This window comes from Suillus bovinus, assembly GCF_016758785.1.
Source record: "Suillus bovinus strain UH-Sbo-P2 chromosome Unknown EDB93scaffold_28, whole genome shotgun sequence".
In the NCBI taxonomy this organism is placed as follows: Eukaryota; Fungi; Basidiomycota; class Agaricomycetes; order Boletales; family Suillaceae; genus Suillus; species Suillus bovinus.
In genome coordinates, this window is record NW_024542084.1 from 290,326 (window position 1) to 357,748 (window position 67,423).

General features: G+C 45.5%; 17 protein-coding genes across 17 annotated transcripts; 6 read left to right on the top strand and 11 right to left on the bottom strand.

Annotated features, from left to right (window-relative positions):
- Positions 1-3,984: 3,984 nt before the first annotated feature.
- On the top strand, positions 3,985-4,457 carry EDB93DRAFT_1146663 (uncharacterized protein). The gene has a single exon (XM_041449505.1). The coding sequence runs from the start codon at positions 4,161-4,163 to the stop codon at positions 4,380-4,382; it is 222 nt and encodes a 73-aa protein (XP_041307677.1). The 5' UTR covers positions 3,985-4,160; the 3' UTR covers positions 4,383-4,457.
- A 13,553-nt stretch (positions 4,458-18,010) lies between these two features.
- EDB93DRAFT_1250505 (uncharacterized protein) lies at positions 18,011-18,893 on the bottom strand (the record flags this gene model as incomplete). The annotated part of the gene is made up of 2 exons (XM_041453023.1): positions 18,011-18,084; positions 18,140-18,893. 2 exons carry the CDS (start codon positions 18,891-18,893, stop codon positions 18,011-18,013), a joined length of 828 nt encoding a protein of 275 aa, XP_041307678.1.
- Positions 18,894-19,759: 866 nt separating this feature from the next.
- On the bottom strand, positions 19,760-20,947 carry EDB93DRAFT_1104052 (uncharacterized protein; the record flags this gene model as incomplete). The annotated part of the gene is made up of 7 exons (XM_041447381.1): positions 19,760-19,885; positions 19,970-20,060; positions 20,099-20,139; positions 20,193-20,237; positions 20,425-20,715; positions 20,769-20,815; positions 20,869-20,947. 7 exons carry the CDS (start codon positions 20,945-20,947, stop codon positions 19,760-19,762), a joined length of 720 nt encoding a protein of 239 aa, XP_041307679.1.
- A 3,839-nt stretch (positions 20,948-24,786) lies between these two features.
- Positions 24,787-25,017, bottom strand: EDB93DRAFT_1085396 (uncharacterized protein; the record flags this gene model as incomplete). Its single annotated transcript, XM_041445908.1, has 1 exon — positions 24,787-25,017. A coding segment is annotated over one exon (231 nt), but the record flags the coding sequence as incomplete, so codon positions are not given.
- Positions 25,018-26,192: 1,175 nt separating this feature from the next.
- EDB93DRAFT_404795 (uncharacterized protein) lies at positions 26,193-27,020 on the bottom strand. The gene is made up of 3 exons (XM_041456282.1): positions 26,817-27,020; positions 26,429-26,744; positions 26,193-26,372 (listed from the first exon to the last, which is right to left on the bottom strand). The coding sequence occupies exons 1-2, from the start codon at positions 26,894-26,896 to the stop codon at positions 26,462-26,464; spliced, it is 363 nt and encodes a 120-aa protein (XP_041307681.1). The 5' UTR covers positions 26,897-27,020; the 3' UTR covers positions 26,193-26,372; positions 26,429-26,461.
- A 708-nt stretch (positions 27,021-27,728) lies between these two features.
- EDB93DRAFT_1250508 (uncharacterized protein) lies at positions 27,729-30,074 on the top strand (the record flags this gene model as incomplete). Its single annotated transcript, XM_041453024.1, has 6 exons — positions 27,729-27,842; positions 27,910-28,438; positions 28,488-29,218; positions 29,273-29,428; positions 29,482-29,574; positions 29,631-30,074. The coding sequence occupies 6 exons, from the start codon at positions 27,729-27,731 to the stop codon at positions 30,072-30,074; spliced, it is 2,067 nt and encodes a 688-aa protein (XP_041307682.1).
- Positions 30,075-30,176: 102 nt separating this feature from the next.
- Positions 30,177-33,016, bottom strand: EDB93DRAFT_404817 (Acetamidase Formamidase). The gene is made up of 25 exons (XM_041456283.1): positions 32,999-33,016; positions 32,707-32,936; positions 32,635-32,648; positions 32,558-32,576; positions 32,487-32,506; positions 32,394-32,433; positions 32,279-32,333; positions 32,109-32,219; positions 32,024-32,058; positions 31,940-31,976; positions 31,838-31,885; positions 31,509-31,789; positions 31,433-31,449; positions 31,301-31,379; positions 31,248-31,253; positions 31,171-31,197; positions 31,045-31,122; positions 30,965-30,997; positions 30,885-30,915; positions 30,797-30,827; positions 30,681-30,742; positions 30,614-30,628; positions 30,515-30,564; positions 30,408-30,461; positions 30,177-30,356 (listed from the first exon to the last, which is right to left on the bottom strand). Exons 2-25 carry the CDS (start codon positions 32,749-32,751, stop codon positions 30,279-30,281), a joined length of 1,266 nt encoding a protein of 421 aa, XP_041307683.1. The 5' UTR covers positions 32,752-32,936; positions 32,999-33,016; the 3' UTR covers positions 30,177-30,278.
- A 197-nt stretch (positions 33,017-33,213) lies between these two features.
- On the top strand, positions 33,214-34,263 carry EDB93DRAFT_1337334 (uncharacterized protein; the record flags this gene model as incomplete). Its single annotated transcript, XM_041455359.1, has 6 exons — positions 33,214-33,570; positions 33,623-33,685; positions 33,761-33,806; positions 33,849-34,025; positions 34,083-34,158; positions 34,230-34,263. The coding sequence occupies exons 1-6, from the start codon at positions 33,220-33,222 to the stop codon at positions 34,261-34,263; spliced, it is 747 nt and encodes a 248-aa protein (XP_041307684.1). The 5' UTR covers positions 33,214-33,219.
- Positions 34,264-35,054: 791 nt separating this feature from the next.
- On the top strand, positions 35,055-37,678 carry EDB93DRAFT_1146685 (uncharacterized protein). Its single transcript, XM_041449506.1, has 15 exons — positions 35,055-35,576; positions 35,623-35,820; positions 35,875-35,917; positions 35,966-35,990; positions 36,041-36,080; positions 36,130-36,342; positions 36,387-36,483; positions 36,534-36,582; positions 36,628-36,686; positions 36,737-36,857; positions 36,911-37,017; positions 37,065-37,203; positions 37,252-37,397; positions 37,448-37,492; positions 37,545-37,678. The coding sequence occupies exons 1-15, from the start codon at positions 35,094-35,096 to the stop codon at positions 37,595-37,597; spliced, it is 1,818 nt and encodes a 605-aa protein (XP_041307685.1). The 5' UTR covers positions 35,055-35,093; the 3' UTR covers positions 37,598-37,678.
- Positions 37,679-38,846: 1,168 nt separating this feature from the next.
- On the bottom strand, positions 38,847-39,926 carry EDB93DRAFT_1085354 (casein kinase II, regulatory subunit; the record flags this gene model as incomplete). Its single annotated transcript, XM_041445904.1, has 5 exons — positions 38,847-38,886; positions 38,936-39,402; positions 39,450-39,559; positions 39,614-39,761; positions 39,867-39,926. The coding sequence occupies 5 exons, from the start codon at positions 39,924-39,926 to the stop codon at positions 38,847-38,849; spliced, it is 825 nt and encodes a 274-aa protein (XP_041307686.1).
- Positions 39,927-40,108: 182 nt separating this feature from the next.
- EDB93DRAFT_1146708 (MBOAT, membrane-bound O-acyltransferase family-domain-containing protein) lies at positions 40,109-42,840 on the top strand. The gene is made up of 11 exons (XM_041449507.1): positions 40,109-40,451; positions 40,507-40,574; positions 40,684-41,058; positions 41,108-41,221; positions 41,269-41,418; positions 41,473-41,670; positions 41,720-41,868; positions 41,918-42,092; positions 42,157-42,304; positions 42,364-42,430; positions 42,485-42,840. The coding sequence occupies exons 1-11, from the start codon at positions 40,193-40,195 to the stop codon at positions 42,522-42,524; spliced, it is 1,743 nt and encodes a 580-aa protein (XP_041307687.1). The 5' UTR covers positions 40,109-40,192; the 3' UTR covers positions 42,525-42,840.
- A 163-nt stretch (positions 42,841-43,003) lies between these two features.
- On the bottom strand, positions 43,004-45,456 carry EDB93DRAFT_1146710 (uncharacterized protein). Its single transcript, XM_041449508.1, has 10 exons — positions 45,116-45,456; positions 44,934-45,062; positions 44,763-44,880; positions 44,628-44,710; positions 44,334-44,569; positions 44,215-44,281; positions 44,112-44,165; positions 43,930-44,060; positions 43,749-43,878; positions 43,004-43,695 (listed from the first exon to the last, which is right to left on the bottom strand). Exons 1-10 carry the CDS (start codon positions 45,125-45,127, stop codon positions 43,255-43,257), a joined length of 1,401 nt encoding a protein of 466 aa, XP_041307688.1. The 5' UTR covers positions 45,128-45,456; the 3' UTR covers positions 43,004-43,254.
- A 2,946-nt stretch (positions 45,457-48,402) lies between these two features.
- On the top strand, positions 48,403-49,865 carry EDB93DRAFT_1240617 (PLP-dependent transferase; the record flags this gene model as incomplete). Its single annotated transcript, XM_041451783.1, has 3 exons — positions 48,403-49,165; positions 49,218-49,360; positions 49,404-49,865. 3 exons carry the CDS (start codon positions 48,403-48,405, stop codon positions 49,863-49,865), a joined length of 1,368 nt encoding a protein of 455 aa, XP_041307689.1.
- Positions 49,866-52,473: 2,608 nt separating this feature from the next.
- EDB93DRAFT_1146747 (uncharacterized protein) lies at positions 52,474-53,087 on the bottom strand (the record flags this gene model as incomplete). Its single annotated transcript, XM_041449509.1, has 1 exon — positions 52,474-53,087. A coding segment is annotated over exon 1 (220 nt), but the record flags the coding sequence as incomplete, so codon positions are not given.
- Positions 53,088-53,383: 296 nt separating this feature from the next.
- On the bottom strand, positions 53,384-53,767 carry EDB93DRAFT_1085318 (uncharacterized protein; the record flags this gene model as incomplete). The annotated part of the gene is made up of 1 exon (XM_041445902.1): positions 53,384-53,767. One exon carries the CDS (start codon positions 53,765-53,767, stop codon positions 53,384-53,386), a length of 384 nt encoding a protein of 127 aa, XP_041307691.1.
- A 477-nt stretch (positions 53,768-54,244) lies between these two features.
- Positions 54,245-55,033, bottom strand: EDB93DRAFT_1085422 (uncharacterized protein; the record flags this gene model as incomplete). Its single annotated transcript, XM_041445909.1, has 1 exon — positions 54,245-55,033. A coding segment is annotated over one exon (789 nt), but the record flags the coding sequence as incomplete, so codon positions are not given.
- A 1,335-nt stretch (positions 55,034-56,368) lies between these two features.
- On the bottom strand, positions 56,369-56,737 carry EDB93DRAFT_1281810 (uncharacterized protein; the record flags this gene model as incomplete). Its single annotated transcript, XM_041454455.1, has 1 exon — positions 56,369-56,737. A coding segment is annotated over one exon (369 nt), but the record flags the coding sequence as incomplete, so codon positions are not given.
- Between the last annotated feature and the right edge of the window lie 10,686 nt (positions 56,738-67,423).

The window sequence follows — 67,423 nt, forward strand, 5'->3', positions numbered from 1 at the left end:
TCCGTCACTCACCCAGATCAGTTCAATCTATGACCATTCTTAGCGAGTTGGGTGATCCAGTGAGAACATTGACCTACCTCATGGCCAAGTGTCAATACTGGAGATATCATAAGAATGTCAGCAGGTTCTGAGTCCAAGTACTGTCCTGCTCACCCCAATCGTATACCACCACGACGGCAGCAGCAACTGCAAAAATGCAAGTCAAATATTAGATCGAGACATCCCCAAACTGCTGACAATGAAACCGACAAATAGCTAACCACAACAGACCAAGTGAACAGCGGCCACTGACTGGGATCATTTGAGACTTGGATCATATTCGAGGGGTAGCTGAGAGTGAGTAGGGGATATCAGGAATGTATAACGATGGCATTCGGATGGATATACCACCGTTCAACGTTCAGCACTTGTATCGCAGTGATATGAAGTTGAAGCCAAAAGTGGAAACCCTCGACTTAACTTTGGGGCGTGGCTGAGCGCATGGTACTACATGTGTGACATGTTTTGCTATGATTTCCATCATATTCTGATCATATGTCCTGTAGGACGGCTTATCAATGCCGGATCCTCATGCCACAGATTCAGTTAGTCGCACAACAGTTTCATTAATATTCGCCCTCCAGATCTAGAGCTCCAACCCCCATATCTCACCTCACTCACCTTCTCCTTCCACTTGCACGACATCCATTGAATACACGGTACCATTGCCTAAGCCTTCCCATCAAGAGCATTCGTACTCCAGTTCTGCGAGGTCGAGAATTGCATGATCGGTCGTGCTGAACGTTAATCTCGACTCTCGGGCCCCGTGGTCAGACCAATCAAATGAAGACAGCCGTTCTGGATTTTTCTGTGTTACTAGGGGAAGTTGCAGAAATCATCCATGTTCATCATGATTATATGTGCGTTGAGTTTGGCAGTTATGTCAAATTTGCAAGGTAGCACTAAGCAGCTTAAGTAAGTGAGAAATGAAAATAATGGATAGTCTATTAGGTGCTGTTTGGACAGCGAACCCTGGTTCGAAAATCACGGTTGAAAACAACACGTGATGATGGCACGTGATATATTTTATCGATAAGAGATTATCGATAGCATGTAGTATAGTGTATATAACATGTAAATCTTATAATGATAATCACAATTGCTGCACCCACATGGACCTCAAAGCGCAAACAGCAAACAATTTATATCGACGACGTCAAATTGCGATGGTCATCATCACCATTGCAGTTGCTCAGATTTTGTGCCTATATAATCTCTTATTCTTATCGCACACAGAAAAGACCCCATATCATACATCAATTCTCACAGGAAAAGCCTGGATGTACAAACTCATTGGTGGTCACCCGGAGAGAATCAAACACAATCTCGGCATCGACGTTCAAACTTTTGAGGAGCTCTTACAAGTTCTGCGGCAACACGGATTTGTTCAGTCCCACAATGGCGTCACTGTCGAAGAGCAATTGGGTATCTTTTTATATATGTGTGTTACAGGATTGTCATCTCGCCATGTTGGTGAGCGATTTCAGCGGTCTCCAGACACGATTACCAGGTAAGTATGTCAATAATTCAAGCTGAACAGTAGGCTGATGATTTTCACAGATATTTCAAGCGCATCCTCATTTTTTTTTCATCCTCTCCCTTCTACACTACAAATGTCTGGCTCCCAAACGAAAACACTCCCATTTCTGTGGCAATCTGCGATGACCCGCGCTTCAGATTCTTCAATCAATGCATTGGTGCCATTGACGGCACTCACATTTGGGTCTTTGCGCCACTCGAACATCATACCGTCCTGTGCAACCGAAAGGGATTTTTATCCCAAAACTGTCTATTCATATGCGACTTCGACTTCTATTTTACCTATTCACTCACAGGCTGGGATGGCTCAGCTGCTGATGCTAGTCTATGGAATGACACATGGTCTCATGATTTGCGCATACCTGCGCACAAATATCTTCTCACTGATGCAGGCTTTGGTACATGCGATGCGCTTCTTGTACCTTATCGAGGTGTACGCTATCATTTGAAGGAATGGCGCCAAGCAAACCTTATGTGAGTTCATTTGTTTAGATTCATTTTTCTACTAAATTATTTTGTACTAGGCCACGAGATCCCAAAGAATTGTTCAATCTTCAACATGCAGCACTTCGCAATATCATCGAACAGATCTTCGGCGTGTTGAAGCGGCAGTGGTGCATTTTGATGATCCCGCTGGAATATAGCATGCACATTCAGGCCCGAATCCCAGCAGCGCTATGCGCTATTCACAACTTTGTGCACAGGCACAACCCTGACCTGTTTGACCTCACCCTAGACCACGAGTATGATCTTGCGGAGGATGATGCAGTGGGACATGGTGCACTTTCTGAAGGACCAGCAGATACTGCTGAGAGAAGACGAGCAGATGCTCGTCGTGAGTCAATTGCAGCAGCAATGTGGGCTGACTATCTTGAGGAACGTGAGCGGAGGGGACTCCCATTGCCTTTGTAGTATTAGTAGGGATCACGCAAATTATGTACAACAATATATGCATTTGTCACACTCACAATGAAACGAGTGCAAGACAACAACAACACTTCATATTTGAGACAAAATGAGATACCAACATAGTACACTATCAGACTGAACATATGGTCCTGTGAGTCAGTTGATGCCTGGCGCGGTGTGCCACCACAAAGTATTCGCTTCTCCTCCAACCACTCAACCCTTGTCGCCTCATCCAACAAGTAGAAAATGATCGCTTGGTTTTCGTGTTCAGCTAGGAAGTTGGCAATGGACAGGTGCTCTTTGCTGGTGAGTTCTGTGCACTTATTGAGCAGGGAGATGGCGTGCCCAACATGCATGGAAGGCTGCACTGGCTGTGGCACTGGGAGCACCGGAGGAACAAGTGTGAAATTCTTCTGCATCTCGCGCACTACATCAACAAGATTCTTCATCGTCTCAGTACCCTCCTGTTGTGCCAATAATGTGGCAGACGGTGGCCGATGTCGCTTCTGGGAGCTTGCAGTTGAGCCAGCAGCAAGTCCACTGTACTTACATTTGCTACAGCTGATGCTCGTCCATGCCTGAGTCTGTGGTGGAGCCATTGGTAGAAGGTGCAAGATAGGTAGATGGAGCGGGTGGCTCAAGGAGATCTGGGTCAATCGATGATGGTGGCCCTGGTGGTGGAGGTGCTGCACTCAATGCTGCACTCTCTGTTGGTGGGGAAATGGATGATGAGACAGCTGTTGTGGTGGGCTGGAAAACATGTGCACCCTTCGACTGATTTGGCATTAACTGCTCCATGATCTCAAAGTGGTCAAAGCCCCTTGTCATAAAGGGCTTTGCATGAGGATGTGACTAAATATAATGTTATTAGATAGCATGAGATATATTGCAGTACTTACCTTGGTAAACCGTGCCCAGACATCATCCTTTCGATCGGCAATACCTGCTCCATGCTCATCACTCCATGTGAAACCCGAAGTGCACTTTATCTCAATGACACTGTGATATGCTTTCTTTAACTATAAAAATATATAATGACATTGGCAGTGGCAGAAAGGCTCACTAGACGCACCGTTGTCCATTTATTCTTACAAACTAGACCAGTCTTCTCTGCGCCCCTGTGCTGTGTAAATGTTTCCTTAAGGTGGGTAGCTGCCTGATTAAAAGTGGGCATCTTGAAGCCCCCATCACCTGAGGAAGGAAGGGCCTTCAAGAGGAACTCAAGAAAGGCAGTTTCCTCTGCCTTTGACCACACTGCAGGGGCCTTATGGGATGTTCCGGATGCTGCTGCTGCTTCAAGAGTACCTTGGGAGCACAGGGAGTGAGTAGACCCATTGCTGGATCTATCAGACATTTCGACGGTGATAAAATGATCAAAGGTATGTGTATATGACAAAGATTAGTCAGTTGTTGACAGGCACCTGGCAACACGTGCCATCATCACGTGTTGTTTTCAACCGCGATTTTCGAACCAGGGTTCGCTGTCCAAACAGCACCTTATGTAACGAGGAACGAGTGTAGGAATAGAATTAAGTCTTTGCGCAAGCGTCGGAAGCAGTATGAACCTTCTGACTTTGTACTGTGACGTTGTGCCATATGGTCTCAGTCGTCCTCAATGACAATGTTCTTCCTCCTTTTCTTTTCCCCACCCACCACTCCCTTTTCAACACGCGATGGTTCGTGTCAACACTCAAGCATTGCTCATTGCTCTCCCTCTTCGGTGGTCCGGACTGCGCCTGATCCCTGTCATGAGTAGCTCGCGATGGTTTTCTTTTCCCTCTCACCCTTGCAGCTCACCTTTTATCTGGCAGGACATGCAACTCGGGACCGGGAGGCGCTGCGCGCCTTCGCCCAAATCGCTCAGAATAGGATATATCGAGGATCATGGACATTGAATGTTCATAGCACGGTAGTAGAGGCAATATTAATTGGATTCTCCAAGCAGAACTGCTCCAAGTGACTTGCAAAGACTCTGTTACAGCTGATTCCGAAACTAGGCATCGGTGTGGCTGATTTTAACCTTGCTTGTCTGTCCAGATATTGTTATTGCAAATTTGCACCAGTTTAGGTTGAGTTTGGAATGTAATATCAATTTGTTTACATCATGTGACCAAGGTTGTATACCAGCCTAGCTATCTTATGTGCGATACAAATACAAGTCCATTTCAACGCAATACGTACACTGCTTTTTTAGATGAAAGTTCTTCATTTCTCTTTCATGTCTGTGCTTTGTTCTGTATGGATCTTTTTGGTGGGAGGAGCTTCTTCTGGTGGAGGAGTATGGTGAGTTGTTTTTTTTTTTAAAAAAAAAAAATCCAATTATTGTCCTATGGAGAGTGAGACTCTATGGAGGACAAAACTATCTAGCCTATAGGACACCTGTGTCCCTAAGCACATCTCTGGGTGCATGAATGCCCTGGTGTAGGGCGTACCCCCACCAGTCTGCCGTTCCCACTGGCCGTTTTAGACGTGCCACCCATCGAGAGTGAGATGGCTGTGTTGTGTGTGTGGTAGTTGTAAACTAACTAAAGAAAAACTGAATGAGTACTCGGCCGCTTGTACGGTCTAGTACAGGAATCTGGTTGGGGGCAGTAGGATAGTATGTATATGAGAAGGCCAGAGGGGTTGACGTTGGACTTCTCCCATCTGGCTGACTGAAGCCAAGGGTGAACGTGGGCGATTCCGTGTAGACGAGTGTGTAATTTTGTATGCGGGAATAATATATGCATGTGCATGTCAATGCGGTGCTTGTGGTGCTAAAAACGGGGCAAAAGTCATCATTCAGTCGGTTTGTGAGGGAGGGGGACATCACCAAAGGTCGCTCTAAGTCTCCCTGTAGCGTTGATGAACTGAACTAAATAAGGTATAGCAAGAGGGTCGGACACGAGGTAAGGGATGGAGGAGGCCTTGGGGCTGAGTGTGCAGGTGAGAGCATGATGTTCTCTTCAGTAATAGGGACAGGCAATGAGAAGATGGTGCACTGTCTCCTCAATCTGTGGACAATGGGCACAAAACAAGCTAGCGACTTTTCCTATGCGATTCAAGTGCTTGTTGAGAGGAATGTGACCGGTGCGGAGGGACATGTATAGGCCAGTGAGTCGTTTGGGGAATGCTATGGACAACTTGAGGAATGATCTTTGGAGCAGTTTTGGGTCTAACAGGTGCATGCATGCAAAGCGTGGAGACTTGCGCCATAGGCACTCCCAGTGGGCATGCGTGTTTTTACAATGGACTTCCTTGAGTGCCGAAATACTTAGAGGCAGAGCACCACAACATAGGAAGTTGGGCAGCCAGGGACGTGAGCTATTGTTCCTGGCACTCTCTGCTGTGAGCTTGGCGTGTTTATCCGCCCTCTCATTTCCATGGACATTCGAGTGCCCAGGCACCCAACGTACTGAGACTGCAAAGTTGTTGTGGTCCTTTGCAATTTGTTGCATCATCCTGCGAAAGCGGTCTGCCAGATATGATCCCGGTCGTGAACAGAAGCTCTCACCGGTCTGAATGGAAGCTTGGTTGTCCACTGATATTGACAGAGGGAAGGCTAGGTCACGTTCTGTAGCAATGAGTCTCACGGCTAGTGTCAGTCCCACCTCTTCAGCTTCGAAAACTGTATGTTCTTCTTCGGTACCCAGGTGAAATCTCAGTGTTCTGGGACTCTTCCCAGCGTGAAATAGTACTGCTGCGGTGCCAATCTTACCCTTATATCCTGATCCATCACAGTAAACCTGATTAACATCCATTAGTTGCTCATGTTCAGCGATAGCTGCCTCTTTGCTGTCAGCAATGTGCGTAGTCCATGGGTTCTTGGTGCTTGGAGAGTGTCGAGCTGGGATCAATGTTTCCACCTCATCTGGGTCAATGGCATAGTGATGGGTGAGTCTGTGGAGGGAGGAGCGATGTGAGCCAACATAATGTTGTGTAGCCCTCCTGAGTGGGAGATAGAGGGGGTGCATGCTAGGGTGGGTGGTGAGTCGGATGATGGCGCGATGGCAGGTATTCTGTAGGAGTAGCGTGGTGGGGAGGAGGTTAGCGTGTGCTTCGAGGACGTCAGTTGCCGTTGTCTTCATAGCTCCAGTGATGGCTATCGCTGCAAGTCGTTGAACCGAGGAAAGTTGTCTTGCAACACTAATGGAACCTCTCTGCAGGTTGTCCGATCCAGTCCGGAACACTGGAGAGAACCAAAGGTCAGCGGCGTAGAGCATTTTAGGTACTGCGACAGCTTGGTATAGCTGTCGCATTAAACACATTGGCAGTCCCTTAGCAGCAGAGGAGAGACGACACAGCTGGAGTACATATGCCGTCCCTCGCGCAACCGCATTATCTACCTGAGCCTTCCAATGAAGCTCCTGGTCGAGAATAACACCAAGGAAGCAGTGAGTTGGAGTCGGCTGGATAGTAGCGCCTTGGATAAACATATTAGGATGGTCTTTGTGCCTGTTCATAGAGAAATCCACTAATGCAAACTTGTTAGTCTCAAAATGGGAGTTGTGCACTCTTGACCATTCATATCCCCCTCCTGGACGCTCTAACACGTCTGCCAGCATCCCATGTGCTGTTGCGAAGTCCTTGGCAATGGCGATAAAGGCAGTGTTGTCGACAAATGCCAAAGTCAGCTCTTTGATGGTTTTGCGTCCCCAGCGGGGTCTCACGACATCGACCAAGTCCGAGCTGTAGATGATATAAAGTATCATAGATAGTGGTCTCCCTGTCCGATACCATTGGTGACAGGGAACCATTCAGACGTGTATCCATCAAAGTGAAGCTGAGTCTGTCGGCCAGTCAGTACCTGCTCAGTGAGGTGAACAATATCGCTTGGTATACGACACATCCACATGTTGTGGATCAGGCATTTGGTGACTGCATTAGGAAATGCGCCCTCTATATCAAGGAACAATACCGATGCCACTCGGTGAGATCTCCATGCGTCCTTGATGGTTGCCTCTAGGAGATGAAGTGAGTCAGTAGTGGACCTTCCGGGGCGTCCCATGAAGTGAGTATTGGGTAGCAGCTGATGGTGTTCCAGAAGGAGCATTAGTTGTTCTGCAATAATTGCTGTCAGCAGCTTGCTGGTGGTATTAAGCAGCGCGATGGGACGATACACTTTAGGGATAGAGTAATTAGGCTTGCCCGGCTTACGTAGAACAACTGTGGTGAAGGACCTCCACAGCTGATAGTATGAGCGATGGGAGATAACAGCATTAAAGAGGTGTAGCAGGTAGGGCAGCAGCACGCCAGCGCATTCTTTGAAGACTATGTTGCAGATTCCATCCGGACCCGGGGCCTTGTAGCCATTAAGGTTGGCAATGGCCTGCGTGATCTGGGTGGAGGTGATGGGTGGCTGCTGCTCTACTGGAACAGGGTATATTACATCTGTTGGAACAGAATCAACTACGGGGGGAGGAGGAAAGAATGACTCAGCTATAATGCGGCTCTTCTCATGGTTAGTGGTGGCCTCTATCAGTGTTCCGCCCGGTCCACGTGAAGTGAGGGTGGGTATGCGTGTTTTGCCTCCATCGCGAGGCTCCGAAGAGATCTATCAATTAGCTGTCCATAAGTCATTACCTTCAATGTCTTCGAGCCACTCCACCCAGTGTTGCTTCTTCGTTGATGTGATCTCAGCCGCATATTGGTTCCAGGCATCCGTAAGTTCCTTGTGGCATGTGTGAAGAGGTAACCCCTGCATTTGATAGGCCAGCTTGCTAAGGCTTTTCACCCGGTCCCTCATGTTAGTTAAATGGTGTGTCCACCACCTCTTGGAGTGTGGACATGGCTTCGAGTAGGGGACACAAGCTTCAATGGTGTCTGTTATTGCTAGAGTGAGGTGGTGGGCAGCTGCTTGGAATTCAGTGTCAGATGCCAATGGCAGGTTGGGGCGAGAGGAGATGCGGGCAGAGAGGTGCTTGTTGAAGGCTTCCCAATCTACTTCCCACCAATTCTTCTGTGGTTCCTGGTCAACACGTGGGGCCTCTAAAGCAAGGGTCAGTAGAACAGGAACATGGTCGGTCTTGGGACCGCATAGGTCTGGGGCAGTCTCACAGGAGACAATCACATCTAAGAGTTGTTCAGTGCCGAAGACATTATCAGGGCGAGTCCAGTTGCCAGTGCTAGTGGATTAGAGGGTCGGGGTTCCGCATGGGAGGAGCTGTAGCATACTGTAGTCAGCAATAAGATCAATTAGTGGTTGAGCAGCGGCATAGTTGAATAGATGTTGGTTCTGACTGTCCTCCCAGGCGGGGTGATGTCTGTTGAAGTCACCCATCCAGATCATGTGGTCGATGTTGGATGTCTTGATAAAGTCTATGTTGCATTCTAGAAAAGAGTCAATAGCAGTTAGTGTGTCCTGGGAGTTGCCGTCGTTATAAATATTGAAGATGGTACAATGCCCATAGGGGCCAGAGAGTTGGAGGATGATTACGTCTGAGGAAGGAAAGGATACTTGTTTCCACGTGTTAGTATCTAACAAGGCGCTGACTAGAACGATCGCTCTAGTTCGCTGTTGAGGGTGAGTATAATGCTGGGTCAGGTACAAGACATGCCAGTGATGGTTAGCACTGGTGTTACAAAGGAAGTTAATGTGGGGCTCCTGGATTACCATGAGGTCCCAGTCTGCGGCATTAGGGGAGTTGAGGAGTGAGGCTTGTGCGGTCGGTGAGGTGTTCAGGTTCTGTTGCCAGATGCATAGGCTAATGGTGTTATTACAAGCATGTTCAGACATTGGCATGGGTGATGGAGGGGTCAGCAATTTGGTTGGGGGATACAGGAGGAGCAGGAGGGTTGGAGGTGGTGACAGAGTTCGGGGGTGAAGATACATTGTGACTCATGGTGGGCGGGTGAGGAGAGTGAGGAGATTGAGGGTGTTGGTACGGACTGGGACTGGGGCTGGGTCTAGGTGGAGAGCAGGTCCGGGGAGGGAATAGTATAGTTGATTGCCGAAGTGTGGGGTTTCTCGTCATCTGGGTGGGTGCTGGGGTAGGGGAGGCAGAGGGAGACTGGGATGTCCTGGTTGGTCTAGATGGTTTAATGGTGTGAGTCCATGCAGTTTCCATAGGGAAATACGGCATTTGGTTCTCTGGGTAACGTTCATCGAGCATTTCACATCTGCGAATGAATTCTGGGCATCTTCTGCTCCAGCTAGTGTGAGTGAGACTGTGACAGTTGACACAACGAGTGGTATGGTATGCAGAGCATTGGGTAGTACGGTGTTGTTCTCCACAGGTTCCGCATGTATCCATCGTGGCGGAACATCCGCGTGCGATGTGGCCATAGCCTTGACACTTTGCACACCGGATGGGTTCCTTTTTATCCTTGTGCACCAAAATGTGCTCATTATCAATACAGAGACCGTCTCTTAAGATGTCGTTCACAATGGGTGCTTCCGCGATTTGGAGAAGCGTGAATGCTTTGCATTGGCCTGGGGTCCGACAGGTAGTGGGCTTGATCCATCTAATGACGACTAGGGAGTCAGTGGGGATGCTGTTCTCCCTTTTGACCCGACGAAGGAATTCCTCGCTCTCTATCTGTGTCTGAATGGGTAAGTACTCAAGTACCAATGTGTATGAGCGGCTGCAGAAGGATATCGCGGAGTCAAATTGACCCTCTAATAGGGTTCTTCCTACCGGCCCCTGGAGCCATGTAGCCAGAGACTCATTCTCTAGCTCCACAATGATTCCACCATTATGAAGAGCCGTGATGGCCCTGACTCCTCCGGAAGGAGTAGAGTCAGTGCGGATGTTGGTTATCACCTCCTTCAATCTCTTTGCTATGTCGGCATTGGGGGTATTAGGTGGGAAGAGGTTGTTACCTGGCCTTGGGTCTAAGAGAATCTGACATGCACGTATCGCCACACGTCCTACTGCTTGGTCTACTTTGGGAGGGATGTGGGAGGCTACAACCGAGCTGTAGGAGGGTTGGAATGGAATCTGTGTGGGGAGTGTGGTGGTGATCGTCATCTGAGTTGAAAGATGGTTGATGCAGTCCTGAGTGGCATCTAGGGATGGTGTTAATACTTTCAGAGCATTCTGGCAGTCCTCCACCGAGGAGAACAAGGCATCAGCCGCTTCTTCAATATGCTCTGCCACTATTTGCACGCTTTCCTCTTTTTCCTCTTGTTCCGATTTCAGGGAATGGTGTAGCTCCTTCGCCTGCATGACAGTCAAGGATAGGGTCTCAGAGGCAGCATGGACAGTCGCGACTTGGGGAGCGATGGCAGCAATGACATGATCGACAATTCATGGAGTTAACGTGTTGGAGAGGTGTTTGGCGGCAGCTTCCGCGATCTCATATGCCACGTGTCGTTTCAATAGGAATGCCACTGCATGGATGGCTGTGTTGACCGGAAGTGGGGTTGCTGATGACATCTGGGTGATATGAAATAGGATGGTGGAGAGATGGGCCGCTGAGTATGGCTGCCCTTCTTGGCACAGAAGCTTGGTTGATAAAATTTTCTCTGCACTCTCGGTGTCTATGATGCAGCTCTGTAACACTTCTATTTCTTCCACTGTGGTGGGGTTCCTGGTGGTTCTACGAGTATTGGGGCCATTGGGTGGGGTTGGGGAGTGGGCTTTAGGTTGACTTGCTCCAGCACAGGTACTGAATCTTCTGGGGGGCATGTTAGTACTAAAATCTAGGAGGTATGTATCTAGAGAATGAAAGTTGATGAGTCTGAGGGACTTCTGGTTGGCCTTGAGGTCGGCAACAATGCCATTGGGCAGTGTTAGCACCATTGGGTGTGTTGATCTTGAGGGGTGCTTGGGGTCCTTTTTCGGGGTGCCACTTAGTACATGACTAAGAAGCGATGGTGAGTTGTTAACTTTACAGGTCCTGCCTGTGGATCTGAAGAGTAGATGTTTGTTGTGGATTTTCCTCCTTGCAGTATCAAGATTTGTTCAATATTGGCAGGGAAGGAGTCTTGTGGTGGAGCGTTTTTTAGCAGGTATGTGTGATGCAGCATAAATTGTACTTTGGCGACGGCATTGCACAGCGCTTTGTTGACATCTGCAGGTTCCACAAATTTATTGTTTTCATCATAAACGTGGAGCGGAACAGCTTTGTAAAATGCTTTGATATTGGCTATATCATCGCTGATTTTTTCATCCATGGGCCAGTTAGCAGTTTCTTCATACATTTTGAGCACTTCTCCTGTGCTGGTAGACATCTCATCAGGGTCTTCCAGGTCTTCAAGGCACACTGGCGTGGACTAGCTGTCGGCGAGTTGGGCACAGCTTGTTCCTTATCCGGACAAGGTCATTTCAGTTTCTATTTTTTTAATCTAAGTGGCTCACTCTCTTTTCAAATATGTTTCTTGCAAAATGAATACTCTGAACATCCAATAACATGTCTTTTTTGTTGTGAGACAGCTATCGCATTCTGGATGTTATTGAAGAGAGCATGGGTTCGTGTGAAGTCCTCGTCAAATCCATCTTTGTTATGTGTTCGTCCTCCTATAAACTGATACTTGGCTTTCTCCATAGTGCCGTATTTAGAGTCTAGAAAAGACCCTGAGGACTGCATTGCAATCGATAATCAATTATATGCACAACTACTATTCCTATGAAGGGTTCGTTGCTAGCCTTGTCGGTGAAGATATGTCCTGTTCCACCTGGCCGCCACTCAGCGCTCTGAAGGATTTGGGAGTAAACCGCATAATTTGGGTTTTGTTTTAAAGCTTTATGGTGCGCAGCAAAATCAAAGACTTTCATGGTTAATGATGAGAAGCGAAACATAGGAGAATTTGTCTCTGATTATATTTGTTGATGTACGGCGTCTTTATTCGGAATCATTTTTTTTGGTCGTGAGTGCACTTTCAATTTTCATTCTACTTTGTATATTTTGATACACTATGAGTTGTCTATCAACTTGCGAGCGCTTGCCAGGCACTTTCTTAATAGGTAAGTGTGTGCAATGAATTTTTTTGTATAGCGATATTGTTATTTTACAGCTACAATTCAAGGACGGGGATCACTCCATATCCACACCTTTCACAATTGTACTTGTATCAGTTCGGAAATGGTTAATGTTGTCGATATATCTTCTGTTGTTGAGCATTTTTGAGGACATATTGATCTTTGAGGTACGTACAATTTTTTTTAAGCTAAAAGTTTTTATTAATGAATAGTGATAGTTCTTGTAGGATTTTTAGTCGAGACATATGGATTTTCATTCATGTTTATTTGTGGCAATTTTGTTGTATGTGATGCTTTAGGTGTTGATTAAATTTTGATACGTACTTCATCAATAACATATCTTTTTTCTTTTCTTTGAATCTTGCTACTGCAGTATTTTGATACAAGTTTTTTTACACATCTCGTCAAGGTATTGAATCTGTGTGGTATTTCAATTTGGTTGTTGAATATTGCATGATTTAGGAAACTTACAAAGATCGGTACACCTGTATTTTCCTTGGAAGTATTGCTCTTCAGTCAATTTAGCTAATATCTCGAGTCTTTCATCTTCTACTCTTAAATCTTGCGATGGATGGCGAGTGAAAAGATGGTTTTCGAAGTCACGTAGTAAGTGAATGGTATCTTTTCCCCTGCTTCAAGATAGCGCAACATATGCATTAGTTGGATTTAAGCCAAAAGATGTGGTTTTGCCTATCTCCACGATAACGTAGTCGATGGTTTGTCCTTGTGATTTAATGTCTGTGAATGCATATCCTGGAGTCAAAGGCAATTGTCGTCATGTCACTGTATATCACGGTTTAGAATTGATTGAGAAATGGTGTACACAGGGTTCGAGGGGAATTTTGTATTCCTGAAGACCAGGAAGTTGTCGGATTTGAGCGAAAGTGAGACAAATGATTACAATGGAGGGTGGGTACTGTAAGTAAATTTTTCCGTCCGTAACGACATGATTACTTGGTTGTTCTTGAGGGTCCAATAAGATGTTGACTATCGTTCCGCGCGTGCCATTGGCAATGTTTGCTTGCGGAGCTACATTTTCGGTTATCATCACCTTCATTCCTATGCAGAGTTGAACTTCTGCTGGCAGGTGTTGAGTTTGATCAAGTGACAATTTAGTGGTTGCAAGTCGCTGTTTCATAGAAAGAGGCATGTTTTTTGTTGAATCTTCTGCGGGTGCAATATATAGTAGATGACTGCTGTATTTGCAATGCTTGTTGATAGAGAGCATATTCCATCGTGTTCGTATACTGTTTCGAGGTGTGATGAGTACTGCGTTATTCCATGGTGGTAAGTTAAAGTCTGGAACTTTGCATGTATCATCCGTGATGACGAGACTACGTATGTCTCATAGATCTTGTGCAGTGCATTCTCTGTCACGAGCACGAAGCAGAATATTGTTCCATTCGTGATCTGTAACACGAAGTTGTTGCTGAAGTTTGATAACAGTTTGAAACTGTTCAAATAGATGGTGTCCTATTTCACATTTTTGATTGGGAGGTTGACTTGCAAATAGCGCCTTCTTACTGTTGCCGATGGGTGCAAATTGATGGAAGTCTGCAACAATTATTATATTCATCGCTCCGAAAGGCATTGTGGGGTCTATTTCTTCTTTAGATCTAACAATGCTGAGAACCTATGATAGTGTATAACTTTTCTATGTATAATAGACTATTATTTAAAGATATAACTTACCTGCAATAATAATGTCAGTTGTTTGGTAGTCAACATGCTTCCTTCATCGACTGTGAGTAGAAATGTATCGTCCATATTTTGATGCCGTCTTAATGCCATGTCAGGTCGAGGATAAGTAGCCCATTTGTCAGAACGAGGCATTTGTCGTGGGGGAAGACCAGCCCAGGAATGCAAAGTTGAACCTTTTATAATGCATGCAGCAACACCGGACATTGCAGTAAGTGCCAGTTTCGATTCATAACTGTGAGCAGCGAATAACCGCATGATGGTGTCCAATAGCATGGTTTTTCCAGTACCTCCTTCTCCAATGATTAACATAAGCAATTGCTTGTGTTGTTGTCCAGCGAGATATGCATGTAATGCATTGCGAACAATAGTATAAGTGATGAGCTGTTCATGGTTAAGATTCAAACTGTTGTGCTGTATAGTTGCCACGGCATTTGAAGGATTGGCATCAGTCTGGAGCTCCACAGATGTGAAAATATTGTTTGAAGATTGACGTTGTAGATTTGTTGTAACCGTGCCGATGTTGCGAATACCTTTCTCGTTTCAAATCAGCATTGAATTATCTCTGTTGCCATGCTTTATTATCTCTCGCCACTGTATACACCTTTCCATGTCTTCGTCTGTAGCTTTGCTCCTTGGTGCGCAATGAATGGTTTGGACTACATTGTCTCCAAATATTGCAAAGTCTTCTGCAATATTGATTGCTACATCAGCGTATAGCATTTCTCGAGTAGAATGACAATCTTCCAGAGCATTTTTGATATCAGATTCAGCGATGACTTCACCTGAATTTTTGTCATCTATGTATTCTTCTTGCAACTCAATTGTCATTTCTTCAGTGTTGTCTTCTTCATTCTGGGTAGTCTCCACATTAGCTATTCTCCATGCAGAATCAAACACTTGGTTAACTTGTCTTTCTCATGCTTGGTCTGAACATTCGTAAAAGTACTGAATATTTTCAATTATATTCAGTACTTGCGTAGACACTGCACCCGCAAAGTTATTGAAAGCCTGCTCAAATGTAAGATGGCTTGGTTTGAGGTCTGCTAATGATCTCCATGGATACAGCAATGCTAGCATGGCAGCGCAATATAAGGGATAGCTTTGTTTATCGTTTCTGCGAGGAAGCCAAGGACCAGGAAAGTATGGCATTGTCTCATGTTTTTTGTTGTGCAACACATGGCAGTACCGGCTTTGTGTCAATGAAGCTCTGTATGGAATTCAAATGTGAGTCTTCCAGTGTAGAGAACTATTTTGGTTGTTCTTGATAAACGATGCTTCATAAGTATTGAGGAAGAAATCGAGGTAACTGAAATGTTCAAGGGTGTCTCCTTGATCGATATATTCTCGAATTTGATCGTGCAGTTGTAATGATTGTGTTTCTTCCTCAAAATGTAATACAGCATATTCCGTCTAGGAATATTAGTCAGATAATATTTGATTACACTGCAGAAATCTACGTGCATCAAAAGCTTCTGTCAAGTCAAGCCAATGATGTAGTTCTCCTGTACTTGAAAATTCCGCTACGTGACTGTATGCGATTCATTATCATAATTGATTGAAAGAAATGTCAACGCCATACCTTTCGGAGCTTAATTGTGGCCATGCTTTTTTCAGAAGATTAATCACAGAAGAAAAATAAATGGTTTCGAAGTGATGTGATATATAGTGATCTTCCCATTTCATCAAATAGCTGACGACTTCTGGCGCGCTAAATTCCTGTTCTCGACTGAGTGAATTAGTGCAGCGCTGGATCAAATGTTTGTTAAGCTCTCGAATATCTGAATGGCATTGATCTCGAGTTTGTTGGAAAGCAAATGATTTTGCAAGTAATGCACATGTGTTAGATGAATGTTGTTGGTTCTTTGTGGTGTACATTGAGATGTAGAAACCGATATCTTTCGTTTCCTCTCCATTTGTAATGAGCTTGATATTGTGATTTGCTCGAGTTGCGAGTAGAATTGTGGGGTTCCAGTTATTCATCATCACAAATGTTCTTTTTGGTCCCCATCTACCTTCAGAGTCAATCCAGGCTGTATCTGCTGTTGGGAAAGGAGCATGTCACTTGCATATTATGCGGCCCTGCACAACTTTGAGATAGCCAACAGAACAGGTGTGAATTTGAACAGCACAAACTAAACTTCGAATGCATTGTTGTTTATTCACTACAAAATTTGGTGATCTTGGATCTGGGGGACGGGAATAGGATACAGCTGTTTCATGTGGAAAGTTTTTCATTCTGTCCGCTGTGACATCTGGATGATATCCGCAAAAATTATGGGCAATAAAAGAAGCGATTTTAGAATGAAATGCTTCTGTTTTGAGTAGGTTCTTCATCTCAGTTGCAGTTGGTGTGTTTGCTATCTAGAGTAGAATGTGTAAGTGCAGAGTACCGTGTCCTTGAGCTTCGACAGTTCCTATGTAGGTGTCACAACCCAAATAACGAATTAACGCTTGGGCAGAGACTAGGACTTGACTAAGGTTATCAGACAATAGAGAGAGGAGCAAGTACGTCTTGGATTGCTACAATGTAGATACAAGAGGTTTGAACTAAAGAACTATCGACCAAGACATGCTACCTATATACAACTATTGAGACGGAGATTGAAACTGAGTTGTAACTACTAGCCAATCATAAAATAGGAAAGGGAATTGTACCATAGAACATCGTAGAATATTAAAGAAGTATCACGTGACCATATCTTATCTTATCATATCTAATCTAATCTATTCACAATCAAAGAACTCGTCTTCTTCATCTGTCACATCAAAGACACGTGTCGTGGGCGCTAAAGGTATTTCAGGAATGATAGACGCTTTCAGGGTAGGGTTAGGGTTTGACTTAGGCGCTGTGTATTGGCGCTTAGGAAGATTTAGGAAAGAATAATGATTTGTTAAAGGTACTCGTGACAGTAGGCTTCAACTGTTCCAAAAATGCCAGGTTGTCGAATAATTCCAGTTTTGGCATGATTTGCTCGTATACCAAATAGTTCTTCTAAGATCGCAGTTATAATGAAGTGGAAAAATTTCACTGCTGCATATGGATCATCTGCGATTCTAATGGATCGTGTATATGAGTCAGGACCTGCTAGATGCTGGAAACAGTCAAGATCAATGTCTGCACCGGTAAAAAGTTGAGCTATTGGGTCATGCATATCCGTTGGATTGATAGTTATCCATAATGAAGGCGGATTCTTCATCACAGACATTCCCCAAATCAACGAACAAATTTTGGTTTGTGACTCATCCGTACCCATCACTTTAGATCGCACAGCAGTTAAATGCTTCTTGAGAGTTCATATGGTAGTGTTGGAACATAGTTGACGTTGTTGTTGTTCTTGACTAATTTTTTGTAGATCCTGAGCTGTAAGGGAATGAAAGAGATGTTTGTTTTTCTGAAAATCTTCTTTCTTAACCTTATGCCGGTATGTTTCAGTTCAGATTAAGATCAGCAACTGTAAAGATAATAGTATTTACCTGTAATACGGCATGTCTACACACTTGGCATTTCTGTATGACACCAAATACTTGAAACATAAAGTGTAAATCCTTGCGGTAGCGACGATCTGCGTAGTGCATTGCCCACTGAGCGTGAGTTTCATATGACAGTGGATGTGGTCTTTGTACTTCGAAGCCTCCAGCAGCGTAAGGAAATAAGCATGGAAAGGATCCAAGTAAATGATTTGGATTGTTAGAATCTCCAATACTGAGTGTTTGATCAGTATTTCATCGAGGATATTCATTAACAAAGGAGGTTCCGTGTTGTATACGATATTGCTCAGAAATATTAGACAGCGCATGTGCCAGTAACTGCTCATCATCAACGTCAAATACACTGCTGTCGAGTACACCGTGAGATTGAACAGGAAAAATGTTAGACAGCACTGTATTGATTAGTATTTAATAGTTTTTATCTTAATAAATTAGAGCTGACCTGTATCACTAACAATATTGTCTTCTACAGCATGTTGGCCCATTGGAAAAGCTTTGTTCTGTTCTGATAATAGTTGTTATTTAAATGAACATATAATTTTTATGAGGGAAAGACATACCACAAAATATGTCTTCAGAATCATCTTCAGGTACATAGTCTTCTCGCTCACTATCAGCTGCTCTGACATCATTGAGATGACGAACTGATGCAGTAATGACATCTGGAATGCCATGTTCTGGAAACAATGCGATGTTATCTTCAGATATTGCGATGTTGTTATACAATGGATTTTCTCGTTTAAGGAAGAGCAGTGCATTCCGTAGATGACGGCAGCTCACAGTAAGAAAAGCAGGTAAGCAATGTTCAGGGAAATTGTTAGGTCCTACAATGGAAACACCGATTATGGCTTCTAGTATGGCGGGTTTGGGAGGAAGTAATTTTCCTTCCACCATAGCTGAAATAGCAGATATATTGAGTTGATATGTCGATACATTCCCATGTAAACCACTGTTCAAACCAGCTGTATCCCAGTGAACAGCACCGCGTTTCTTTGGGAAAAGTTTGATGATATATGCAGCAAGATATGATAATGCAATCAAAATGCGTTCAGGAAGAGTGAGCATCGCAAGTTCATCTGGAATTTCGCCGACCCAGAGATTATTGGCAAGAGATAGAGCGGGAGTTTTATTTGATTTGATGTCGTCAAAGCACTTGTTGCAAAAGAAGCCGTATTGATCATCGTTTTTAGTGGTGATAGCAGGATTATACAGCAACATTCCATATATGAGACATTGACTGTGGTGATGCAGGTACAGCTTCAGCACATTTTTGTACTGAATGGAAAGTAAAGAAAGTTCTTTTGTCTCACACATTAAGAATTCCCCTGCGCAAGCGACACATATAGTCGATCGACAAGCATCATGTCCTGTACGATCAATGAAACTTGTTAAGCATTTATTTCGCACTGAGTCTTCCACCTCCTCCAGGAATGATGATTCAACAGATATGTCTCGGCTTTGCTGCAAACATACTTTTTTCAGTTGATTTTCTTCATGAGCCTCTAGTCGCACGGCTTTAGCATCTACTGCTGACAGCACTGCGCATTGCAGAACTGCTGAATGTCGAATACATGCTAATAAACTGTTTCAATTTCGTTTATCAGCTCTTGTAAGTTTGAATTCACGGAGAGTCAATGATATTTCCTTGACAGTGAGCTGGTTCAGTGCAGTTTCGAGTGTCGTAGAAGATGGAAGAGAGCAATCTTCAATAAGCTCTGTTTTAGCTTGTCCCACAGAGATGATGCTAGAATGCGTATCCACAGAGTTTTGCACATAAGCTTCCAAGTCACTTCATTTTCACTTTTCAACTCAATTTAGATTTTGAGCACCTATTGCAGTTATTATCTCTTTTTTTGTCAATGTTTTGAGCGAGGAATTAAGTTGCTGAGACATGTTCGTTAATAGAGTTAAGTTAAGCAAAGCGATATGTACGAGCATACGACATCAGCAACAGTGACATTTTTGATAAAGGGCTCCAATGATGTCAATCCACATGATTTACACAGTGCACGTCATTTACATAATTGTAGCGCCGCTCACGTGCCAGTTCCCAACTCCGCTGGCTCAATCCCTTTCCTATTTCATTCTTCCCACACATCGCTACCCTCCTTGCCTTTAAATTTTGAATGGCCAATGTCATCCTGTTCTTCATTCAGGTCGTGCACCACATCGCAAAGTACTCATTCTGGCCCTTTTGGGGTGTGCTGTTCCCACACGGCATGCCAAATGGCCTGTTCCTGGCCGGTGTGTTCTGCAATGAAGAAACACGCATGTGGTTGTACATTTGAATTGTGAACATTGTTTGACTTTACAGACCACAAGTATAGAGGTCAGTGTTGAATTATGATACTATGATTCAAACCCGTCATGGACGGAGATTTCCCACGCACGATTTGGTAGAGAACGGCATGTTTGTTGCAGACAAAACCCTCCTCCACTACCATGGGAGTCGGGAATTGCAGCAGTGGAGTGCACTCAGAACTTTTTTGTCAATACAAAGCACTACTGATTCGACTTACTCGCTCTGCCAGTCATCTTTTTTCCGTGCAATGATACAGCCCTACACCGAACAACTGTTATGCAGATTCTTCCATTGTACGTCTACTGTTTTACCTGCAAACTCTGCTGATATTTTAAAGATTGCCAAAGTGCAATGCGCTGTTTAATGATTTAGTGCTTTTAATTTTGGTATGGAGTTAGTAGTATTTGCTCACCTACTGATGATCATATTAGCAATTAACATATCATCTTTGTTCATATCCACAATGGGTGTATCTGGAAGTAAATTCTGTTTCACCACTAATAAACTTCCTTTCACTGTTGTTGATGTTCCTGTCATACACACCATATGTTCCAATAGATGATTGGTTGTAAAGTGATTTACTGGATTGTCAAAAAATACAGTATACAGCGCATGAATCACCATTTTGCAGTTTGGTATACTGTCAAAAGTATGGCACATATGTTGTCGGGTACAAGTCAGGGCATTTGTATCTCGTTGTTTGACCCAGTAATTGACATATAAGTCATTAAGAGTCGGTTTGGTTTTTACTCCATCAATGACAGGAACAGGTACGAGGAAAGGCCTATAGCATGCGACACCGTAAAAAGCTGCCTTGTAAATGAATCTGAATTTCTATGTTATATAGTATTAAATTGATAATACATAGTCATCAATGCCATGCTTACTGGCTTGCGACAGCGAATTCCTTTGGGTATATACTTCATGTTGGAGCCTATATATGCACATGTTTCAGTGTTTGATACTCTAAATAGTTACAATACATACAATTAACAGATCCTTCAACATTTAAATTACTTTTCATTGTATGGATGTTGAAACGACATGCATTGTTGGTACAATACATGTTTAAACACCATTCAATATCGACGTTGTGGAAAGTACACGTCACTGAGTCTGTGATATCCCAATCAACAGACTCTCGGAGACGTTTGTTGTCTAAGTGATGCCACAAAGTGGGACAGCGATTTCCACAGCTGCTGCAAATAAAATCTGTATCTTTTTCCACCCTCAACTGATCATGAAACTCGCCTGCACAACCCAATTTATGGTACCATGACACTAAGTCACTGGTATGACTATGTATCGAGATGTTTTGTCGCATCCATTGCGGGTAAAAGCATGTAATGCCTCCAGTCGTCATGTATACCATATCCGTGGTCAAAGGTGTGTTGAGAATAACATGTAGAATGTGTGTGTCTTTTTTAGGACAAGCAAGGGTAATGAAACGACAATGGTGTTTGTATTTGCCAAAATGGTCGATGACATGAACCATTGCTGGGTGGCAAGACTCAGAGATGCAAGTATAATCCAGGATCTTCATCAAAAAATCATGCAAGACATTGAAGTATAAATGCAGTACAACAATGTTAAAGTCTCGCATCTCTTGATGTATATCTCCAGAAATCATCGCACGTGCTGCTGAACCAGTGACTATGCTTGCAGATTGACGAAGAGTTTGGACGAAAGAGTCAAATGCTCCATTAGTGAAGGGCACTACTATGCATCTGAAACGTCTATATATCACGTGTTGACCAATTCCACGCATAGCACGGCAGGTACATGTCATTGCAATGACATCTGCTATTGGCAACATCGCTAGGATCATAGTAGCAATGTCTTCTTTTTGAGTTATTACTAATTATACATTAAATGTGTAATAACAAATTGATATGTATAGCACTCACATATCATTTTGTCTTGTATTCTGAATCGAAGAACACGTCTGTCTGAGTAATGTTTATCTGCACCTCGCAATATGCATCTCTCAGCCACTCTAATAATTTATTGATATTTATCATTGTTTATTATTGGCACATACCCCATCATATTTCGTCGCATACCATATGACCTTGCAAGCAAGGTGACTATGCGGAATCGCAAAATCAATACTTGAGTATCAGAAACGGCCAAACAAGGACCCCGTAAGCACATGACCGCGAGAGTTGTAGTAGCGCTAGTGTAGTATATGCAATTCACTGAAAGATGATGTCATCACCATCAGATTCCTCCCCAGAGACACCTGGATTCACGGCAACATTCATTATTTACCTTGATACATACACCAAGACTACTACTGAAAATAATGGCAAAGCAAAAACCAAGGAAGTGAAATCTACGAAAGTCAAGGAACTGGTCTTTCAAGTCTCTGAGTCCAACTACATCAAATTTCTGACAACAATTCTCATGAAGCACGACAAATCACACTTAGTGTTGTGCAAGGCCTGGCTCAGCCCAAAAGCTGGGGCTTGGGCTCGGCTTACCAGGGCTCAGGCCTACTCAGATTGCAGGCCGGGCCCTCCTTGATGGCTCAGGCTAGGCTCAGGCCAGGGCTTTGTATTCATTTGCACTAGAGTATGTCTAACATTTGTACAAAAATCTCATCGTCATCTCCAGAATCCCTGCACTCATCTTCAGCATCCAAGTCCTCAACTAATGTATCCCAGGGTTCACCTGATTTGCCATCAGCTTTCTGAGGGCTGTTAAGTTCATCCTCCAACTCGGTCATGATTGAAGGGTCTTTGCGAAATAGCAGACCTTGTTTGAACATACATTTGAGACATTGAAGGGCTTCAACGATGTCAGCCTCCAGACGGTTCCTCTGCTTACTGATTGTGATACCTGCTGATGAAAAAGCCCTCTCACTCAATACAGATGTTGCCATGATCGAGAGGAAGTCTCGTGTGAGCGAGGCCCAAACTGGGTAGCATGGAGCATTGATACCCCACCACTGGGTAACCGTCAAGTCTCCGAGATGATCCTTGGAGTTTAGGTAGGCATGAAAATCATTCTGCCAGGGTTTTGATGGGTCCGCAGGGTCCAAAAGAGAGACTGAAGGTGTCCATGAGACTGCCGAGGGAACAGGCCAAAAAGATTCTTCAGATCCCTCATCCTCGCCATCGGAAAGCTCGCCCAATAAGGCATCTAGTTTGCGGTTGCCAGTGGTGGTGCGAAGCTCGGCAGATGTTGGTAACTGCTCAGCACCAGTTTCCGTACATCTGCGTGTAGCGCTCTTCATACTAATGCATCATGTCAGCAAATGGCACAGTTGGTAGGCAGTGAGAAGAGACATACCATCTGTTCAGCATTCTCAAGAGCTCCGCAAAGCAGTTCTTCACCCCAGTAGCGTCAAATGTGGGCTGCTTTTTGAGTAGGGTCAAGTACTATGTTTCATCCAATGTTTAGTATACATACAACTAAAACGAGAGCACATAAACATGGCCATGATATGAGCATCTGAGTGGGCAGCCTTTGTGTAGTATTCCGAAATTTTCTCAAGGCCAGCATCCAAACCTTTGTGAAAATCAATGTATTTGACCCATCCAGAACATAGGACCAAGCAGCGTGTAGTCCTTCGAGTGTGGGGAGTGCAAGGTGTAGTGTGGGTCCCTGATCTGTTGAAAACGAGTGCTGTGCCAATTCCTCAAACTAATCCACAAGAGTATGAGTACTGAACGAGTTCTAGTAATATAAAATCAAACTTACACTGAGGATTGACAACAGCTTCTGCACACAAGACCATTCATCATCTGAGAGTTCCAGCTCAGCAAGTTTTCTTCATCAAGTAAGGTCTCGTTCTTGTAAAGATATCCGACCGACAAAATAATTCACATCCTAAAAAGAATAGTGAGTGACAAAAAACAAAGAGCTCACTATGAACAAACATACCTCTCGAAGCTCATAAGCTCGACAAAGCATTACAAAGGTGGATGACCACCAAACTTTCATATCGAGGAGGAGTTGTCAAGCATTGGAGACAGGGACATGTCCATTCTCAGCATTATGAGTTTTGCTGATACAATAATCAATTCACATTCTGTGAGAGTGAGAGGGAGATTTACTTACGTGCACATGTTACAATCACGCACTTTCTTGCCATCCTTGGCATAAGGGGTCAAGAAGAGAGCATCGATGTCTCAACTCCGCTGCTCGCGATGTGGTTTTGATGGTTCGTCGATGTCAAGAACTTGGACATCTTCGAGAAATCCATCTGCATCGACAGCATCTGCAGGTGGATCATCAACATGCTCATGGACATGTTTTTTTGCTGGTCTAGCAGGGACGGAACACTCCTCTTGTGGAATGGGAGCTGGAGCTTTGCGTTTGGTAGGTTTTGTGGCAGGCGCAGTGGGAAGTGATGCTTTAGCAGCCTCGTGAGCCCTTCAATGTGACGATAACTCTAAATCAGCCGTGTTATCAGCACTGACGACCTTAGCAGTCGGTGTACCTGCTCATTTAGGACGTGTGGGAGGTGCCTGTTCACTTTCAGAGTCGCTGATGGGAGAGTCAACACATGGAATCATCGTGCAGTGTTTGGGTGAAAATATTCCCCGGTCCTGCTGGCATATTCAATCTAAGCTTAGAGTTTGAAAGGTGCAATTAATACTGTACAGAAGTGCGCGGAATTCCGTGACAGTTGTGTTGATTGACAGGTCTGCAAGCCGCAGCTCAAGGGCCAGGCCCAGGCCTGTGCAGACAATGAGCCAGGCCTGAAGTAGGGATTAGCATGGGTATACCCCGAGGTATATGCATTGACACCCGCACCCACACCCACCAATATACCCACACCCATACCAGGGGTGTGGGTTTTCATGTGGGTACCGAAGATAGACACCCATACCCATACCCATGGAGGGTATACCCGGGGGTGTCATTGAATTAGTACTACAAAAACAGCAATTGTAGCTACCCTAACTGTATTTGGTACCATCCTTCCTCAAGTTCTAGCTCCTCGTCACCTACAACATCCGCGAGGTTGCTAACAGCTAAAATGTCTTCATTCTTCACCAGACCCAGCCAGCTCCAGTAACTCAAGCACAAGAGGGCGCGAGTGGACTGCACATTTAAGCGAGAACGGACATGTGACAGGACAAGGCGGCCACGGCTGAAGAGCCGTTCAACATCCACTGAAGTAGCTGTGATCAATGTTAGAAATCATTTGAAATGAGTAGGTTGCTTTTACCTTCTTTGGCCGTGTGCTGTCCACACTGGCACTGTCATCATTCTTTCTCTTTTTTGATTTGGCCTCGAGCTTCTCGTCAAGTGCAGCCTTGGCTTTCCCAGTTAGTTTGGTAATCCGTTTAGTGGAAGAATGGAAGGGGTTTCGCTGCATGACAGTAGGATGTGTTCGTGATTTAGAGTTTAGAGTTAGAGTTTGCAATACTATTTGTATGTCTTTGGAGCTTTGGAGTTGGTAAAATATATATCTGCTTACTAAACCCACACCCACAACATACCCACACCCACAACCCATGTGGGTTTCATATACCCATGCTAATCCCTAGCCTGAAGCCCTCATAGGCCCTACTCCAAAGCCCAGCTCGGCCAGGCCCAACAAGGCTCAGCTCAGCTCGGCCTAGGGCTTCAGGCCGGGCTTTGCACAACACTAATCACACTATAGGATCACTGAGAAGAAGAAATACACTTTCAAGTACCCCCTTGGCAATTCTCGTGGGTGAGTGATCATTTCATAAAAATAGTACGTTTTTCTTCGTTCCATTCGAGAGCATAAGCAGAAATGTGTTTGCGCTTGAAATGTAACTGCGAAAATGTGTGAAGAAATGTTTGCAGAGACACAAGCACACCACGGCGAGAGTGCAATTCATGCTGTAGCTCATCGAGATAAATAGTAGGGTGGTGACGAAGAATGGCAGTGATGAAGGCAATGTCATCAATGGTGAGAGTGCGACGCCAGCCTGCATGCTTGCTGTGGATACCAGAGTGCTGTAAACTCCAAGTCAAGGGACAGAGCTGTAAAACCTTGTACACAAGAGTCTTTTTTACTCCAAGGAGATGGCATATATGTTTAATGGAGTGCCCACGTCGATGGAGAACAGGGATTCGAGCCTTTAGATCGTTCGAAACAGTGCGTGGCGGCATTGAATGACACAGACACTGCGCAGCGCAAATCTCGCAGTCATATGCTTCCTTGTTCGGCCGTTTCCGACGATCAAGTTTTGATTTTGCGATTCCGCATAGTTTCGGAATCAGCTGTAAACATATCGTTCATTCCCCAGTGCTACAGATAAATGTGCGTTCACCAGAATATCCAATAATTTCAAATGTATCTCTTGTACCTGTATCTCAGATACCAAAACAATTCCGAAGAACCCAGCGAATAATAGGATAAAAATAATGAACAAAATGTCGAAACATGCTAAACGAAGTGTTTGTAATAAGTAAACTGAAGAGTGTCGCCCAATAAACTCTGCTGTAGTTTAAACACTACAGAGTCTGGCACTGTCCTAGTTATCAAGGGGCAGTGTCTGGAGCTGCAAACAACGACGGTGAGCCAACGTTCTACAAATTAATACACGTCTTCACTTACGTTTGTATTTGAATGAGACGGTATGCATCACGTTCATGCGATGACACAGTAACAACCGCCAGAGCTTGATTGAGACTCCTCCTCTACTGGTGTCGACGATGCAGAACTGCTCTTATCGTCATCGGTCTTTGAAGCGGACAACATAGCGAGGATGTCTGAAAATGAGTCCATTGCACTTTTGGGATGTAAAAAGGACGAGGGTGTGACTTTTACGAGTAGAAGGTAAAGAGAGCAGTTGGATGAACTGCTGATGGACGAGAGGCAAAAGTTGGTTGAGCTGTTAGAAGTCGTAATTTCGGGAGACTTATATACATTTCTACCATGACTCGGCGGGCGAGAATGTTTCTACCCAATTGTCATCAAAATTGACTTTCAGACTGAGACTTACCGGCCACAGGAACCAAGTCCGCTGTCCCAGAGACTGCATTGACACGTAAACAATAAGCAAGCTAGCAATAGCGGATACATGTGGGACTACATCAGGTGAGCCGCGACCGTTCCGATGGGTAGGACAACTCCTGGTGGGGCTTGACAATAAAGTCATCCCGATTAGGCAGCCATAGTATTCGTTGAAAAGGTTCAACAATGAACTCAATTGGCTCCAGACTTGGGGTGATGACGAATATTTTTCCGAGGTACATTTTATTGGCTCGCGATATTGGCCTGGATCAGCTGCCGAGGACAAGTCGAGCGGAGAAAGGATCTGGAAGGCAAAAATGCCAATATGCTGCACAATAGATGGCTCAGCCGTCTATCTGCTTGATGGGGTATCCGACAGCCTGAACGGTGCATCGTATATCCATTCGAACAACTGCGTAATATCATTAGCAAGCAATTCGGGGAACTGACGAGAAGAGCACTTACACTTGGACTCTGGAGTGTGATACGTAGCCTCGTTCATTACAATTTGTCGAGTTCCTGGCAGAAAAAGATGGGCTTGATGGGAAAGTTAGCGTGTAATGTCATAGTGGGTAAGGTGTGGGTATGGGACCTGGGTGAGAATTGAGGGTGAGGATTCAGGGGAGCTGAAATACCCGAAGACGTTGAGAAGATAAATTCAAAATCTTAATGAAGGTGCTAGGTACTGCCGGCAATTGCCATCGGCAGAATGGCCCGACTGAGTCGTGTTCTCCGGTTACCTGATATATTACCCATGGGTCTCGACCTGCACAGCAACTGCCCATCGACGGTTCCGCCATGTTTGAAAGGCACAGTGTAGTCACGACCTGTCACCTGACTTGCAGCTTGCTCAAGACTTGCACATGTACTGCACCTTTCCTGCTCTGCGCTTTTACTCAGGATGAATGTGATCAAGCTCTCTGCAACTGACTTTCCCGTCAAGTCCGTGAAGATATTCAGCTCCGACGTAGCTGAAGTCACTCGCATTCTCCCCCTCAACTTTAACCAGCCTCTAGTACGTGCATAGTGATCGACTTTAGCGGCTTATAAGACTCAGTCACTTACTACTAAATCATAATTAGAATGAATCGCTAGCCATCGAGATTTCAAACCTTCCCCTCCTCTATTGGCAGAGTGGAATTCGGGCATCTGTGACCATTGGTTCAGATGATTTTCTAGTCATGGATTACTACCACAGCCCGTCAGAATATAAACCCAACCTGTTTGGCTATCGGCCTGAGACTACTAGTGATGTCCTTCGAGATCTGCGGGCCGAGTTGACGCGCTTAGAGGACGAGCGTCAACTACGGCAACAAAGCTTTGTCTTCCTGTCGACGTACATGAACTCCGTTGCCAAAGGAGATGCTTTGGCAGGTGTAGCAGAACCTGCACAACTCGTCGCATTCTTTGATGAGTTCATAGACATTGGCAAGAGTCGATCTGAAGTCATCGCGGTACTTGACCAGCAGATCAAGGACGTTAAGAAGGAGATAGACGAAGGAATCCAGCGACTTCATCTCGAATCCTGGTACTTGTCGACTAAAGCCACTGTTGTTCTTGCACCAGTTTCTGGCCGCACCGCCACGGTCGCTGAGCTGGAACTGAAGTACAGTGAGTTCTCTTACCATTAAGCCGTCATCTATCACTGAGTCTTCACCAGGGGTCAGCGCTACCTGGAAGCCTGTATACGAACTGCATGTTACGACCATTGACGGTGTCCCTTCTTCATCAGTCGTTCTGACTTATCGATGTCAAATTTCTCAGTGTACCGGGGAGAATTGGGACAATGTGGAGCTTGCGGTGACAACAGAAAAGCCCTTTGTTCCTTTAGTAGGAGTCCCTGAACTCAAGAAGACGGAGTTAAAACAACAAGGGTCCTTTTTGCAGCCTGACCAACCGGCAGGCAGGCCCCGAATTTTACCATTATGGAATACCACAGAATATGCTTCACCTTTTGCAGATATTTTGTCCTCAACACAGAAAGACAGGCAATCCATATTTGGAAGCATTCAGAGTGCCTCTCACCAAGCTGGGGCTGCACAGGGACCTACAGCAGACAACGTGTTCAAAGTTTCACAGGGACAACCTACTGCCACAACCCAAAGTCTCTTTGCATTTACTCCAGCGCAATCAAGTGCACTGGCAGGTCAACCTTTCGGATTTCCTCCACCACAATCACAGGCATATTCCTCAACGATTATTCCACCATCAGAATCCACTACGCGGAACCCGAGTGTGTCGGGTTATGGCGGGAGTAATGCCACAGAGGACACCATTGCCTTCAACCAATCAAGACCAAACTTGCAGCAGTCTCAGTCATTGACTTCTTTGTCCGCTTCCGCGCAGCCATCATCGTCACAGCACCAAAGAGACAGCGCAGTGTTAGCAGAGGTACGTCATGATCGTTTCCTATTACTAGCAAATGCGACAATGATCTTTTCGTAGCTTGACAAAGCCGTGACCCATACAACGACCACAAATGTATTCATTCCAAGCCGTGTAGAGGGGGGCACCCATCACATTCTTATAGCAACCATCCCACTAGAAGCATTATTTACTAGAGTTGCAGTACCGAGCGTGAACTCTCGCGTCTTTTGGACTGTGGGTGGCGTCTCGTTTATGTCATCATATTTGCCTCATATCTATCATTCTAGGCCGAGATTTCGAACACAAGCAACTATATACTGACTCCGGGCACTATTCACACTTACTTGGATGGAAGTCACGTTTCTGACAGTGACATTACGGTACGTTGTTTCTTATGTTCAGTTTTCGGAACCCGTTACCTTGCACATCGAAGCAGAGTATCAACCAGCCACAAACCATCCAATGCTCTCTTGGTATTGACCCCGCGATAACTGCGCAGTATAACCGCACTGTCCACTCAATACCTGAGTTCGCCGTGCATAACGACAGGGCGATTACAACGCATACTGTCACAACCACCCTCAAAAACACGCACCACGACCCCATCAGCAACGTTATCGTTCGCGCATCTCTGCCGATTTCTGCAGACCCTCGTGTTAAAGTCAGATTGCAAGAACCCGAAGGCCTTGCTGACATCTACTCAGGAATGGTACGAGCAGGAGATGGGTGTTATGCGAGGTGGTCGACCACTGGTGACCGCGCAGGAAAGGATGAAGGACTGTTCGAGTGGGTGTGCTTTAGCGTGAAACCTGGTTCACAGGTGTTGAAAGCAGTGTGGCGCGTGACCGCCCCTCAGGGTCTTAGTCTCACAGAACCATAGTTCGGCCTATCTACGGCGACTTGCTATCTGAGTCTAAGAAGAGTGGGAAAGGTATACGATACGTTTATTAGATTGTCGTTCTTTCGGGGCGAGGGTAAGAATTCCTCTGTACAGTACTGTACAAAATGCTTGCGTATGCACAACATCAATTATAATACATCGTTGTTGACTGGTTTATGCAGACGTCGTAGTCTTGGCCATCTTTTACAGTACACCATCACTGCGCACAGCACATTGCCCAAATTCCAGTTTCTTCAAACCTTCATCCTTGGGTAAGATGTCCTGTTACACATCATGTAGTCAAATCCGCTAGATGTATCACAACGAACTCACATGTTCGAAGATTCCCAAGGGCAGAGCGAGAGTCACACAAGCATTTGGAGAGTCCTAAGATAAAAGTGAATAAAATTGTCGGGAAACTCAAATTGGATTTGACTTACCACAATTGCACCGATATGGCTTTCTACCGGCGCAGCAGACATCAGAAGGTCTGAATGACATTGAGCATTTTTCTCCCCCTCACGGTACACATGACTTACATGCTTGCTCACGGGCTACGGCCATTCGTTGATCAGTATATGGCTCATGTTGCGACAGGGGACTTACTGTAACCAATCTTCATAAGATAAGCGATGGCGTTCAAAGCGGCCTGTTTATAGGCCACCGTGCTAAGTAGAGTGTTAATGAACTACGCATCGTGTATCAAGGGAAAGCACACTGACGCATCCATGTTGTACTGGGTACCATCGCCATCTGTTAATTATTATCGTCAATAATGAATGATGTGACATTCAATGTGCTCATGCATACGGTAGTCTACGCTGATCCCCTGGAAGATCAACTAGAAAATTACATTAGCAACTAAACAGACGATGTGCCTATGTACGTACCTTTGCAGAGTATAGCGGATCGACGGGAGAGGGCTGTGACGGTCAGCACCAGCGAGTGGCCACCTGAGACAAGCACATACCAGGAAGATGGGTTGTTTCATAGCAAACTTCTCAACGCCGCCCTTGATGATGCTAGTGCTGAAGGTGACTATTCCAGCCTGGAAGCCACATTAGTGAGAGTAGACCAAATTGCAGAAAATCCACACCATCTCTATGGCGCCACAGAAGGACAGCTAAGTAGTGCTTGTTCAGATCACCTACGCACTGATAGATTCTAGCCTACCTCGCCCTGTTTGAATGTTAGCATGAGCGGAACTGCATGATTGAGACACTTACGTCTCCTTGAGAGAAATGGAGATCGCCAACGGACAAATTTGCGCCCTTCACGAATACAGGGAAATAGCAGCGCGAGCCCCTTGATCCAAAATATGTCAGGAACAACGGAAGCCTGTAGCCAGCTTTCTTTACCTTGACAAGTTTTTAATCTATGAAGCAGACAGTTACTACAATTGAGATAATAAATGCTGATTTGAAGGTAGCTTACATCGCAATTACCACCATGCTCTCTTCCAGGAATCGTCCGCGCGCCTTCGCGATAAATTTTCGCACGTAGATCATCAGGGAGGTCTTGGCCGACATAGGCACCTGGTACCAATGGGCCATAGGCGACGGGAGGAACTGAATTGGCGTGAGCTTCAATAAGGGCACCTTCACGCTTGTTCCAAGTTGCCAATAGCTCAGCGGACGGTGCTGTACCGATCAAACCAGGATGTGACACGCCAGCGAAGCGTACGCCAGGAATGTGCCTTGAAGTGGCATAGACACCTGGAGACATGTCATCAGGTTGAGCACGTATCGTAGAAAGATGCAAACCTTTGAAGTCCCAAATAGCTTTTGCAGCTCTGCTCTGAAATTCGCGAGCTACGTAGAATATTGATTAAAAAGATGCAAAATATGGCAGTTCTGTTCGCTCACCAAACAATCCGCCACCATTTTCGAGTTCGAAAATACCCTGCTGCACTTTAGGCACTGGATTACCAAAATTGTGAGAGCCCTTACGGTGTAACCCCAGGGCATTTTGTCAAACGGTCTGACTATGAACAAATTAAAAAAGAGACACAGGCAACAACTAGGTACGACATACCATCAAGGATATCAACTACAAGGCAGTCTCCGGGCTCGGCGCCCTCCACAGCGATTGGACCGGACAAATTATGAACGCTGGTCAGGTCCACATCTCTGATATCATCGCTCGCTGACGAAAACAGTCGTATCCAAGCAGATCCCTATGATGGCAAAAACCCGTATACGTACTGTCATTGTTGCCGATTTGTGCTCCTGTCCAGTCAACACATTCGACGTTGAACACCTGTGCAGATAATCGAACGTCAGACAAGTGTATATATGACATCCAAGCATCGTAACACACCTGTCCGGGCTTCACTGTGGCAACGGCAGGAATATCGGGACTGCGAAACAGGGTCATGGGATCGATTGCGGAACGAACAACGTACTAACTCACTGCCAGCGGTTGTGCAGGTTCTAAAACAAATGTTAACGAATGCTACAACTAAGGTGAATCACGGAGCAAACCTTCTGCTCTCTTGCGGGACTTGCAGCCAACCGACATCATGAGTTAAAGATGAGAACATATCAACCTAAAAACCTACACAAAAGGATCAGCCTATGGGTGCAGTGCTCAATTGTCAATTTTCGTATGTGAACAGGATGCAGTTACGTACCGAAATCAAGGTTGGGTGAGCTACGGAGTTCGTGACGGTTGCCATCAGTTAATCGCTTTCGCTTGGTGATGATACTTGGGGACGAAAAGGCTGAGTCGAAAGGAAAGAAATATCATGATGACTGGAGCCAATAGCTTATATTAGCTCCTGATAAGACTGGCGGTCCGCACTATACCGCAATGGGAACTATATGGGTGGCATCAATCTTGACTGCATCTGGAGTCTCAAGGCTTAATTTTGAACCAGTCACTTAATAACGTCAGAACGGAGCAGCGTAAACCGATATTCTCACATGCTATCATGCATTCGCTCTCAGATAGTGGCGAGCAACTTTCAAGTTGAGTCCGAAACGTGCTTGGCAAACTGTAGCAGGGCATGTAATAGACACCGCACGGCTTTTTTGACAGATATGTTCTCAAGGTTTTGACCATCGTGCGAACCTCAAAGATCAGGCGACTGGCAGATGAAACATGAAAGACGTGAGTATGGTGCACCGACAGTGAAAAATCGGTCATGGGTTTAACTTTAACCTGCCGTACTCGCAAAGTTCACTATCTAGTGACACGTGACACAACACGTGCGGCACGAACTAGCAGTACCTGTGAACGTTTCAGACTTCCTGGAAACCATGAGTATGGCAACTTAATGGCGGCGTGGTGGTTATGTGATATTCGATGGCAGCGGTTCGATATCAAAATATTTCTTCGTTCACTCCAAATTATCACGCGGATGGATATCAGTGATCCACCACTGCGGCGATCTACCCAAAAGATTCGTCAAGTAATCCACCTCGCGATCATCATATCATCGCACGCAGATGATACAAGCACCTCTATCGGCATCAAGAAACTGAGGAGGCGTGCCGTTCGTCTTTGGCTGAAAACAGTGTTCAACAATCGACTTTCGAGGCTGACAGTCTCACAGATGTACCTCTCATCCAGAAATCTTCATCGTAGAGGTCGAAACGATGCTCAGGAAGGTGAGTGTGTTTGCCAAGTTCGATGAGCCATTTGTCGCTAAGCTAGAAGCCAAAATTGTGTTTGTAATGTTGTAGGGCTGGGTAGAAAAGTTTGAACGGGCGGTAGAGTCGACCTTTTTCAGTAAGCGTTAATATTCGTGATATGATACTACATCTGCTCAAGTCCTTGGTGTGGCACAGCTACTGCCTGAAGATGCCCAACTTATTCCGAATCGCCTACAGACCCATAAAACAATGGTCCTCTATTCTCCTTCTCGTGTGCGTAGATCTGTGGAACAGTTTGATCCTTTGGCCCGACTCTCTCTCTCTCTCTGGCGTGGCCGCAGTGGGGGTAGCAAGAGTGAGTCAGTGTCCCCTTTCTTCTCGGAACTAAAGTCTCCTTCCAGATGTACTCAAGCCACAGTGCGCCATGCACGTGTTGTCACTGACTTTGCTCAGATCCTTCACCGTATCAAGTTTCTATGCCAGTTATCGTATGTGAAAAGAATATCTGAATGGGCAAAAAAGCCAACACACAGTATTTGACACATCGTTCCTTTTGTAGGGAGATTGAGTTCAACTCAATCGAGCTAGAATGACTTCTATGTATCAATCCCCGACACCACTTCGGTGGAGATAGCTCTGTAAAGATAATCACCATGCAATCAATAAAATTCTCTCTTGCCTTTCGCAGACAATACCATGATAACAGTTTGCACTTGGATTATACTTGCTTTGTCACGGGGCCACTGTCTTCGCATATGATAGTCCATCTGCTTCTCAGATGGCACAACGACGGTACAGACCCCTGGGTGATGCGGCCAGTCGAGCGAGGAGAAGAGAAGACAGTGGGAGCTAAGACTCAGCAGTACATACTATGATACCGCTGAGCTTTGGAGACTTCAAGTTGACTGTTGAAACAAATGAAGACTTGGTTAGGTTACGACGTTTTGTTTGACTTTGTTTGACTTTGTTTTACCTATCCCGTCCAGCATCCATTCTTACCTTGACACACATCTACATCTCGCCTGGCGCGATGGTTTGTACTGTCGCCTTCGCGTCTATCTTGTATACACCTCTGTCAGAGACAAATGAGGCTCCATGCCAGCTGGCCCCATTTTGTCACCAAGTCTAGAAAACTTACTTCAAATTCTGAATTTTGAGTGGCGCCACGGGTATCTGCTAGTTCAAGTGACGCGAATGGTGAATTGTTCAGTCCTCGAAATCCTAACAGGGGTCTTCGGAGGTCGACAACCTTATTAGGAAGGTTCGGAGAAGGTCTAATATGCTGGCACCAAGTTGCTTCGGATGTGCTCCATCGGCGATTGATTGATCTATGAGCGGGTTATAGGTGGAAAACTGTCAAAGTTAAAAATCAGGATGGTTTGAACAATCTATCACTCTCAATCCCCATATCTCAGTTTTCAGTATGGCGACTGATCCCTTTCCTCAACGCTTACCCACCCTCGATCGCCTGGGGGTCGCCGATCCTTCCAATGTCTCCTCATCTGAAGTAGCCACCGAGTGGCTCAGCTCTTTCTCAACTGCAATAACTCAAAGTGATACCGCAGCTGTTGTCGACCTCTTTCTTGAGGATGGTTTCTGGAAGGACGTAATCGCACTCACTTGGGATTTCAGGACATTCGAAGGAAGGAAAGACATCAAGAAACTCTTGGATGCTCGTCTCGCTGCTACCGGTCTTAACGATCTATGTCTCTTACAGAAACCTTTGACTGAACCTGTGCTGCAAAAAGTTTTTAATGATCTTGTTTGGTTGCGGTTTTGCTTTAGTTTTACCACCAAGCATGGCAAGGGTACTGCGGTCGTTTATCTCGTTCCCCTTCCAGATTCAAAGTGGAAGGCTTACACTTTGTTGACCTCTCTTGAGTCATTGACCGATTTCCCTCAAAAGGTGTGTATTCACATTCTTTCATGAGCACTTGCTCACTCTGATGAAGATCGGTCCCCTCAGAAACAAAGAGGCCGATCATGGCACTTGGGAAGAGAAGCGGCGCCAAGAGACCGACTTCTCAAGCAATGACCCAACGGTGATCGTCATCGGTGCAGGGCACAGTGGCCTTGAGACCGCTGCACGATTAAAGTACATTGGTGTACCCACGCTTGTCATCGATAAGAAGCCCCGGGTCGGGGATAGCGTTCGTCCCCTTACAACTTTGGTATCCAACTATAACTAAAGGGCAGTCTCATAGTGGAGAGACCGTTACAAGAATCTTTGTCTGCATGGCGCGATTTGTTCGTGGTTTTTCTTCTACAGAAAGGGATTGACTAACAACCTTGCAGGGTCTAACCAAACGCCTTACCTGAAGTGGGTGGCTTGTCAGAACTCTTTTGATTCTTTCGTGATGCCTTTTACAGCTTTCCATCAACATGGCCGGTCTACATCCCAGCTAGAAAAGTACAATGTTACCCACATAATGAACGCTCGCTGATTTTAGTGATTGCAGCTAGCGGACTGGTTGGAAGGATATGCAAGTTTCCTTGAGCTTGATGTTTGGACGGCCTCAACGATCACCAAGACATCCTGGAACGATATCACAAAAACCTGGTCTGTCGAGGTCAACCGGGGTGGTAAAGGTACTAAGGTTCTAACCGTTAAGCACCTCGTTTTTGCCACTGGATCTGGCGGTCACCCCAAAGTTCCCGACATCCCTGGAAAGGTATGAAACGTTCTAACTGATCGAAACGTAACTCATGAACCCAGGCAAGCTTCAAAGGGTCTACCGTGCATTCGTCAGAGTTCACATCTGCAGCTAATCATATCGGTAAAAAAGCACTCGTAGTCGGTTGTTGCAATTCTGGTCGGTTCGTCATATCTTTTGTATCGAACGAGGTTTAAATATTTTATCAGCGCACGACATTGCTCAAGATTTCTTCAGTCACGGCGTAGACATCACAATGTTTGTCCTTTGGCGGTGTCATTTTCATATCTCACGGAATACTAGGTATCAACGATCGTCGACATTCGTGATATCAGTGAAGTCAATGGAAGCACTATCAGGCAGTAATTGTGTCCGTGATTGTTAATAGCTTGACTTGACTTTCCTTACCTAGCTGTCTATAATGACGACTTCCCCACCGAGCTGGCTGATACTTATAATACCTCACTACCTTGGGCTGTTGTTAGGCGGCTAAATCAACGCATAGTTCCCATGTTCGCTGAGACTACAGACAAGTATGTCGGATGATTCGAAAGCTCGCTTTCAGATGCATTAATCATGATCGCAGGGCAATTCTAGATGGATTGGCTAAGGTTGGCTTCAAGACCAATCTTGGTTTACATGGAGCGGGTATTTATTCCCTTTACCTAGAGCGCGGTGGTGGTTACTACATCGGTGCGTGTACCTCTGATGCACAACGAAAATATCTCAACAGCTTCCAGACACCGGAGCGAGTCAATCTATCATCGACGGGAATATCAAAATCAAGAGCGGTTCCGCAATCGAGTCCTTCACCGAAAACGGCCTTCGATTTGCTGATGGCACCGAGCTGCAGGCAGATATCATAGTGTTTGCTACGGGGTATGATAATATTTCACTTTCACGAACAAGAATCATACTTGCCTACAGTTATGGCGATCACCGTGACTTCATAAGCGATGTTTGTGGAGATGAAATTGCATCAAAAATCACCAGGATCTGGGGTCTAGACGAAGAGGGGCAAATTGCGGGGATGTGGAGGTACTGCGGGCAAGATGGTCTATGGTTCGCAAATGGTATTTGCGTCGTTCTTGTTATGGGCATGTCGATTCATCTTGATGAACAGGTAATTTGGCTCTATCGCGCTTCCACAGTCTCCATTTGGCCATGCGTGAGTTCCTTCCTTGCGGTATATGGAGCGTTGCTGATGATTCAAAATGTAGAAATCAAAGCAATAGAAGAAGGTATTTTGAATAAGGCGGATGTAGTTATTTAATGATGTTTCGAGGATTTACTGATATCTGATCGGGGCTGGAAGACCCGTAAAATGTACGAGTACTTATTGTGTGAAAAGTTGAATGCATTCACCACCAGTAGTACCTCATGGCTAGCTAAAGGTTGTTGAAGTCGAAGCTTGAAGGCTGGGGAAGGTGGGATGGTGGCAAAAACGTAGTACATGCACCATAGACAAAATTGAGCTCACGGCGAAGCAAGAGGCCGTTGGGACTGTGTTTCCTTGTGTGAACTCCGTTTGCGCAGATCGCTTAAATTTCCGACACAGCTGAGTCAACATCTGAGATCTCTGCACCACTTCAAAGTCTCCAACAATGGTTATCTACATCATTAGACCCACTGGCTCCTTCATTTTTATCAAGTTACAGGGACGCGATAGACAACAATGTGTTTCACGGTACAGACTATCGAGAAGACTTTGTGAAGCCGTCATTGTTTGCTGGCAGTGCCGGAGACACCTGGGTTAGAAGTTAGAACTTCAAAGAGTCGGTGGCTTCCAAAGTGGAGCACGCTACAATCACTGGGCTGGTGTCTGATATGGGTACCTTACCTTTGGCTACTTTCTTCGGTACACCAGATTTGACAGAGAAGACCATCATGATTATCATTGTCTATCGATGGTTGTAATCTGTAGTAAGGTACCAATCGATGCAGTTGAACGTATAGTTATATATAGCAGCGCAATACCTCGAGCCATTTAAATAAGTCGCTCGGAGCGATCTGACACATCTGAGAGGAATCGTTCCTGAAAAGATGGCGCAGAGATAGTTGAAACGTCTGTGGAGAGGAGCAAGAGCCCTGGGGTGATCTACGTAGACAGGGATCTGAAAAGTATCGTACCGACATTCTCATCTTTCAGATGCTGGATGGCGTAAGCCTCTAGTTGGCCAGCCGCCAGAAGTCTTGCATTTTCTTAGTAGTGATCACGAATGATATTCATATGATATGGATATGCGACGAACCCATATTTTTGTTCATCTCTCAAGCATTGCCAATGCCTCCTTTCGACTTATTCCCCACTGGCAAAGTCATACTGTAGTTGTTGTTGTCGTCGTCTTCTTCTTCTTCTTCTTCTTCTTCTTTTGAAGTAGATGCAGACCGGTTGTTTATTTTTATTTGCGAGAACTTTCTTTGGAGGTTTGCTGACGCTGCTCAGAACGTGGATTCCAACATAACGAACCCAATTGTACCAATGTGATATGATCACAATTTAAAGAAGTAAAACGAATAATTTAACTGAGGTCCTCGAGCGCTTCGAGACGTACTATTTGCCTGTACACTGCGCATGAGAAAGGCCTTTGAAAATGAGAAACAAACTCACCTATCACGAACAGCCTCTTGCCATCTCTGCAACTTCGCAGTTTCGTTCAGCTGAAACCCATATATTCTTGGTCGATATCTTTCTGATTTCAATGCAACACTCGCGGTGCTGCCTGTCTCTCCAACACCCTCGGAAATTTCAGGTTCCTCCTTGACTCTCCTATTTTTTCTGCTGGAATCGTTTTCAACACCACGGGAGGTTGGAGTAGGATCAACAGGGCCGGATTTCGGTGGAAGAAGACTTGGGTACACGAGGAACAAGAGGTGGGGGAAGGACGTGCCAAAGTAAGCGCCATCAATGGAGCCATGGCGCGACGATTTGGGAGAGTAGACATCTTCGCATCGACCGCAGTACAACTTCACTGATTTTTCGTAGGGTGTATCACTGAGGCCAACCGGAAGCAGTGGCTGGGATTGACAGAGTACTCGTGGGCACCGACCAAAATCCACTCGCTTGAATTTGTCAAGCTGAAAGAACGTGAGGAGCCTTAGCAGTAAGACCAGGCAGACATTACCATTTTAGCTAGTCCACGGGCGGTAACAATCCATCGAGCATGGATTAAACCATACAACAAACGGGCCTGGACATCGAGCGCACCACGTAGCTCGTCTTGTATATCGTCGTCTGGGAATCAATGGCTCTCAGTCACATCCTAACAAGATGGCTTTTGAAATGTACCGAGATTATCCGTGATTAAATCGAGCGCTTGGGCATAGTTTGAAACTTCGTTGTTGAGGCCAGTGAGATTGAATCTATCTAGGATATAATCCTCTTCAACTTCGCAGAAATATTCGTTGCCCTTGGATGAAAGAAACCAAGAGATCCACTTCGACTGTATTTAGAATGCGTCATGTCTGTCGTGACTGTTCTCTCACCGAACTGGTGAAACAGCACAGCTTCAGTTGGGCGTGACGGCTAGGAAATAAAGGACCCACTTAGAGTATTCAGAATCCGAGCCCGTGGAAATGTCGTCCACTGCACGTCCAAGCATTGTATCAGCTATGCAGTCAAGAAGTTCCTTCACTGAGGAACTGACTGGCGATATACAGTAGATATCGGCGGAAGGTCCATGATGCGATTCTATTTTCCAAAGTGTAATACCACTAGCATCCACAAAAGGAAGAAAATTCACGCATCAATTGAAGGTGGACGAGTTTCTTCTAAATCTCCGAGTCTAACAGCTTGCCAATGGACTAATTGACTTCTTGAAACCTCGCAGAACCAAAACACCTTCCTTCCAGAGAAAATACGGGGCTCATGCCCAAGGACATCGTGGTCGATATGCCTACAGACATGCGAAACCAAGAAGGCCATTTCTCAACATTTGACCTTGACTACGCTCCACCAAAGCCAGGGGGAATCACCTCACTTACCGTTGATGTCCCTGCTTCAACCCGCATCCCAAACGAACCACACACCACTCCAAGATGGAAAACTCCAGAATTTATCTTCTATTATGTGGTTGCCTTGTTTGCGATCCCTCTAATGGCATGGGTACCTATCCACCTGAGTTCACGTATGTAGGATTTTGCTGCCGAAAGTTGTCACTAATACTTATGAAAATCCGTCAGCTTCACATCCAAATTATCTATATTATCACCACAGATTGTCACAAGGCTGGATGTTTGGACGCGAAGTTGTGAGTGTCATATCTTGTAGGCATGACATCCTGGCCATTTCTGCCTCTTGTTTCATGCAAACAAAACATCAGGAAACACGACATGACTCACTAACTTTCATTTTCGCAGGATAACAGTGATACCCAGTATCGGTCATTTCGCAACAACATACCTTCACTCTCATTCCTTGTCCTGATCTTCATCGCTCTCAAATACATATACACATGGTCTGCGTTGCGGTCTGCCCTGAGTATACCCTCGGATAAGCTTTACTTGATTCCATTTTACCTCGTGTTCTCTGCTCTGTATCTTACTGGCCTCCACGGGGCGAGCATATTCAAGATTGTAATCATCCTGACGACCAATTACTGGATCGCTAAGACATCCAGAGGATCGCGCATGGGACCACTCCTCACCTGGATTTTTAACGTTTTAATCTTATTCGCCAATGAGACATATGGCGGATATCGGTATGCCAGTCTCCACCAATCATTAGAAGTTTTGGTACGTCATTCAAGGCTTTTATTACGAACAGTTCCTGACTTTCACCCAGGACGCATTCCAAGGCATTTATCCACGTTGGCACATAAGCTTCAATATCACTATGCTGAGATTGGTGTCATTCAATATGGATTACTATTGGGCCTATAATTCTCGTGGAGGAGAGGTGAGTAACTATGTTCTGCATCTGTCTCGATACTTATGCACTCGAAGAATTTGAGCTCGGCTTCTACCGAAAAGCAGAGAGCTAACACGCCACTTCCTTTAGAAGATTATACATATCGGAACTACATCACCTATGTCCTCTATCCTCCGCTCTACATCGCTGGCCCTATTCTGACATTCAATAATTTCGTGTGGCAGGTACATGACAATTTCCTTCTGTTTTATTTGCTTTCATTTACATCATTTATGCAGTTGCGCTACCCTATAGATATTCCGATACATGTCCAATGCCGTTACTTGGTCCGTTTCCTTGTTAGTCTCCTGACCATGGAGTCCATACTACACTATATGTATGTTGTGGCCATCAAAGATACCAAGGCTTGGCAAGGCTATACACCACTGGAGCTGAGTATGATTGGTTTTTGGAACCTCATCATCGTTTGGTTGAAAGTAAGTTTCTGTTTGAATATGTTTGATTTTCGGTTGATCACTTGAGTAGCTGCTTTTGCCTTGGAGATTTTTTCGTCTCTGGTCTTTGGCGAGCGGTATCGACCCACCTGAAAACATGGTACGGTGCATGGTCAACAACTACTCTACTCTTGGATTTTGGAGAAGTTGGCATCGGTCTTACAATCTCTGGATCGTCCGGTTCGGATATTATAATACATGCGCAGGCTTCTTACTTACTAGCATACAGATACATCTACATTCCGCTCGGGGGTACAAAGAACGTTACACTGACAACCGCGCTTGTTTTCTCATTTGTCGCACTCTGGCATGATCTCTCTTTTCGCTTGCTTGCGTGGGGATGGCTAGTCAGTTTTTTCATCTTACCTGAGCTGCTTGCGAGGTATCTTCTCCCTCACACAAAGGTTAGTCAAAGACCATCTTCGTGGTATTTTCACCTTCGACAACTCATTCAATTCGCACGATTAGTACGGGCAATTTCCATGGTATCGCCATGTCTGCGCAATCGGTGGCGTACTCAACATATTGATGATGGTTTCCGCAAACCTTGTTGGATTTGTGATTGGTACCGACGGGATAATGTATATGGCCAGCCAAATGGCGGGAACGTGGCAAGGTGGGGCGCCTTCTGTTCTTTGTCGCCACATGATAATGGACTATCTAATATTCCATTAGGATTCCGTTTTTTGCTTGCGGCAAGCTGCATTATCTTCGTGGGAGTGCAACTTATGTTTGAGTACCGGTGCGTTATTTCACGGGAGCTTTTGCGTCGTCATCACTCAGACTCAATTCTCAGAGAAGAAGAGATGCGAAGAGGTGTTTACCGAAGATGTTGATAATTTGCTAGAGTCCATTGATCGTATTAGCGGTCTTAATTGGTGTCCGATGCCCTTCACCTATAGAAAACGATATCTCATGCTTTCGTCACCCTGAGCTATTGGACTTGCCCGTTCGCTAGGATCAAGTCGAAACCCATCGTGGTTAAAGAATATCCGAAGCACTAAGAAGATGCAAACAAAGACCACGTGCATGGTGTACTGCGAATGACACGAGGTATTGTGTACAAATGTGAATGTAAGCTCCGGCTTGTCACTTAAAGTGACGAGGGGTTTTTGAAATGTTCCTAATCCGAGAAACACCTATCGATTCGTCACGACCTTGAATCGTTACAGCTACCCAATGGTGGACCCTGTACCCTAAACCTGAAGTGTCAGAAGTCCTTCGGGGTAAGCTGTTGCAGATTCTCATGCAATAAACAGGTAGACTTGGAGGGAATGGTGGAGCGTACACCTCATCGATTCATCAAATTTCAAACAATCAGGCAGCAGATGTTTATTAATCTGTTCAATGACTGAGTATCATAGGGCACATCAGCGACGATACTACTACTAGTAATGTTCATATTAACTGTGATATATCTAGATATCTTGAAGATATGCAAGAGATTACAGAAATAAAAGATAACCAAACGACTGGCTTGTTTAGAGAGCGACAATTAAACGAAAGGAACAAGGAATATATGTGAATACACTAAACATAATATAATGAAGAGAGGGAGAGTACATGTCACGCTCGCATACGGAGACAACTCAGCCGGGTAATATTCATTTCTGCTTCCATGTCTAATGATCGTTGCTTGGCTCGCTCGCGGAGAAGGCCCCACTTGACCCACCAGTCATCGGCTTGATCCTCGGCGTCGTATGCCAAAAGTTCTTTGAGCTGATCCCATTGTTCGGAAGCTTCGCCACCACCGAAAATGCTTTCCCCTTGAGCAGTCTTGGCACGCATCTCCCGATCGCGTTGCTCCTGCTGAGGACCAGCCGGCATCATCTGAAAATACAGATTACATTGCTCAGTATGCACAACACTGGCACAGCGATCTTCCCGAAGATCTTGAAAAGCATGCAAGAATGTCGATATTTGGTCCTTATCTCGCAGATGGGAGAAAAGCCTTGCAAACACAGCGGCGTCTTCTACAGCCATTGCACCGCCCTGCAAGGATCCTGCCTGAAGGAAGTGTCAGCGCAATGTGTCATATCACGGTCAGAATGATAGCATACTGGAAGTGGATGTGCAGCCTCGCCTATAATTACCATACGACCGTGTTCATCAACCCAATCCTGCAATGGTGGAACCATCTTGACTCGTACACGGGCAGGTGTGGCAGCCAATTTGATCATCTTTAGGAGCCTAAAATTTTCAATCAGCCAAAATAAACGAACTTCACTGGATTGGTCGTACCTCGGTTCGCATTCTCCTAGCTGCCGCCGCATCTCCTTTAAATCAAGGCCTCCTTCCCAGCAATCATGATCGGATAGCCCTTTTTGCGTGGGAGGCACCCATAGATGTAGCGCGAACTCATCCTTAGCGCCCTACTCAGTAGCTGTTAGATTAAGTACGGCACCTCACAAATGTTAGCATACCATACGAAACGCCATGGCCGAGCGATTGTTTCCTAGCCAGATAATCACAGCGTCCTAAACATTACATTAAGGCCAATCATGATCGTGCAAGTGTGCGACTTACATCAGGTTGTTTGAGGAAGGGTGCCAATTGAGGATCAGCTCTCATGAGTGCTCCGGGGATAGTAGTACTAGGGCAGTTAGACAACCAGTTCTATCAGCAAAGTTCAGGGCAATGCTTACTTGTAGAATAGAAAATGATATGGCGCTTCGTGAGGAACATCCTTACCGAGGATTGCTTGTTGCACTATACTCGAGCGGCCATCGGCGCCAACGATCACGTCGGCTAGCAGTGTTTCCCCCGTGGATAACGTCACGCGGGGGCCATGGCCGCTTGCAGAGACAACTGTTGTGCCTGCCCGCACCTCAGCGCCCGCTGCTATAGCAGCATCGTACAAAATTTGTCGGAGACTGGCGTGCTATATGAGAAGATGAAAACAATATAAAGAAAGTCTAAGGGCAGGGGATTGTACGTACATGCAGGAAGAGGAACTCTCCTCCGGTCTCTCGCAGAATCTCTTCTTTCCAACGATGGGTGCCAATAAACTCGCCAGTTTCGTCTGTAGATATAGTCAGGTATAGAGTGGAGGTGAGGTGTTGATGTACACGAACAAATCTCGATCTGCATAGCACTTGAGTTTATGGATACTTGCCGAAGAGCACGCTCGAGGCCCCAATGAAAGAGCACTTTCGAAACATTTGGAGGCAACCGAATGCCTCCGTGCGACATCTGTCCAGTGGCACATTGAGAATGCTCGACATAGACAGTTGTAGGATACCGACCTTCGAAATGTCTGAATCGGAGTATTGTTCGAGAACGACCACACGATGGCCGACTCGTCTCAATGCTATCGCACAGGAAAGACCTGCAATCCCGCCACCAACGACAAGAAAATTTATGGTTAGTTCTGCCTGGAGAGGTTGGGTGAATCAATTTGACGAGCGTCAGATGTGATATAACATACTTTTCCAGACATCTAGGCCAGCAAAGGTAAGAAAGTCGATGAAAAAGTAAGGGCTACTCGGGAATCCGTCATGGGCAGTGCATGCGCATCAAAATATATAAGTAGTTTGTAACTCTTCACCAGGGCCAAAAAAAGAAAAGCAAGAGAACTGCCGAGGTACCTATCCAGATGCGACTGTTCTCGGCACGTGAACGGCGACTTGCACGGAACTTTCATAGGGTGGAAATTTCAATTTGGTACATCCTCAGCAAACTTTCCACGTGGGTTCCTTTGGTAATTTGAACGCTCGTTGTGAAATGCCGGCACTGGGAGCTGATTCTTGCGAACTTCGGGGTTCTCAGGTAAGTGTGCTTGTATTCGTAATAGTTGTATACTGGAGAGAACTCTATATAATAATATGCATGATTACATAATCAACAAGTGTTGTCTTGAACCTTTCAATCATTTGTTCATCATTCCAATAACCCAAGTGCTGCATTGAAACACAGTTCATTTCGTTCCAAGCCCACCAAGTCTTAGGCTCGAAGATTATCGGTACAGAAACGGCTTCAAGTAACGACAACTACTTGTATACTTACCAACGAATCCGAAGGTTCATCCGTGCGATGATCGCATTACCAACCATCAAAAAATTTAATCTGTTAGGCACCCAACTCAGGCCGCGCCTATAAGCCTATACAGGCAGGTACATGTCAAGCTTCAAGTTTGCCGCCAGGCTCTAGATCAGCGGATAGAGAATTCTGAGGAACTCGACAGCGATTTCGACTTTTGAGATTTACTATGTCAAGTTATGACTCGGAGTCTTATTCATAATTTAATGGTCAAGCTAGCTGTACTGCATACAGATAAGCCGGCGGCTTAGCGTCATAAATCCCGAACTAGGAGAAATACAAGGAAATACACTGATCGCAATTGGATTGTACGTTCAAATCGCCCTTAGAATCGTTATTCAATTCAACTTCTCCTGTTGCAGTAGCCTGACTTGATCTACCCTTTTGTAAAGTCGATCTGGTGCACTGCCAATGCTTGTGACTTTGTTCAGCCACTGATCGCACCGCATCATGATAATGCTCCATTTGGATAGGCTACAATGCATGATCCTTCTGGATTCGAAGGCTCCTGGCTTTACGTTCATGCGTAACCCGACAGCCCCCACTGCAGCACGGAAGTGAGCTTCTTCATTGGTGGGCTTTCTTTAACAGCATGTTCTTCAGGCTGTAGACTAATATCCCAAACCAAGCGCTCAACATTTGGTTCTGGCCGGCAGCGCCAATTGCTGACTATATCTGGCTAATAGTTTTGTCGCGTTCGCGCATGGAAGCCCTCTTTATCCGCATCAGGTGTCGTAGAGAGGAAGGCAATTATTTTAATCTGACAGCGATCTACTACTCAAAATTTCCTGCCGTTAAACTTCACCAGGCTAGTACTAGTACAGCTAGTACAGAACAGTGGCCACAAAATAAGCCGCGGGACCGCATGTGAACTGTCACCGTCATGACATAACGCCTGGCCCGTCCGTTGGTAGACAGGCTAGTAGATATCAAATCCAAAATTCTCAAGACACGACCTGTCAGTACCAAAGACCAGACCTCATAGTAGGGCCGTCAGGGTACATCTTAACCTGTTTCTAGCTTTTAATTTGTCAATTCGCGCAGGCTACTTCAACGCCCTGACGCAAATACCACGCTCGCTTTTTGCAGCTGAAGGGTGCTCGGAGCGTAGCAACACTGGCGTTGCGGGGCATCTGCTTGGATAGGCGGCCCTTGAAGGTCAAGGTTTGTCACCGCCAGTGCGTTTCCTCGTTGCCAAAGCATTCGCATTGATTCACACCGCCCCTGCATTTCTATCTGCTCACGTCAAGGGGTTGAAGTTGATACACTTACAAGGAAGTGAGAACTGCATGCGTGTGTATCCTACCTTCGCATCTATCCGGAAACCTTGATATACTCACCAGCCCTGTTCAGATTACAGCTGAAATCCCGGAAGCCGGACGCATGATTGCCCATCTACCATGCAATGAACGTTTGTATGGGATGGCGGATTTTGATTTGATGGTAAAATGTAGCAAACAGATGCACGCTGAGCGTTGAACACCCAACATTGCCGTGCCACCTCGTTGCCCAAGTGCTTGTTCTATAATCAGACTGAGGTCACTGATCGAGGCGGTGTTTCCTTTCAAGCTTGGTTTTGCGCACGTTCGCTTGCAACCGCAAGGTCGGCGTGTTACTTCAAAAATTCATTCAGCAAGGGGTAATTACCACATTCATCCAGTGAGCCTAGTTGTCTGTACAGTACGCAAGTAACTCTGATATTTCTTGTCAGAGGAGTGGCGTACTTTTTTCTGTGTGGAGCTCAACTCTTCCGGTTGCCTTCTTCAGGACTTTCTCACACATTGCTTTGGTAGTATGGTGATATCCCATTTTCCCATCTTGACGGGCACAGCATGCACGTTCTACTATCTGGCACCTTCGTGTCGCTTCCATTATCCACTGGAATGGTCGGAAATACCCGTCTCTTCTGTATCAACATACCATCATGAATTTGATACAGTGCGCCAAGTGAAAAGAGGAAAGATCCACCAGATGTAAGCCTTAGTCCTGCTTGGTTTGAGGGTGTTACGTTGATGATCATTCGATTATATGACTGACAGGTGCGGTACGTGATAACCCTGCACAATTTAAATTTTATAATTTTTAGGGCGCCTCGCTCGTCATGGATTCACAGAGACGTCTGCTTCTCGTGTCTGTCTATTATTGGATCTCCATTTCTTCCTGGTTTGTTGTCAAGGGTTTTCCTTGACGTGTCCGATAGCCAAGGGCATTTGCAAGTGATTATTCTGTGAGTTTCTAGCAACACGTTTGCTAAGTTATCAATTAGTCTTGGACAATGAGACATGCTTTCTGACGGCGCATTAAAATTTTCATCATCTCACTCGATGATAAGATGATTATCAGGTATACATATGCTTCTAGCCCGCCCAGACAACGCTCAGATGTAATTTAAACTGATTGAGTTATCTTACAATGTAGCATGTTGTACGGTCAAATTTTAAACCACCTCTCAAATATGATTTCCTTAATCAAACCGTATTATGAGAATGTCATAGGCTGAAACTAGTGAATGAATCAGATCCCTATTCCGTAGGCCCTGCACTACCATTAAGATCATCGTACGAGGTCAAATAAAAGGCGTTTTGGCTCCGTTCAAAATATGTAAGGTGCCAAATCGTGTCCGTGCGCACGCTCAGCGCTCAAACCTTAGCTTGATCACCCAATCATTGTACAATAATGTCTTCTTTAAACGATAAACTCTCTGCTGCCCTTTCATCCCGAGAAAAGCGGCACATTCGTCGACGTCTCCCCGTCTCGGCCTCTCCAGTGCTCCCCTCTGCTGATTTTACATCGAACGACTATCTCTCCCTCGCTACATCATCGACGCTTCGCACGGCGTTCCAATCTGCTCTTTCTACTGCTCCTCAAATACTCGGATCAGGCGGTTCTCGGTTGCTCGTGCCAACGCCTGCTCATGTCGCCCTCGAAAATCGACTGGAGAAATTCTTCGGCGCCGAAAAGGCATTGTTATTCAACTCAGGTTTCGACGCGAACGTTGCATTCTTCTCCGCTATTCCTCAACCGGGCGACATAATCCTATACGATGAACATATCCACGCATCTGTGCATGATGGGATGGGAGCCTCGCGAGTAGATTCCTCCAGCCTCGTTAAATTTTCACACAATTCAGTCGTTGCACTCAAGCGATCGCTGCGAAAACTACTCCACGAGCGAGATGATCTGCGGGATGGGAGAGCAAGCGCATTCATTGCGGTGGAAAGTCTATATAGCATGGATGGGACATTCGCCCCCTTACAAGACATCGTGCACTGTGTCGAAGAATTGCTGCCAAGGAGGAATGGATACGTGATAGTGGATGAGGCGCATGCAACAGGGATATATGGTCCGCAAGGTAGAGGGATGGTTGCTGCGCTAGGACTCGAGGGACGCGTCCTGGCACGCTTGCATACATTTGGGAAGGCGCTTGCGGGATCAGGAGGTGCGAGTTTTTTCACTTAGATTGCTGTACGACATCCTGAGCATCTATGTAGCTGCAATTCTAACTACAGAACTCATACGGGATTATCTCTTGAATTATGCCCGTCCACTGATATACACCACGACGCTCACGTATGCAAATATCATCGCCATCGAGTGTGCCTTCGATATGCTGGAGAATGGAAGTGCAGAAGTGGTAAGCTGTGTCCCAAAATTTCGTAAACCTGTTACTAACATAGACTCAGCTCGCAATGCATCTCCTAGATCTATCAAAATACTTCTTGGAGCTTCTAAGACCTCACCTACAGTCAGCTCCAGCCGAACTGCTCTGCTTGCCTGGCCATCTACGTACGGATGATCATGAGGATGCTACAAACACTGCCTCCGATCCATCCTTTCCGCCCCCAGCGCCCATCATCCCTCTTCTCACGCCTCATCCACATTCCCTTGCTGCACATCTTGCCGCCCTTCCACAACCGCTGTTTACAAAAGCAATAACATGGCCCACAGTTCCTGTAGGAACATCCCGAGTAAGAGTATGTTTGCACGCAGGACACACTCGTGACGATGTAAAGAAACTGGTAGACGGTATCGTCGACTGGGTACAGGCATGGGTCGCAAGAGAAAGAGAAGTAGAAAGACAGTGGCTGAGTGTTGCGGAGGGGGAGGGTGTAGGATTATGGATGGAGTCAAAGTTGTGATATTGTGTTTGGAAGCGTAATTTATTGTTATTCCTACATTGTTGGCTGCTAGATTGGCTCGGGATTGAGGACTGGGATACAGAATTTTGCCTGATCTGTTTGCAGCTTCACACTCATTGGTCACTGACTTTCTCAGTTAACCTCACGACGACGCTGACGAAGTCATACGATGAAGGATGTTGCGTTGATGGGATTCATTGGTGAGAGTTTTATTTTTTGCCAGGACATAGTTCATCCATTGACGCGGATACGGCATCTTAGCTGGCATGGACACCGTGAGTCACCACTTCAGCAAACCTGATTCTTACTTTTATGTCCCGCAGGTTGCATTCGCATTGGACACATTCCTGCTGGCCATGGTGCTTTATTCTGACGTCCAAGCCCGGGCACCCGAAGGTTCTAAGTCGTATGTGTCGAGGTAGTTGTTATTGACTCATCTATAGTCCGATCAGGTGCAATAGTAATGGTTAATCAGTGGTATATCATCACGGTGGAGTGCATGTAATGCCGGCTTGAGCTGAGCATAGCTCAGGGCACTATCTCGGGATAAAGACGTGTTTCCGGATGCATCACGCTTTGATCCTAGTCGCCATCTAGCAGTTGATGGGAAGCTAAAGGACCCTTTCGTCAACCATCTTGCCTCTTGGCGGTGTAAGTGGCATAGCACGTATTTAAGAACCTGCGGCTGACTCTGCAGAAGTCGTCCTGAACCATTTCACCGCTCATTTGAAAGCGTGAACACAGCGAGAGAAAGATACATCTGAGCAATGATGCATTCAAATTAGGTTTCATTTGTATCTAGGGCGGTCTGTCGTATAAAGGCATACGATTGTACAACGGCGCAGAGCACACTGGCAGTCACAATCACATTTGTCCCATTCGCGCGTCGTCAATATTGCAAATACCCAATTAGTCATGTTCTATCTATAAGCTGCTCGATGAGCTGGCGTACTTGCATACTTACTATATGTAGTACCTGAGTTCACATCACCAAGTCAGCCAATCAAATCGTTGATCTTGACTCTATATCTATGGTTATAATACACTACCCCACCGACATCATTCCCCATTCGCTTACACGCGGAATCCTCGAATATGACTGTAGTCTCAAATGACCCCAAGTGGTGGTCGACAATCGATTCAAACATTTTTTTCAGCTATTGGACAGGTTGGTCGCGTGAAAATGTCTTAATCTAACGTTGACTTGCCATTTTGCAGTTGCCGCTGGCGTCGTCGTGGTATACGATTGGGGTGAGTGGGACAGTGTGCGAAAACTGCTGATATTCACATAATGTCGTCAGTACTGACACTTGGACAAGAGGTGTGTTGATATTATTGCCGCAGCCGCGAACTCGCTAAGAAAGGTGTCACAGATTGAGCTGATCTGGGTGAGTGACAACAGCCCTATATCAGAAAAAAAATAGGAGAATAAAATGAATTCACGACAGAGGAAAAGCTGGTCTCCCGCGACTGTGCTGTACTTGGTTGTTCGTACCTCATTTTGCACTGTAACGTGGTTGGCAGGTTGTGCTGACTCCCCAATCTTGTAGACACGCTATATTGGAATTCCATATTCTATGTATGTGCCGAGGCAAACAACTTGACACCATGCTAATAGCTCGTGTCCGATAAATTAGCACCTATGTTCTGCGTATGTGTCATATGCGCTGTATATTCTTCTGACCGACGGCACACAGGAAGTATGCCATTTGTCTCGCTAAATGATGCAGTGAGTATTATACAACCATTTCATCCCTTTCCAATAGACTCACTCGTATGTAGGGGTGAGTGATATTTTGACCATTGAACTCGGCTCAACATTAATAGGTGTAAGTCGGAGTGTTTGATACCAACTAGTATGACGATGTTCACTAATTGGGTGTGTCAGGTAAAATTACGTACGACGCAGTGAATGGGATAAACTTGATCGTGACTGCCATGTTGGGTGGTGAGTTACCCAGCTGCAATACCTCAATGATGTTGACTCAACTGGGACATGGTGCAAGTCATTATGATTGCTCGGTTGCATGCTATATATCAGGGATCTAGAATAATGCTTATCTTCCTTATTATCATATTCCTAGCTGTTAACATTGCATGCGGAGTGATCGCGGCAATAGGAATCCATGACATCATATGGGGTAAGCTTTACTTGTTGACTCGAACATGGCTTATTAGACCCCCAGAGGAGTGGATGCTTTCTGGCACGTATATGTGCAATGATGGATATGAAGGGGACGTCACGCTTCTGAACTCGATGTTTTGGATGCTCAACACGTTATGGGAGATTTTCGCACTGTGTCTTTCAGTCTGGATTGCTGTGAAAGACTTCTATTACCTGCGACGACTCAGCCCATCAACAGGATCTTCCACCGAGGACTGTTCAAGAGTACTAATAAATTCTCACGTGCTTTATTTTGCAAGGTGAGCTAGTAATGTGAATGGGGCTGTCTTTTTCTGCTCAAGTTCCGCGTGTGCTAGCTTTGTTTATGTCTGTTGCCTCAACCTTGTCACGGTGATTATATCTCCAGTGGCCATGGTGCGCCAACCTGTCGCTGATATCTGCGTGTAACCACTGCTCATCATTTCTGTAAAATTGACAGTCTACCGGAGCTCAGGTACTCATTGGCGCTTGCCAAATTTTATGGAGAGTACAGATGTTTGTGCTGGGACCACGCCTTATCCTTGGCGTTCGAGAATATCACGCAAAAGTTATGGCTGACTTCGATGCAGACACTAGCATGAATTCGATTATATTCCAGGAGTCTGTACATGTATCAACTACCAGTATTGGGTAGGGAAATACTTGCCGAACGGTCTGCGGGGAGGAGAAATTTGGTTGAGGTTCCATCGTGGTGTTTGCTTAACATAGTGTATTTTGCAGTATATTCGAAAGGTCTAACTTTAGTCAACGCGTTTATTGTTACGTTACTATTGTAACGAAGTAGCTACTCACTTACGCTTGCGCCAAGTGACAAGCTGAAATCATGCGGAATGTTTGGCAACTGATAGAAAATGGGAAAGGTGAAAGATTCGAAGGTAGTTTGCACTGTGCAGGCACGCTGAGGTACGTTAAAGTAACGTTTTGAGGCAACGTTGAAGGACAACGTGGGCTGAGTTGCCAGTGCAACGACCAACAAGAAAAACAACTTGTGGATGCTGGCGAGCAGACGCATCGATATCCCGGCAGGATGATCATGAGGAGAATAAAGTTCCCTTTCCCAGTTGTCCGACTAGTCGCGTGCGACGCTGGTTTGCAAATCACATTCTAAGTTACGACTGGAACTTTCCTGTCCCTGCTTACGCAATTGATTATTGAAAACTTTTGAGTTGTACGATTTCTCACCACGGGTCCGCGATAGTACTTACTTCACCCGATCAAGTGTCCATCTCCATCATGCAGATTTCGGCAGTGGTAAAAGGGCTGAACGGGGGGTATATCTAGTATGAACGCTATCGTTATACACCACCAACACTCCCCATTCGCCCTATACTTATCCTCGAATATGACCATAGTCTTAAATGGTCCCTGTTCTGTCGCACCTCATTGTCCATATTAGGTACGCGGATTCGGATATCAGAATTTTCAGGAGTCTGGAGGCGCCTTTTTGTGAGTTGTTCGCTGGTTGATTGTCGGGTGGGTTATTTTGTCTAGTTAACGGTGGTAGGTTTATGTTTCCGCATCCTAGGACTGTTCCTATGCTTATCCTTGGCCAGTTACCAAATTTTAGGGGCCATGTTCGTTTGGCTAGGGACCAGATTAGTGAGCTGGTATTATTTGGGCAGTTGATCAAAATGTGTTCTAGGGATTCGTTGTCTGCGTTGCAGTGGGTGCATTTCGCCCGATGTTCATATGTTGGTATTTTTGACCAGTATTCTCCGATTTTATGTGCACCGTGCATGGCTTTGTACAGGAACTGTCTCGTCTTGCGAGATATATCTTTGTGTCTGCTATTCTCCCAAATGCTGGCATCTGTTTCTAGGTGTCCGGTTATTTCTTGTATTGCAAATCTGGTAACGTCCAGGTTGTTTGTGGTTTTTTGTCTCGGGATCGTTGGTCTGTTTTCTCTTATGCCTTTGTATGCGAGGGATTGTGAGATGGCTGACAGTTTTGCTCCTTGTAGGTTGAATTCACTTGGTACGGTTAAGTTTAATTCGTCTGGCTGTGGTTTGTTTGCTCCTTCTTTTGCCAGTCTATCGGCATGTTCGTTTCCTTGATGTCCGTTGTGTCTTTTTACCCATATGAATGCGGTTTGGGCTGACCGTCTTCGTAGATGGTATGCTGTTGCTCTTATATATTCACTATTTGCGATGCCGATCCATCCGGTGTCTTCCCAATGTGGGAGGTGTTTGGTTAAGCTATCAATGGCATACCTGGAGTCGGTTACAAAGGTTATAGGTATGTATGGTTCTGTTTGTTGCAGTGCTAGTAGTATTGCTGACAGTTCTGCTATCTGGTTTGAGTGTTTCTGTCCTGGGATTCTGAAGGCGAGGTTTTTGGGGTGGTTTTCTCCGATCCATATTCCGCATCCACTTTGTGCGTTTTCTTTTCCATTGTTCAAGCATGAGCCGTCAGTGAAGATGGTCATGTTGTCCTGTATGAGATTGAGGCCCCTTGTCGGTGCTTGTAGGCGGTGTGCTGGGGTGAGTGATGTGTTGTTTGGGTCTAGGAAGATTCTGAAGCATTCTGATAGGCTGGATCGTATCGTTACTGTGGGATCGAAGAGGATTTCCCCTTGTCGTCTTTGGTGTGTCTGATAGTTCTTTTCTTTTCTGCGGTGAGTTAGTGATAGTCCGTCTTTTTTCGGTTTTGTTTTGGTGTTAAATTTGGGTGCGATTTTAAACAGGATTTCATTTGCGTATTGGGCGCAGGTGTGAGGGTTATTGCATCCTTCTTCTCGGTCTTTATTACATGCGGTACAGGGGCATGTTTTTCTCGGGAAGTGTTGGTCGTTCTCGCTGATTCGCGTTAGTCTTTTCCTGATTTTTAGAAGGTGTTTGATGTTGTCCGATTTATGCGTGTCTATTAGGCATTTATTTTTTGATTTGTGGTACGTGTTCTTAGGTGCGCCTGGATGGCACCATGATGGGAGACTTTTCTTAAGTTCTTTTGAGAGTTTTATCGGTGCGAAACTGATGTTGAGTTTTTTCGCTGTTTTTAGTATCATTTGTGCTTCGCGAGGTAGGGATGTCACTCTGGGGCCTCTTGTCGGAGGGACCCATGATGTGAGGAATGGGTTAGTGTTTTCATTATTGTTGTATTTCGGTCTTATTTTGTTCAGTATTAGGTCCATTATCGAGGCCCATGTTGGTCTGGACGGGGAAAGATCTAGGTACGATTTTACCCATGTCACTTCTATTGCTTCATTTCTTGATTTGATGTCGAGTAGGCCGATTCCGCCTTCTTCTTTTGGGCGGTGCATTTGTTCTAGGCTAATGGGGGGGGGGTGCGTGCATTGTTCCAGATGAAGTTGCGTATGATCTTTGTCATTGCGGCTTCAATGTTCTTTGGCATACCTTGGGCTTTAGTTAGGAATTGTGTCATGCCGCCTGCGATCATTTGTACTATTAGTTTTTTTCCGTCTAGAGTTGGGTGGCCTTTTTGCCATTTTTTCAGTGCTATGTTGACATTGTTCAGTATCGGTTCCCATGGGGTTACATCATTGGTTTTGTTACCAATCCAGGCGCCTAAAGACCTTATGGGGTGGCCGTCCGGTGCTATTCTAATGTCGTTGCTTAGTGGTGGTTCGAGGTGGTTTGGTTGCCGTGTTCGTATTACTCTGTCACGGTGCGTTTTTGATCCTATTGGTATTATTTCGGTTTTTTCGAGGTTGAATTTTGCTCCAGATGCGCGACACCACTTTGATAGTATTGTTTCTAGGTCACTGTATTTGTCCAGTCTCATTTAGGTATATGGTGGTGTCATCGGCGTATAGGTTTACTATTATTTTGTCTGTTAGTCCCGGTATGTTGTAGCCTGTGAGTTTTTCTGATTTTCGTAGTGTGCATGCTAATGGTTCAATTGCGAGGTCGAAGAGGAGGCATGAGAGGGGGTCGCCTTGGCGTACCCCTCTGGTGACTCGGAACGGGGCACTTAGTATGCCGTTTATTGCCACCTTAGTGTGTGCATTTTTATACAGGGCCTTGACCGTCGTGATGAAGGTTTGTGGGAGCTGGAAGGCTTCGAGGGTTGTTATTAGGTAGTCATGTTTTATTCTGTCATATGCTTTTTCTTGATCGAGCGCAATTAGGACACCGTTTTCCTCAGCAATGTCTGCATATTCGATCATTAGTCTTGCCAGACGTATGGGGTCGAAAATGGAGCGTTTAGGTATGAAGCCGCTTTGGTCGGAGTGAATCAGTGAGTGTACTTCTCGTGCTAATTGCATAGCTAGTGCTTTCGTGAGGATCTTATAGTCGGTGTTCAGCAGGGTGATCGGTCTGTAGTTCTTTATTTCTGTGCGCTCATTTTTCTTATAGATGGGGCACATCCATCCCAGGGTGAAGTCTGTATTGTCATCGACGCCATGTTCCTGGATGTCGTTTATTACTAGTGTGAGAGTTTTGATTATGTTAAAGCTAGGTAGTTCTTTCTTTTGATCGTTGATGTGTTTTTCGTGTAGGTTTTTCCAGATCTCGTATGGGATTCCGTCTATTCCGGCGGCGCTACCTGCCTTTGAGGCATACAAGGCTTCCTGGATATGGTTTTCTTTTAGGAGGTTGTGTAGTGGTGAGTCGTCGTTCCATAGTTTCTGGGATTGCGGGATCTCGCTCATTGTGTTTTGTATTTCTGTTTGCCTCATTTCTGCTTCTTGTTCGGACATGTTGTCTTTTTGTAGGTTCTCGTGGTAAGATCGTGCTATTTCAGCCATCTGGTCGGAACGGGAGGCAAATCGGTTTTGGTTGGGTATCTTTAGTTTATATATTATGTCGCAAGGTGTCTTACTATTGTTGATTCTCGACCAGTATTTGCTCATGGTTTCACCCTTCGCTGCCCATTTCGCTTGTGAGTGTTGTTGTTTCTTTTTGAAACTCTTTTGTTCTAGGTGGTTTATCTCACTTTCGATCCAGGCTTTTTGTCGTCGGGTGTTTTCGTTGTTGTCTATGTCGTTGTTTGCTACCGTTCTTCGTAGGTCTTTTTCGAGTTGTTTGGTTCTTGTTCTGATTTTATTCAGGTGTTCTTTTGCTGTTATTTTTGCGAGCTGACGGATTTGTGATTTAAATTCCTCCCAAGTTCGCTGTGGGTTTTCTGATTGTGATCTTCGAATTTGTTGGTGGGTTATCTTTTGTTGTATTTGTTTTCCTGCTTTGCTGATGTTCTCAATGAGTTTTTGATCGTTTATCAGGCTTATTGGCCAGGACCAGCGGCCTTTTCCAACGAAAGGTGTGTCTGATGGAGCAAATCTTACGAGGACCATTCTGTGGTCCGTTGGTACGGCCGAGGTGCACGAGTCCCATCCAAATATGTTGCGTTCATGGTTTGGCGATGTGTATATGCGGTCTAGGCGTGAATGTGAGTTTGTATTGCTGTAAAATGTGAAGAGACGTGATGATGGGTTGTTAATTCGCCAGGTGTCTTGTATGTTGATCTGGAATCTTAGGTCTCAGAGGGCGTCTAGTGCCTGTTCGTTTTCAGGGCGGGCTGGGGCTCGGTCAAGTGCATCTTCTGTTATATTAAAGTCTCCCATCATGAAGTCTGGATTGGGTAGACATTTTTCTTGCCAGGTTCTTGATATTTTGTTCCAGAACTCAGCGTGTTGCGTGTGGTTGTTTGGGGCGTATATGTTGGCGATGGTCAGGTGTGTGTTATGCCATTTTGTTTTAAGTGCCAAGGCTCTGCCGGGGATGATTACTGTCGTTTCTAGTTCATTCGGGTTGAAGATTTCGGTGTTGATCACTACTGCTACCCCTGCCGAATTACCTGGGCGGTGTGGGTCTCTCGAGTTTATGACTTTGATTCTTCGTGAGTATAGTTCACTTATTCGTGTTTCGTGTTCAGGCAGTAGGTGCGTTTCTTGGACGCATAGTATGCCTATCTTTTTCTCTCTCATAATGTGTTGTATTGTTGACCATTTTGATATTTCACTGTTCCCTAGTTGGGGGGATGCACGGCCCTTCATGTTCAGGGTAGCGAGAAGAATGTTAGCTCTCGTTTTCTTTTTCTTTCTGATGTGAGGTGTGTCTCTATTGTTGTTGTCTGCCTGGTGTGGCCTATTGAAAACTTTTGAGTTGTACGATTTCTCACCACGGGTTCGCGATAGTACTTACTTCACCCGATCAAGTGTCCATCTCCATCATGCAGATTTCGGCAGTGGTAAAAGGGCTGAACGGGGGGTATATCTAGTATGAACGCTATCGTTATACACCACCAACACTCCCCATTCGCCCTATACTTATCCTCGAATATGACCATAGTCTTAAATGGTCCCAGTGTGTGGCCGATAATCAATTTCAATATTGCTTTCAGCTATTGGACAGGTTTGTCGTATCAAGATCTCTAGATCTAACATCGACTTGAGCTTTCGCAGTTGCCGCCGGCGTCGTCGTGGTATATGATTGGGGTGAGCAGGACAGTGTTCGAAAACTGCTGATATTCTCATAATATTCCAGTGCTAACGATTGGACAAGAGGTATGTCGACATTATTGCCAGAGCAGCCATCTCGCTAACAATAGTGTCATAGATTGAACTGATCTGGGTAAGTGACAAGAGTCCCGTACAAGCGGAAAAGAAGAGAATATAACTATTTCGCAACAGAGGCAACGATGGTCTCTCATGACTGTGCTGTATTTGCTTGTTCGTACCTCATGTTGTGCTATAGCGTGGCTGGCAAGTCGTGCTGACTCCAAGATGGTTCCAGATACGTTTTATTGGAATACCACATTCTGTGTATGTGTCGAGGCCAACAACTTGGCATTGTGCTAATGCTCTTCTCTGACAATCAGTGGATTTATACTGGGTATGTGTCATATGTGCTGTGTTCGATTCTTCTGACCAGCGGCACACAGTGAATATGCCATTGGTCTCGCTGGGACATGCAGTGAGTATCACGCAACCATCTCATTCCTATTCAATGAATGCGCTCATATGTAGGGGTGAGTGAGATTCCGAATATTAAGCCTGGCACGACATAATGACTACACAGATGTGGGTTGGTGTCTAATACCAATGCCTGAGGCCGATCACTTATCGCGTGTTTCAGGCAATATTACAAACTACGCATTGAATGGGACAAATGTGGTCGTGACTGCCATGTTGGGTGGTGGGTGACCTAGCTCAATACCTCTGTGATATTGACTCGACTGAAACATGATGCAAGTCATCATGATTGCCCGGTTACATGCCATGTATCAGGGATCAAAAATGATGCTTCTCTTCCTTGTTATCATGTTCCTGGCTGTAAACATCGCCTGCGGGGTCTTGGCGGCAATAGGGTTCAAGGGTAGTCTAGGGGGTGAGCTTATTTGTCGACTCGAAGAACGCAGCTCATTGGACGAATGCCAGATGAGCTGATACTCTCTGGCACGTATATGTGCACTTATGTGGCTGAGCAGCTTCTTACTTCAATGATTTGGATGCTCAACACTGTTTGGGAGGTCCTCGCACTGTGTCTTTCAGCCTGGGTTGCTGTGAAACACTTCCGTGACCTGCGAAGACTCGGCCATTCGACAGGAACGAACATCGGAGACTGTTTCAGAGTGCTGATACAATCTCACGTGCTTTATTTTGCAAGGCGAGTTTGCCATGTAATTGTGGTCATATTTTTCTGCTAAAGTCCCGTGCGTGCTAGCTTTGTTCTTGCCTCTTGCCTCCAGCTTGCTTCTCTATCTCCAGAGATCACTGTGCGCTGACCTATCGCTGACATCTGCGTATAAACTTTGCTCACCGTTTCTGCAGAATTCATATTCTACTGGAGCTATCACACTCGATGGTGCTCTTAATATTTTATTCGCCGTGCAGATGTTTGTGCTGGGACCACGCCTTATCCTTAGCGTTCGAGAATATCACGCCAAACAAGTGGCCAACTTTGACGCACAAAATAGCATGAATTCGATTGTCTTCCAGGAGCATGTACATGTAACAACTAGTAGCACTGTGTAGGACATATACTTGGCGAGTGGTCTGCAGGGATGAGAAATTTGGTCGAGGATCCGTCGTAGTATTTATTTGACATGTGGTTTTTCCAAGCATATTTAAATCGAGGTTTACGTATACCAATCCATTTCTTGATGTATCTCTACTGGAACCCAGTGAACAGTCCACCCACAGTTACACCAAAATTGTCCAGAACGTGTAACAGCCAACCCAGTCCTCGATGCCCAATACTGAAATGAACGGGAATCAGTATAAAGTAACGAAACAACTGACTCTATGCCTTTGTGGAGTTCTTCTATCTGAGCACACAGATGAAGAAGAAGTGACTGGGAGCCTGAAGCCCAGATGGCTGATAGTTGATTAGTCTGAGATGCATTCTCGTCCATCCGGGCAACGGAGAAGGAAAAATGAAGAAATCGTGCGGACTCATGGCTGACCATCAGAGTAAAGTACCGAACGAGATAAAGATATGCATACATCTGAGATACACCCGTCGATACTAATCACAGTCGCTCCTAGGGCAAGTAAACAAAACCGATCGTTTGAATGGAGTGTCCGATAGAAGGTGGGAAACGGACCCGGAAAAGTGGAGGATTAGGAGGTGTTTTGCAGGCACATTGAAGGGTAACGTGGGCTGTTGCAACGACCGATGAGGAAAATGACTTGTAGGTGAGGACACGAATCTAGGCAGGAGGAGAATAAAGTTCCGGAGAGTGGCTAAATCATCGAGATGCGCCGTGTATCGATGGCAGGAAGTTGAAGCAGGGGTCTTCCAACCCCGCACTAAATAGAAGCACGATGACGGATGATGGCCTAGAATAGGTGCTGAGTTAGATAAGGCATCGACTGTCAGAGATCGAATGAATACACGAACGTAGAACTAGTATTTCGAGAGGATCTATCGGGTATCAGATCTCTGGGAGATACATCGCTCTGGGGTCTGGAGTACTAATAGCGTTCCATCCAACAACTGCTCAGTATATCGCTCAGATCGATCGACATTCAGGATCCTTATCATCTGCTGAGCCCCATCCTATCATCCATCTGGGCCGCAGAGAAATAGCAACCAATCGTGCGTGAAGAGTGGTTTAAAGTATAAGATCGGTGAGTCATCGGATCATCTGACACCCAGATCAGTTGTCGTTGTGAATGCATGAACCAACGCGTCACTGAAATATAACGACAATTGTCTGTGTCGAATAAAATTTAACGATACTGAGCGTGATCGGTTCAAAAAATAAACCAACCGCTCGACTGTCAGATTAAAGAACTGAACGAGATTCATTTACACACCCGTTTATGTCGATCAGGGTTGCCCTGAAGAAAAGAGATAATGACTGGAAAGTATACACCTCACTTCAACAAGTCGTTATCTGCTCGCCCAGGTGCTGCATGAGTATTGTGCACGAGTCCGGACAGCTGATGGAGCAAAATTCCACACTTGCCGCCGTCTTATCGGCTGTTTCAACACAAAGACCGAAGAAGAAAGAAGTGCGCACGATCTATAGAAGCTCAGATGCTTGTAACTGTCGCATTTATTGTGTGATTATCCATCTGGACCGCTCGGGCCCGGCACGATGCGAAGATCACAGGGATCAGGGAATGTAGAAGTGGCGTGTCCGAGCTTAGATAGCTGATAATCCGACAATTCGACATATTAATCACTGTCTCGGATTACCATATGTCCGAACACAAAGCATGAAAAGAACGAATAACTACAATGATCGTAGAATCGTGCGTTGTGTATGTATGGCCTGTCGAAGTCTCATAAGCTAGAGCTTATCCTGGACGAAATTTCATTAAAAAAAGCCTACCTTTGAACGTTAGAATAGATGATTTGTCCATCGATGAGCTGATCGTCCTCAGGTGAGGTATAAATTATCTCGAACGCGAGGGCCAAAGTTCTTGGGGTGCAGCTCCCATGTGTACAAGATTGGTATCGCAGATCAGCATAGCTGTATATGATATATCAGGAATTCTGTAGGAACTCGAGTTTGTGAGTAGATAGAGTTATACAATTGCAGGTTGCCATTGTGCTGTCATCGTGCCCACGATGCACTGGCAGAAGTGGATTTGAGTATAAGGATGGGACACATTCAAAGATATTTTGCAAGAATGTCAGAAGATAGCGCGTCCGTTGGGGCGACAAATAAGGAACACGATTTGTTGGTGACGAGTGATATATAATATATCAAGTCTATGCATAATGATCATGAGGAGAATGAAGTTCCAGAGAGAAGTTATGAACTGATGGTTCCAATTATGGCGGTTGTCATCTATGGACAATCTGGGTTAGTGTCCCCTAGTCGGGCGCATAGTATGTGTGAAAAAAGAAAGAAAAGTTGTTCTTTCTCGAGATATGGGCGGCGGGCAGAGTCCAACGCCGCACTAAATGGATCAGAACTTGGGAATTGGATGATGCTCAGAATGGATACGCTAGACCAGGCTGAGTCGACAAGACCATGACAAATTGGACGTTTTGCAATATCAAAGATGATGCATACCAATCATTGAAAGATCATCATATTAGACACGCATTAGTAGAAGACGATATGGACGACAACACAGAGACACGAACGATGGCAGAACAATAAGGTATGTCAAGTCTACCGATCAGGCTTCCAGCACAAATTTAGTGTCCGTGATTCTGATCTTGAATTCGCAAGCCTATTATCAAGTGTTGACGGCAATCATTGAATGTGTGACTGACAGTCATGAGCTGCGGCTCCTGCTATGCGAAATTTTCTAACTCACCGACATGCATTAAAGTTTTGGCTCCTCGGACTTGAGTTATACGCATACAACTGCGTTGGAGTAGGAATTTCTGGGACTGCGCATTTGGGAGTCTTGACGAGTCCGTGAGGTGGCTTGCGAGGGTACCATCATGATTGTGCCTCTTGGTCCAAGTCTAACAGACCGTGAGAAGTTGGAACTAAAAGTGCTGCTAAGAGTGTCACGACCACTTGAATCATCGATTCACCGCAGCTTTCAAGTTCGGAGCATGACATTGAGCATGATAAAGATTGGACACTGTCATTGGAAATGAGTCGTCGACATCGACTGAAACTTTCCTAGTGTCTGACTAGTCGCGTAGTGCCTAACACTGGTTTGAAAATCAAATTATCTAGGTGCTTCCTCTTTTCACTTCATTTCGCACCGTTGCATCCAATCGAGGGTCTTGACTCTTGAAGCGGAATCAGGTATCAATATAACTTATCAATCTCCGTCATGCAGATTTCGGTGGTAGGGGGGCTGAACGGTGGTATATAGATCTAGCACTACACTAACATTTTCCATTCCCTCATACTCATCCTCGAATATGACCGTAGTCATAAATGACCCCAGTTGGTGGCCTATAATCAATTCCAATATTGTTTATAGCTATTGGATAGGTTTGTCGTATCAAGACGTCTTGATCTAGCATTGACATGCTGTTCCGCAGTTGTCCCCGGCGTCGTGGTGGTATATGATTGGGGTGAGCAGGACAGTGTTCGAAAACTACTGATATTCTCATAATGTTTCCAGCGCTAACGATTGGACAAGAGGTAGGTCAAGGTTATTGCCAGAGCAGCCAACAACTCTAAGAATCGTGTCATAGATTGAGTTGATCTGGGTAAGTGACGAGAGTCTTGTATAGAAAGAGAATACAACAAATTCGCGACAGAGGCAACGATGGTCTCTCATGACCGTGCTATATCTGCTTGTTCGTACCTTGTGTTGTGCTATAGCGTGGCTGGCAAGTTGTGCTGACTCCAAAATATTCTAGATACGGTATATTGGAATACCATATTCTGTGTATGTGTCGAGGCCAACAACTTGGCACCATGCTAATGCTCATCTCTGACAATCAGTACCAAAGTTTTGCGTATGTGTCATATGTGCCGTGTTCGATTCTTCTGACCAGCGGCACACAGAAATTATGCCAATGGTCTCGTTGGGAGATGCAGTGAGTATTACGCAACCATCTCATTCCTATCCAATGAATACGCTCATATGTAGGGGTGAGTGAGAATCTGAACATTGAACCTGGCTCAACATAATGACTACACAGGTGTGAGTCGGTGGTTGATACTAATACCTGAGGCTGATCGCTGATAGAGTGTTTCAGGCATTTTGACATACTACGCAAAGAATGGGGCAAATATAATCGTAACTGCCATGTTGGGTGGTGAGTTACCTAGCTGCAATAATTCCGTGATATTGACTCGATTGAAACATTATGCAAGTCATCATGATTGCCCGGTTACATGCCATGTATCAAAGATCCAGAATGATGCTTATCTTTCTTGTTATCATCTTCCTGGCTGTAAACATCGCGTGCGGGGTAATGGCGGCAATAGCACTCAAGGACACGGTAGGGGGTAAGCTGTACTTGCTGACTTGAAGAACACAGCTCATTTGAAAACAACAGATGAACTGATACTATCTGGCACTTATATATGCAGTTATGTATACGTTGGAGATTACCAGCGTCTGTTTCCAATGGTTTGGATGCTCGACACTGTTTGGGAGGTCCTCGCACTGTGTCTTTCAGCCTGGGTCGCTGTGAAACACTTTCGTGACATACGAAGATTCGGCCAATCGACAGGAACGACCATCGGGGACTGTTTCAGGGTGCTGATACAATCTCATGTACTTTATTTCGCAAGGTGAGTTTATCATGTGATTGTGGTCATAGTTTTCTGCTCAAGTCCCGCGCGACTAGCTTTGTTTGTGTCTCTTGCCTTCAACTTGCTTTTATATCTCCAGAGCTCTACGTGCGCTGACGTGCCACTGATATCTGCGTGTAAACATTGCTCACCGTTTCTGCAGACTTCATATTCTACTGGAGCTCTGACACTCCTGGGCGGTCTTCAAATTTTATTGGGCGTGCAGATGTTTGTGCTGGGACCACGTCTGATCCTTAGCGTTCGAGAATATCACGCCAAACTCGTGGCCAACTCTGATGCAGAAATTAGCATGAATTCGGTTGTCCTCCAGGAGCATGTACATGTAACAACTAGTAGTACTGTATAGGGACATACATGGCGAGTGGTCTGCAGGGAGGAGAAATTTGGTCGAGGATCTGTCGTAGTATTTATTTCACATAGTGTTTAAAAACATATTTATGTAAATTGAGGCGTCAGTAAACAGTCTGCCCACACTTCACTTGCACCAAATGGCAAGCCGAAATTGTCCGTAACGTCACAACTCTGATAGAAATGTGCAGTAACTCCTCAGCACGGTCATCATATGTACACCCGGGCCACGTCAAAACTCTTGTCCTGCTCCCCTCTCTTCACTTGTTATTCCTACATTGTTGGTTGCTAGGGGACTAGCCCGGGATTGAGGACTCGGATACAGTAGAATTTGTCGGCAACGCGAATCTCACGTGTGTCCAGAACAATTGATAGTCTATTATGTAACGAGGAACGAGTGTAGGAACAGAATTAAGTCTTTGCGCAAGCGTCGGAAGCAGTACGAACCTTCTGACTTCGTACTGTGACGTCGCGCCGTATCGTCTCAGTCGTCCTCAACGACAACGTTCTTCCTCCTTTTCTTTTCTACATTCCTTCTGCTCTTTCTATCACTCTCAGAAACACCCAGTCAATTTCTCAAAACACACTCTTAGCAAACACTCCAAATTCACCCGGCCTACCATGGAACGCATCTTAGCGGACCCAGCGCTGGAAGCGCAGCCCAATTTCGAGTCAGCAGCGTACGCGGGATGGCTCAATGCCCTTGTGGCAGGGGGCATAGCCAGAGAAGATGCACTCGAGCAAATGGCTGTGGGCTGGAGACTCGAGCGCCAGGAGCGCATCCTCCTTTGGCAGCAACAGAATGAGGAAGACGCCCGCACCTTGCAAGAACAGCTAGAGCGCGAGAGAGCCGAAAAAGAGGCTGAGGAACAGTTAGAGAGACGCGAAGCTGAGAAGAAAAAGCCCAAGATTAACGATTTTGATGATGGGGCCGTTGTCGCAGACGTTATCATACCTCGCCCATCCCAGTATGCCATCCAAAAGGTCAAGAACATGGAGTACGTAGAATTATGGTACTTCAGTCCTGACGGTTGCCACGAGGCTGCCACCACCTCTAGGTCCACATCAGACTCAGATGATGCTTTTGGCTTCGCCAAAGTGGATGGTATGGTCGCCCTCAAGACGATAGCGTCTTTCAAAGCTTCTCAGAAGGCTCTACAGGACCACGACCTATCTTGGCGGCAATTCGACCTCGCAAAGACCAGCTTTCTCGTTCACATTGAAAAGAACAATTGGCCGCAAAAGCATCAGCAGGCTTTAGCGTTATTTTTCACGCTCATTACCAACCATGAGCATCGCATGCGTCCACGAGGAGAAAAGGCTCTGCTTCGCTACGCGGGATTTGTGCGCCGTGAATGGCATGATCGCTTAGCGCAAGACCAAGGGTTCAATATTGGTTTATTCAATAATGCCCTGTACAACTCGATATCCGACGATGTCTGGGAGGCCGAACGAGATGAAGGTCTCAAAATGGTGCGTAGCGCATTACCCACCAACATTCAATCACTGACCAAATTCTTTTATATATTCAATCTCACGTCGGAAACGAACCCCGCTGGCTGTCTAAATGCTTTCACTCTTGGCTGTCCTTGCTTTCGGGGTACAATTCCCATCTGCTATCCATGTGCTATTGCATATATGACTTCGTCTTTTGTCTTCCGCTCTCCCTTGCTTGCGCTCTCTACGCTGTCGCTCCATCTACCCTCATGCTAACTCAAACTCCCGCTTTCACTGTGTCCCTCTCAAACACTTAACCGCTGCTTCGCTTACACCCACACTGCTTTCGCACTTTCCTGTATACCATGGCTTAACAAAATCTTTGCTTTCATATAATTGTTCGAATCCTGGCTTACTCGAATCCTTTCATGCTCGCTCTATTGCACTCAGTTGCAACATTCGCTCGCAGTTCCCAACACTTCTTCCGTTCTCGGGGGAGAGATGTGAGTTCCAGCCGAAATGGGCACGCAGAGACAGTACCTTTTGTGAATGATGGCCGCTATCACCCATACCGCCCCTGCTAACCAAATGGCGAAAAAAACTGCAGAAGTTGCAGCAGTTTTTTCCAGCGGGCGCAGGCCAAACCAGCCCATCAGCCTGCGCCCTCTGCCTTGGCCGATTCCGTCACCCCATCCACAAATGTGCATCCGAGTTCCTATGGGACAAACGAACCAAAACTCGATGTCGTCGAAACGCAGAGGGTCATTTGGTCAATCCAGAGGGCCTCGAAATCTGCTACGACTGGCAGAGACCCAAGGGATGCACCAATCCCTCTCGAGCTCACGTGCACGAATGTTCGGGGTGTGGAGCAAAGGATCACGGAGCTCAAGACTGTCCTCAAAGCGAGAGCATCTAATGCTATCACTCCCTATAGGCCCGAGGCCTGGCTGCAGCTTCTCATTTCGTCAAATCTCATACGTAAATATGCACATATTCCGAATGGTTTTCG

Bases quoted from the DNA above. Each gene is read 5' to 3' on its own strand.
- EDB93DRAFT_1146663 (XM_041449505.1), top strand. From the start codon at position 4,161: ATGGTTCGTGTCAACACTCAAGCATTGCTCATTGCTCTCCCTCTTCGG.
- EDB93DRAFT_404795 (XM_041456282.1), bottom strand. From the start codon at position 26,896: ATGTATCCGCTATTGCTAGCTTGCTTATTGTTTACGTGTCAATGCAGT. The intron at 26,745-26,816 runs GTAAGTCTCAGT...GAGTCATGGTAG, and splicing joins GGACTTGGTTCCTGTGGCCG to AAATGTATATAAGTCTCCCG.
- EDB93DRAFT_404817 (XM_041456283.1), bottom strand. From the start codon at position 32,751: ATGGCAACCGTCACGAACTCCGTAGCTCACCCAACCTTGATTTCG. The intron at 30,916-30,964 runs GTACGTACATAG...GTAATTTTCTAG, and splicing joins ATCCGCTATACTCTGCAAAG to TTGATCTTCCAGGGGATCAG. The intron at 30,462-30,514 runs GTAAGTCAAATC...CTTTTATCTTAG, and splicing joins GCCATATCGGTGCAATTGTG to GACTCTCCAAATGCTTGTGT.
- EDB93DRAFT_1146685 (XM_041449506.1), top strand. From the start codon at position 35,094: ATGGCGACTGATCCCTTTCCTCAACGCTTACCCACCCTCGATCGCCTG. The intron at 35,821-35,874 runs GTTCGTCCCCTT...GCAGTCTCATAG, and splicing joins AGCCCCGGGTCGGGGATAGC to TGGAGAGACCGTTACAAGAA. The intron at 36,858-36,910 runs GTATGTCGGATG...TCATGATCGCAG, and splicing joins TTCGCTGAGACTACAGACAA to GGCAATTCTAGATGGATTGG.
- EDB93DRAFT_1146708 (XM_041449507.1), top strand. From the start codon at position 40,193: ATGCCCAAGGACATCGTGGTCGATATGCCTACAGACATGCGAAACCAA. The intron at 41,671-41,719 runs GTAAGTTTCTGT...TCACTTGAGTAG, and splicing joins TCATCATCGTTTGGTTGAAA to CTGCTTTTGCCTTGGAGATT. The intron at 41,869-41,917 runs GTTCGGATATTA...ACTAGCATACAG, and splicing joins TACAATCTCTGGATCGTCCG to ATACATCTACATTCCGCTCG.
- EDB93DRAFT_1146710 (XM_041449508.1), bottom strand. The intron at 44,711-44,762 runs GTTCGTGTACAT...CTATATCTACAG, and splicing joins TGCTATGCAGATCGAGATTT to ACGAAACTGGCGAGTTTATT. The intron at 44,570-44,627 runs GTACGTACAATC...CTTCTCATATAG, and splicing joins GAGAGTTCCTCTTCCTGCAT to CACGCCAGTCTCCGACAAAT.